Source organism: Ptychodera flava, chromosome 2 (assembly GCF_041260155.1).
Source record: "Ptychodera flava strain L36383 chromosome 2, AS_Pfla_20210202, whole genome shotgun sequence".
In the NCBI taxonomy this organism is placed as follows: domain Eukaryota; kingdom Metazoa; phylum Hemichordata; class Enteropneusta; family Ptychoderidae; genus Ptychodera; species Ptychodera flava.
Window position 1 is genome coordinate 33532953 of NC_091929.1, and position 72089 is coordinate 33605041.

Here is a 72089-nt window from a genome sequence, read left to right on the forward strand (position 1 = left end):
CTTGCTGACCTTTGTGGGAGTGATCGCACTCGACATTTTGTCAACAACGCCATGTGAGTTTTATGCACGTCTCGTTTGGATCAATTAGTAACTCCTCCCAATGTGTAAAATTTAGTGATGTCATCTTATGAATAATATATGAGTAAAGAAAACGTCATCTCATGAATAATTTATAGCAACGCAGATCGTGCAAGAAAGCCAAGTCTGTGATTCCGGGTGAAACTTCGCTGTATAGAGTTCACTCCACTTATCGCGTTCACCCTACTCATCGCGTCCACTCACGCGCGCGTTTCACATGAAAGCAGAATACAAATCATTCATTGCGTCCACTCCACTCAAACATTCACAAATCACAGACTTGAACCAAGTCTATTCTGGAGCCTGTCAAGTGTCGTTCTATGGAGTTACCCCTTTGACTATTCCATTCTTTTTGGGGGTGACTGAGGGTTGTTACGGGGCTGTCATCTATTAAGCTTGGCGATAAAAAGCCAAATGGAATCAAAACAAAATCAACTGATAATGATTTCTGATTTAGGACAAAGCCAAACATTTTGTGGTATGAGTAAGATTATAGAGTGATTTAGAAAAAATGAAGTGCGTGGCGTCAGAATAATTCCACAGGAAGAAGAACGTGTCAAAATGACTGAAATGATATGCCAGAATTCAAAAATCCCCGATAACTTTTAAGTTTCCTGGTCTTCCATACCGTGTGTTGCTTTCTGGTCTGATCTTTTGTACAATTATATTTCACTATCATGATGAGCGTCATCTGACCAAAAAACTCTTCTTTAACTACATCAGAGTCAGAGCTATCTCTGTCACTGCCGACAATGCAGTGACAGTGACACTGCAGTAGTAAGGCAGTAGCTGTATTAACCTTATTTTGACAGTTCAGTTTATACAACTGTGATCTTGTTCTACTCCCTACAGCATGTTGAACTGTCCAGTATTCAGCTTGCAAACACAGTCTGTGTATGTGTACTGTGCATTGTATCATTGACAAATGACTTTCAGTTTGGACTCTAATTCAACTATCATCCAATACATATTCAAATAAACAGGCTTTGTCGACAAACTGAATATTGTGTGTTTCAGCATACTGCAGGGAGACAGCAAGAAACTGTATTTGATATAATGCATATAAATTTCGTAAAACGTATTAATAGTTGCAGCTTCTGCCCTATTACTGGGCCCACTTCAAGGGACTTGTTTGGTTTTTTAAATCATACATATTTAGATTTCTTCAAGATGAAAGTCATGAAATGTGACAAAATGTTCTAGATTTTAATTATAACTAACATTAGAACAACTGGATGACATTAATATGTTATTCATTTTTCATTGAATTACCTGGCAAACCTTGGAATTGGAAAATCTAAAGCTAAAAGGGAACTAAAAATTTCAGGTCCCCACCCCTCTACAGGCAGTGCAAAATTTTCAAGTCTCCTCTCCACTACCCTTATAATTTTCGATTCCCCCTGAATTCTTCCAGCTCCCTCACCGTTTTTTTTTTTGTGAACGCAGCCTAATCGGGCGCTAGAGTCCGAAAAAAGACTAAGTTATAAGTTTTTATCACACACGACATGCCAATACTCTTTCTTTTGTTATTATTTTAAATGTGTTTCGGTGTATATATTGTGAGAAGTTTACTGGGTTATTTTCCACAGCGGGAAGAGCAGTTCCAATTTCTTCACAAAAAGAAGTTAAATTTCCTGAGCATAACGTATAACGTACTTGTTGCGCTTGAATCTTTGGCGCTAATGAGCTCGTCAAGTTCCTACGAAAATATCGTCACTTAGAGGCTCCTCGCTCATCCCGGATGTCCATATCACTCGCCACTGCATTGTTTCAAACCTGCAGACGACACTAATCGCATCGTCAGATGACCGGGCACTTTTCCCTAGGAAAATAGTTTTCGGAAAAATACCCTCTGACGTCATGTTTTTCGAACCAGTAGGGACTAGTCTTATATTTTTCTCGTCACGTGACGTGTTCTTGCGAATTGCGACATGGAACAAGAAAGGAGCACGTGCCGTGTTATAAATTCAGATATTCGGCCATGATAAGCGGGCAATGTAATGACAAACGACGCTACAGGTTAACATTCGCTTTAATTCACATCCATTCCTGGTTCAAAGTTGAAAGGTCGAAAGGTGACTGCACCGGTGTATTTTTAAATGTAAAAAAAATTGAAAGACCTACATTTGCACCAAGTTTGTGGGCATATAAATATCCATGATCACAACAGAGTATATTGAAGGATAAAAAAACTTTAGCAGATTGTCTCTTTGCCGATGAGGTGATAGTAGGTATTTGCTTTGTTAGGCTGCATTCACAAACACCTTGGGGAGAATAAAAAGTTCTGTGAATTTTTTATATGACCCGCTGTAACAAACTCAAAATGTGCTCAAATGCCCCGCCCCCCCCCCCCCCGACTTGCAATATGTTTGATACACCCTCTTTGGGACTGGACAGAAATTACAGGAAGGAATGCCAGTGGGTTTTTTTTGCGGGTGGGTCGCAATTTTTTACGCAAGCATTTTTGAACGGTAATGGAGTTTCACGCATGTCTTTTGGGGAGGGTTGCCATTTTTTGTGCAGGATAGCAGAATAGCAGAAATGGATAACAGAAAAAGCAGAAAGCAGGATGTGGCCGATATAGTACTTCGTCCAAATGATATCAAATAATAATATATGGAAGTCTATTGGGTTGACTAATATTATATAGGGCTCAGCCCTTGGTGTCGCGCCAGGGGTTAAGATTGGCAATGTTATTTGTATTGATTCATGATAAAATGTAATTAATTGTTATTTCATAAACGTTTATATAACAACTATGCCCAGTTTCCCTCTGATGAAAGCAGTTGACATACGTACACGACGTCAAACCCTGCAGCAGTGCAGGTATAGATTTTCTGTAACGTGTAAAAATTTTGGACAAAAATTGGCAATTTTTACAATGATAACAGCCTATTGCGTTAAACAAGGGACGTATTATGCAATCATTATCATTGCAATGGTAACCGCACTGCCCACCTTCCACTTGCAAGCTGAAAACTACAGCGTTCCGTCTAAAAAGTGGCAATTTTTGAATCTAATTATTGACACAGGGGGCGCTTTTCTAAAATTCAATCCCAGCATTCTTTGCGTATGCCTCCGTTCATATGCACGACAGTTTTCTCCTTTATCTATATTAACGATATTTTGTATCAGCGACAAGGTGCATAATAACATTTACTGACCAATAAAAGAGGTATATTTTATAAATGGCATGTTATATAATGGTAATTTCTTTCGTATTTGTTTATTTACGAGTACTCAAAAAAAACATGGCGGCGCTCATGAAAGAAGGGTACACTTCCGGTTACTCGCATAGTATATTATGAATAAGCGCATGCGTAGTCAGTAAGCCGCTGGCCCGACTATTAACAATTTTTATTTAAAAACCAGCTATATCTGTACATTTACATGTGTGTGACAACGTATATAAATGTACTTTACTTAAAGTGGGAGGTAAAAAGTGCACGTGTGTACAAAAAAAAATCGATTTTGGATTCTACTAAAAGTGTTATTAATTATACATGGTAGTCCATGAGAAAACTTTGACAGTATTTTCCCAAAATAAAACTATCAATATATGTGCATTTACATATGTTTTGTTAATTTTGGAATTTCGCCGAAAAAGTTGACCCACTGTACATGATAGTCTATGAGAAAACTATAAATGATTATTTTACATTACAAATTAGCTAAATTTGTCTTTTTTTTATAAGTGTTTGACAATTCGTACAAATGTACTTGATCAAAATAGGGTGTTTGAAAGTACAGATATGGACAACAAATGAATTTTACTCAAAAATATTAATTCATTTCATGGTACTCTATGGGTAAACTATTAAATTATGTCTTCCCTGATAAAACGTGCTATATCTGTGCATTAGTATGGAAGCATTGATTTTTTACCTGTAATAAGTTTCTTGATAAACAATAATAGTGCTGTCTGTACACTTATCAGCCAAACTATAAATGAAGGTAAACATTGTAAACATTGTAAACATTGCTGTTGTCCTTTTGCGATCACATATGAAAGGTTTGGAAACAGGATGACTTCCCTCACCTGTCAGGAAAAGTTGACACAAAATAACACAATTGTATAAAAAGGACATTAGTTGCACTTTTGGCCAATCATATAAGTTTAATGTTCAACTGCAGTTCCTTGTTCTACTCCCCACGGCATTCTAGAATAACTAATATTCTGCTTGGCGATTATTCTGAATATGTGTAAAGACTGTTATCATTGTTATGGATTGACAAATGAATTCTAGTCTGGACTTGTTAAACAACAATGCTGACACAAATGGCTGTGCTGGACTTTTTATCACGATTCAGGGAGTAGAACAAAAGAAACTGCAGTGCGTGGTTACATAAAGAAGAACGAAATCACTCAAACATTAAGTGTTATAGCTTAGATTGACAACCCAACACCGATTTCATATAAATCAAAGACAGTTTTGTTTCGAATCCCCGTCCTCAATTAAGGCCAACATTCCTTCAAGTGCCCCTAGACTGGCCCCCAGTCGCCTGGCATTATTTTCTCAGCAGTCGAGTTACTGGCTGGCCGCAAGCAACGATCTACGAAACAGCCTTCCACTTATCACGACGGTCTACTGATGTTTAGTCCTTCAATTTATTGCGGCTTTCCTGTCTGGTGCTTCCAGGTTAATAAAGAACTGAGCATGCACGATATTTAATGAGGTTCATGATTTTGTGAGACACGTTGCCATGACCACACTGTAAAGTTAAGTGTTCAAGGATAGAACACCAATTAAACGCCTTTTTGTAACACTTTTTGAACGCCTCCAGACGTTCAGAAATTTAACACTACGTGTTCAACCAACGTTCAATTTTTGAACACACGTGTGCAGATTTTGAACGCTACGTGTTCATAAGACATTATATTGAACACACGTGTTCCATATCAGAACACTCGTTGCACATGAAATGTGTTCAAAAAATTGAACGCTTTTACGCGTTCAAAGGGCTGTAACACTTTTTGAACGCATGGACGCCGTTCAACGATAAGTGTGTTAAAGGCTAGAACACATGATGCGCGCTTGTTGAACACCTTTAATTTTGGGCGTTCACGGTATGTTCAAGCCTTGAAATAACATTACAGACCATTGATTTCCTGTAAAATTATTTTATTCTAAAAATACACGAAACATTTCTAGAGTAAAATACAATAATTTACTGTAAAATGGGTAAATAAACATTGCAACTTTGTATGTAAAGTTTGTCAGAGGAAAAAACCAACAGTGTTAACACCTTCCTATCAAAAACATAAGCAATAAAAATCACCATATTGTGGATTACGTTTTATGTTCATACTTGTTTAAAACGTACAAAAATCATCTGAAAAAGCTCAAAATTTGGCACACTTCTTGTCTTGAAAAGACGTATATGTATGAAATGCATACTCCATTTTTGTAAGATGGTTTCTTAAAGATATTTCCTCCTATATGGACAATAGTAAATTTTGAAGAAAAAAGAAGTTAGTCAAGGCTTCTCTGGTGCACATGGCATATAGTTGTCCACACTAAAGTAAACACAACATGTCAAGTTGTCAAAGTGTCACAGTAAGACACAACATGCAGAAAGTGGGGGAAGTGGGTACTTGGCAGGGTAAAACCTATTTCCTTGTCCAACAAAGTCCTTCATAAAAAAAAGGTTAGTTTGTTTGTAATATCTTTAAATAAACCCTGAAATAAATGGGTGACATTTCAAAAATATACCTCTCAGAAATTTAAAACATTCGTAAAAACCTTTCAAATTCTGGTGTACCCTGCTATTAATATTTATACAATTTTGTTTTACTAAAAATGGTAAAAATCACCCTTAAAATGAAAAATGAACATTTCATCATAACTTGAATATATCACATTTTGGTAATTCCCAATGTCTTAAAAATGTCTGAAATGTCTTTAATGCCAAAAAACACAAAGTTGCAAATTTCTGCATAATTTTAACAATCTGAAAAAGACTACCAGTAGAGAGATCTATGTCCTAAATATCAAAGCTGTTCGATTAGCAGTTTTGAAAAAGATTTTTTAAAAATTGTTTGACCAAAAATGACAAAAATTGCCATGAAATATAAAAATTTGAATATTTCATCACAACTAGCACAAATTTGACGATGGTCATTTTTAGGGACATGTTTACAAAATATTGAAGACGTCAGTAAAAGAGAAGAAGATTTTTTCCAAAAAATAGCAAAATTAGCCTCAAAAATATAAATTTGCACATTTCATCATAATTTGAACATATCTTATTAGGGTAATCCCTTGGGACCTGTAATCCAAATATTAAAGGATTCGCACAGGCTATTTTGAAGAAAAACCTTTGGAAGTACAAATTTGAGGACAATGCTACACATCCACCTATTTAGCTGACAGCAAAGCTAAAAACCAGTTGCTAAGTACAAGAGACGTGTTGAGCTACAATACAAAATAATTTACGGTTTGGTAGCAGGCTATGATCAACTAAATGTTACAAGGGCATAAGCTTTCAAAGTACGTGAAGTCTCCTTCATCAGATGCAAGGGGGGGATGAAAAATTGAAGCAGAAAGTGACAGAAAATTAAGAGTGAAAATTTCAGAAAAATCAGTAATTCAGAGTGGACCTTTTTACTCTGAATGGTCTGTCGCTTTCACGTCCATTCAAGGCTGAATTTTTTTATGTAAAAACATTTTGTCATATTGTCTTGAAAGCTGCCTGCAAATACAAAGATGTCAGATGGTGTTCAAATGGATGAGACTGAGTGTACAGATGACTTTCATAAATGCATGTATGGATTTTCATGTACACATTTTGAAAGAGCTAACAAGAAATATCAGCTTTAATTTAAATAAGGAAGACTACACGTTTGTGAAAGCTTATTCCCCAGCAACATTTAGTTGATCATAGCATGCTACCAAAGCTTAGATTAATTCAGAACCAAAATACAGAAATTTATCAAAATTCAGTTACTGACCCTTGGAAGTTTAAATCTACATTAGAGATGAACTGAGTTTCTCAAGCTTGTTTCCAGACAGCTACCTGTACACTCATCTTCTTCGTTATCTGTACCACCAGCTTCTATAACAACTCTTCGATTTTCAGTTAAATCCAACTTTTTACATCCTGAAAAAATGCAACAATAGGTAATATGGCGAGATGAAACTTTAAATGAAAGACAAGGGGCTGATTATTATAAGGAAAAGTGGAGACTTTCATATACAGTGCCTCTCTTCAAAACTGTTACAAAATATTTGCTGCTTCTTGTGATCAATTGATTAAAATTAAAAAGCCAAACTCTCATATGCTGAAACAATACATTGTATACTCTACGATGTTTAACTGATGTTTTACATGCGATTGTGTTTACTAAAATACATATGTTAGCTGTGATTACGCAGCGGTTCGATGCAAGGCGTATCGATCGCGCTCAGGTCAAGGGTTATCACTACAGTTGTATTGTGATGACCCTTGACCCGAGTGAGATCGATCGATACGCCATGGCCAAAAGTACCACTGCGTAGTCACAGCTAGTTGTTGGTATAGCAGCCACTGAAAGAAAAAAGTTTTTTTCACGTAGTTAAGCTATTTCAAGGTACAATACAATTAATTTCAAAGGACGATAATATAGATGCTTCAAAAATCGAATACCTTTTACTATTTTGGAGAGGAAACTTACCCTTTCTGGTCTTGCTTCCGCACGATCACGACTTCAGGGTGCGCTTACAAGAAAAATGTCGCAACTTCCGTTTTGATGCATCATGGGATAGGAAAAGACACCAAACTTGAACACTAAGTGTTAAGAAGTAGAACGCCCCTTGCACGCCGATGTTAAAATTAAAACGTTCATGGTGGTTTTCTGATTTTCTTTTCTAATTTTTAAACTTTCAACCCGTAATAAACGTGTAAAATTATTTTGTATACTTCCTTTCTTAGAAAAAACATGCTTTCAGCAATTGTAGGCCGGAAATATTTTTCACTTAGTGTGAAATTCGTTACACCAAAATCAGTGTACTTTTGCCGGACAGTGAAGCAATAGTAAATTTAATATAGCCATTGTAAAGACAAAAACACAAAAGACTGTTAATTGTTTCACAGTATTGTAAAATTTCTGTGATGCTGAGTTTTTGAACACTTGAAGGAGATCGTTGTTAACACATAGTGTTCAGGTTTAGAACATCATTGTTAATATTATGAACACTAGTGTTAACAATATGAACACTAGCCGTTCAAATTTGAACACCGACATGTACATTTTGAACGCGTAAAGACGCGTCTAGCGTCCGCTATTTTTACAGTGCAGTCTGGCTTACAAAGGGCCGTGCGAGCGGCAGAGGAGGAGCGAACGCGAACGCTCGTAACGATCGATTGCTCCTCGCTTGTTGCTTTGTCGCTGTCGACACACTTTGTCTTTCAAGGTATTTTCTGCGATAGCGAGTTTAGACACAACGGCTGCTTGCTTTATTATTCACCTGGTGAATAGCGGACAACGCAACTTATGAATGAGAACCATTTGAATTGTGAAGGACAACTAGGCGTAAGAAAAACATGTAATTCTTTACCCGAAACCCCGACTATACCCTGTTTTCCTAGGAAATAGGGAAGGTCGATCGTGAACGTAACTTTTTACTTTTACTTATATGACCTATCAAAAACAGCAAATTTCGGTAAAATCACGCATGGGACTTTTGAAGGGTCGAAGGGTTTTAAATAATTCTTTTACCGGTTCAATGATTCAGTGCCCGCGGAGGTTTACAAAGTGTACGTTACTCATAGAACTTTTTTAGCCGCAGGCTAAATGATAGACCCGGTTTTTCTCGAAGGTCTATGGGTCAACGCAGGGTATGTTACTCATAGAATACTATGGCAGGTTACATTCTGACCTACATTTTCGTCGCCGATGGATGAAAAATGCACGAGACATTTTTTTGCATTGCAAATTTGTGTCATTCTTGCATAACAAACCATTGTACAACACAAAATAAGCATGCTTTTGCTGTTTTGAGTGTCAAGGTACATGCTGTTTGACACAACCACAGCTATACATTGTGGGATAATTGGGTAGGTCGGGTTAGAGGAAACACATGTATTTTTTTATTGGCCTTATCGTATTTTTACTTTCACCCCTTGCAGGAACCGAGAGGACAAATGACGATAAATCGAAGACTGTTCAAAATTTGGTATCTTAACATGCTGAGTTATCTCTCGGCCGGGGGACAAAGAGATCTCGCGTTATGTCTAGTGGTCTGTCACAATTCTGGCTAGCCTATGAGTATTTACGTACGATTTTATGCAGTTCAGATTTCTTTATGAAAATTTTCACCCTGATCTTGACGTAGGAAGATGATTAAGATTTCACTACCTATCTGTGCAACTTTCACAGACACTCTTTCACCAACCTCTTTAACATTTTTTGAACAGAAACAGTGTCAGCTTGCTGACCAGAATATGAAGTCTCACAATGATATATTCATTAAAACATAGACTGTAGCGTTGACGAAGTTTTATGCTGCTCTGAGCTGCTGCGATGTGATCTGTAAATCTCTACATCTCTAGTGGGCGTGGCTCGTAACTCACACTGCCTAGCCTCACCACTATACATCAAAGTTTTTTGTAGCCCAAGATCGTTTTATGTGAAGTCGTGTGTCCTTTTCCCCCTAAATTCGATGTGTGCAAGGGACCGATCAGTTTCTTCAGCATGGGGGCAATGGATCCATGGAGGGATTTACCGTGTGATTTCCGTGCGCATGTGCAAGGGCAGTTTAATCGCTTGATACGCTTGTTATATATTGTGTATGCCAGACCGTTGAGCGAGGCCAGGCGTTGTTGTCGCGTCGCTCCCGTTCAGGTTGATCCGGCGGGAAGTGAGATGATAATTTGTCCAATGTTTCGAACAGTTACGGGCAACAAGTATCGAGTTTATAACTACGGAAAGCATTACGTTTCCTGGGCACTGCTCTCCTTCGTTTAACGTTCAGGTAAGTTTATACAGAATTTTGCGTAGTCCCCCCACCAAGGTGATTACTGCATAGACAGTAGTTAACGTGACGACTCTACTGTCTATGCTTCATTACCCCATTGATGTTGTGACACTGAGAAGCAACCGACCATGGTCAGTGTATGTATGTATGTATGTATGTATGTATGTATGTATGTATGTATGTATGTATGTATGTATGTATGTGTGTGTATGTATGTATGTGTGTATGTATGCATGTATGTATGTATGCATGTATGTATACAGGGTTCTCCCCACGCTGGTCGGCGCAGGACGGGCCCGACCGGCACTCGGGATTTCTGACCAGCGTCGACAAGTGACTGTCCGGCACTTGCTGTTCAAGCTTTGAACTGTACATGAATGTCTATGACAATTTTGAGGCCAAGCAGTTCATAATCTTGCATGACGAGTTGATATGGTACTATTGAATCCCTTTCAATAAAATGTTGTTAAAACAATACCACCGGTTAATTACCGTACGCTGATTTTGCATATGAAAAGCTATTTTGTCAGGTTGAGCGTACATAATGTATGAAAGTATCTATCTTTCTATCCATGGAGGTAGCTCTGCTACCTCCATGATCTATCTATCTATCTATCTATCTATCTATCTATCTATCTATCTATCTATCTGCCTTTTTACGTACGTACGTACGTACCTATGTATGTATGTATGTCATCAGCGCCCATTTGTCAGCTTGAGCTCCGAGGCGTCATGTTATGCAAGGGCTCTCGTAATAAAACTTCTATACCCAAAGTTTTGATCCAAAACAAGCACGTCACAGTGGATATCGTTCATTAAGTTAATTTCTTTTGTGTTACCAGGCAGTGGGGAACGAATACGAATTCACTTCACCATAGACAGTGGGTGTCAACTGTTTATACCCCAAGTCGAGACATTTTATAACAATTTTCTCATATCAGTACTCCTAGGGTGAGCATCAACATTTATAAATGTTCTTTTAAAAGTTTTCCAAAATTACGACCATCCTTTGTTGATCCCATATATCTCAGTCTGTACCCATGATTTCAATCTTGTACAACCAGGATAGCCCTGTGTAGAAAGATGTACGTTTGCGTCAAGCCGGCGAACTCTGTTTTTAACCGAAATGCTAAAATGTCAATACACAAATTCTACGAGGAAACCGGTTTTCTCCCTGGTGCCGCTTGTGACAGGTGGGCGTGGCAAGGCTGCTAAAGCAGGTTATTTTGGTTGAACACTGGCAACCTTGCAACAACCAACCTACAAATACAGGTGGTGAAACTAGAGTAAGTCCCCAACAAGGGAGCAGTAAAGCATATAATACGTGTAAAGACTTAAAGCTTGGTTACTAGAAAGTACAGGACAATACAAAGTATATTATGTAAGGAACAATTCATAGCAGACTGGGAAAGTATATGTGGGAGCAAGTAGACTTGTTGCTGCTTCGGCGGCCGGAAGTGCATTTTTGCTCATTTGCATAGCAAGGGAGGATGCACCAAATTTTGAGGAGTGGGGCGCAGAGGACTTGGACAAATAGTAATGTGTAGCTTTGACTCAGGTTTTTCGCTCACGTCTTCATTCACACGAACTATTGTCGTAAACACGTTTGTTATACTTTTCTGTCTGTCTCAGTGTCCGCCGGCTGTCTGTTAGTACAATATCTTTCAAACAACTGATTGGATCGGAATCAAATCTGGTGGATATATCCTGTTTGGGAATAGCAAGACCCGATTAGCTTTTGGTCAGGGGTTACTTTCACAATTATTACTAATTTTGCATACTTGTTTGTTCAGAAATCAGATATTCTCAGAATGATAATTTCATATGTTGTAAATCTTCCCGAGACGTTAATCAAGGAACCATGGACAGATTTCAAGGTCAAGTGCACTTTTGTGATGATGACACTGTTCATTTGTATATAAAATGAACTTTCCAAGAGTTAAGGATATATATCTGGATTTATCCTACGAAAGTTGACAAAACTTGCTATGTCCATTCAAAATACCGTGATATATCAAAACTGAAGGTCTTTAGCATTTTTTTCATCAACTGAAAACTAATTTGCATATTTAACACACACTTTCATAATCAGGAATATATATATCTGGATAGACTTGAAGAAAATTGATGAAACATGCTACGTACATTGAAGATACTATGATGTGACATTGACAAATATCATCTAGCAGTTGTATATCAGCTAATTAGTAATTTGCATATCGAATACCTTTATATCAAGCCTTTCATATTGCGTAAATGCCTTAAATACAATACACTACTTTGAATACGTTGATATTTTAGGCAAATTTCGCTGTGTGCAAGATCTTTACAAAATTTGGGCAAGGCCTTCACAAAAGTTGCCAATCTAAAACTTAGTGTCTGATATTGCTCATTACAGCGTATTTATATCGTAAAACGCCTGCCAAAATTCGCCTATGCAATACTGTAGGGAGGGAACGATATGAATCGTTTATAAAAAGAAATACTCTATGGTTGAATGTTATTAGGACATACTGATATGATGATAAACTTCAATCATGTTATGGAATGATCCAGTTATATCATGCGGCACACAAATGATTATAGAAATAATGTATGACTCGCCAAGGGCGAGAGGAAAGCCAATAATTAAAGGGCAAAAATTTATGGGCCCGCGCCAATAAATAAACGTTAATGGTCAGGGCAGAGTCTGTTATATCCATTCTATTATCAACGAACCAAAGAAAACCGTCAAAATTTACGAAAGTTTCCCACGCGCACAGAACTTGTCAGTGAGTTGTGCGGGCGCTGTAAAAAAATTGGCAAATCCGGAGATTTTTTTTACAAAAATATGTCTAAACTTGACTCACAAGTGCTCCATTTTATTTTGTGATTGATTATGATCTGTATACACATCACAATTGACGTTTTAGCAGTAAAGTTACGATGTTGACGATATTATTCATATTCACTGGCATGTAAACAAACCATTACTGTGTATTTGTGGGCAGTCACGTGGTTCAGCTCGACCAATTAAAATGCGACGGACAGGGCATGGTAATATAATAGGTGATTACCGCACACTGACTATATGAAAATTCCATTACGACCTTACAAGCATTCCATCTTGATGTACGCCCCCATGCCAGAACTCAAGCTCTTGTATTATCAAATGATTACATTATAATACTTTGCGGAGTGACCGTGTACTGGGTGATGAGTTAAGTACATGACCGCGTGAATACAACCATGCCATGTGAATATATGCGAGAAAGAATATTAAGCAACCTAGGGAGTGAAAATTGACGGCAATGCATCAGTCGAGAAACATGGCCGACTCGCTCATGGCTTTCGTCGTCAACACCGACCTCAGCCTTCATAATATCTCATTTTATGCTCAAGTACGTACACAAACATTACTGGTAGACCCTAAATAAGTAAAACTTTGAAGGACTCTAACGACAGTGTGTTACTTTATTTCGTCTTGCGTCCAGTTTAGACGCCTTGGGAATAATCGATAAGGACGTTCCAAATACAAAGGAAGGCAACTTCACATATCGATTCTACCTTTGTCAGTGATATGGTATAGAGAGTAGATAATTGTGGTTTCATTAAAACGGGGAACGTGACGAGACGAGGTGAATCGATGGTGCTTTGACCCTTGTCATTTGATCTGGGTCCCCGGGCAAACAGATTGTGTTTATGATTCGTCCTAAAGGTGTTTCAGGACCAAAGCCCCTTCGTCAATCGCTCGAATGGATTTGCTTTGCCACATTTAGTTTGAGAGTAGCCATTGTTCATCAAAGAGAGATGCTAGAATTATTAAGCTGTGGGGTACTTAGGTTTGCCTTTTTTACGTTTTTTTTTGAGCAGGAGATTCTTTTACTAGCCATTTACATATTGAAGAAATTCTTGCAATAATAGGCTATACGTCATTATTCAATGCGCCAATTGTGTTTCAACCTCTGCCGTTGATTGATCATACCTTGTATGAATTGTAGTAAAAGTTTAATGAGCATGACATGTTTATATCATACTTACACTTCGTCATTCTGGAAGTTTGACAAGCGTGGCAGATCATAATTAGTTCACCTGCGTATCTGACTGACTGACTGAATGTAGGCCCAATATCAATGCCGAATACTTTAAATTTGAACAAGTACGACATTGGTGAATGACCTGTGTTCACTTCAAATATTGTAAGTATGATGAGAAGATTCAAGTTTTGAATAGCAAATGCCTTTTTTTGTTATTTTTACTTCCATACGATGTTTCCAATACATTCCTTTGGGCACACGGTGTCAACCCGTCTTGCTTTGATTGGGACTTTTCCAACCTGGTTGTGAGATCAGTTTCCTTGGAAAGTGCAGAGATTTCCACAGATTTGGTTATTTAGGTACGTGTGTATAGGTTCCAGAAAACGATGTCATTCAACCGTTACACGGCACCTTGATCACGCCATGTGTTTTCAACTTTTGTGATCGCAACGAGAGTAGCTGAGAATTCGCTGTTTTCGGGGAGCACCAAGCTGCCGGGACAAGAGAGACAAGCGAAAATGGAGGTTCTGGAGTAATGACTCGTCTGAACCGTTTTCGATTGATAGGTCACAGCATGGAGGCACCTCTACAGTCACAGCACCGCTCCAGCGTAGACTATATAGCATACACTGAAGTATGTCTTTCACTCCACATATATTGTTATGTAACTTCACGGGGAGACATCAGAGGCAGCAAATAGGTACAACCATTGGCAGTTAAATATCGAAAAACTGATTAGAAAAATAATAAAATCGATGTGGTGTACGATTTTTTAATTTCATTTTATGTCCTTAAGACTGCATAGCGATACATTCTAAGACATCGCCATGGCTGATACAGATTACACGGTGTTTATGTAAAACAACATGAGGGAGTCTGGCGGATGATCTTTGACCTCATTTCCACAAGTATACACATCTTTGACGTCATCTTTTTGTAGCTACACCACTTGATAATGGTGCCTACTAGCGTTATACTCTTACGTTTCCGTAGTTCGGATTATTATGTCGTGGACTATGAAAATATTGATATCATTACATAACTTTTTTAAGGCTCAGCGTGCGGCCTGGATGAGCACTTAACTCCCCTTGTTGCAGCAGTAGGATACTCAGTGTGAGTCGAAAGTTCAGACGCCAGTAGGGTCTATACCGACAAGAGTAAAACAGAAGGACTCAAAATTTGCGAAGTGGATGTATTTTGTCAGACTCTAAAAACCATGACTAATTTTTGCAAATTTTCACATTAGACGAATTCTGATCGCTTGAGAAATACGGGCCACCATTTTGTTTGTTTGTTTGCATTGACAAGCACGTCGAAAATTGACACATGAAAGTTCCGACGCACCAAAATTGATGACATAGACGCGGGTTGTCGTGACGTAGAACGACCAGAAAACAAATATCGGTATTTTCTGTTTAGAGACAACAAATTTGGCTCGTGCATGTGATAAGAGTGTTAAAACCAACGTTAGTAAAACTGAAAAGTTAACAATGTTGTCGTTTTCCTGATCGACTTTGTTGGCACTACGAACGTTTAGATCGACACACATAATATTTTGAATAGAGATCCTCTCATATAAATTTCTACAAAATCATATTCATAACGTATGTGGCGTACCCTTCCGGCAATTACCCCTATCCTTGTGTCTAAAATGTGACCTCCCCATTGTCTGGCATTCTAAAATTTTACCCTCCCCCAATCACTGCAGTATTCTCCCCAGGAATAACTCAGACTCAAAATCAGCTAATTTACATAACAATATGTTTAATCGTTATGTAAGTTACAGACATAAATTACAGGGGGGGGGGGGGCTGGCATTTTGAGAGGGAGAGTTGCAATTTATCACTCAAGCATTTTTGAAGGGTCATGCATTTGCGGGAGGGTCACCATATTTTACGCAACTATAAGGAGGCAAGATGTGGCTGATATAGTGCTTCATCCGAAAATATCAAATCACAATATATGGGAGTCTATCAGGGAAACTATTGACCATTTACCCCCACACAACAAGCTATATCTGTACATTTATATATGTTTGATAATATATATATGTAAATGTACTTTGCTTGAAGTGGAAAGTAAAACGTGCATGTGTGTACAAAAACTTGGATATTTTGATTTCATTGAAAATGTTTATTTACCATACATGGTAGTCTATGAGGAAACTATGAATATTTTTTTTCAAATATAATGCAATATAATAGGTAAAGCTGTATATTTATGTACACTTGATTATTAATGTATATGTGTTTGGTTCGACTAGGGTGGTTACAAGTAGATATGTGTGCAAGGAATTGGATTTTGGAATTTCACCAAAATGTTGAATTTACTGTATATTGTCGTCTATGAGGAAAATATGAATGATTTTTTCCAGTGCAAAACCTGGTAAATCTGTGTATTTATGTACACTTGATTAATGATATTAATATACTTGATTAGTCTAGGGTAGTTAAAATGGATGTGTGTGCAAAACAATGGATTTTGGAATTTAGGCGAAATGTTGAATTCAGTACACTTGGTAGTCTTTGAGAGAACAGTTTTACTATAATTAATTTTTTACTAATGTAAAACATAACCTTACAATATCTGTGCATTTATAGACATTTGATAATTGATATACACTTTGCCCTCTTTCCAATATGTTATTGTCTCTTGTCTTCCATCAGTTTTAACTGTTTAATGTGTTTAATGTAGGATACCACTGCATCTTCTTTGCTAGTGAAGCTTGTAGATAATATGTATTTATTAAAGAATCAATGTATTGAGTCGGCAATTTCCTATTCAGGAAATATCAAATGGACATTCAAAGGTTTGGCCGTAAAATCACCTTCTGTAAAAAGTGACCCTCCCCCAAGATGGGTTTATAAAGAGTGACCCTCTCCCTTGGACAGTTTTCTAAAAAGTGACCCTCCTCCTAATTCCCCCGGCCCACCCCCTTGTAATTACTGAAGGCTCCCTTAACTACTGTAAGATGGATTAAAGCAATATTTTCCATATCTTCATTACTGAATGCGGCCAATACAGTATTGTCAGAAGTACTAGCAGTTTTACTTTAAAAAATAAAAAAGTAGATAATATTAATGAATAATTATATGAAAAAATAACTAACTAACTGACTTACAAACTAACAAATAAATAAATAAATAATATTTTTTATTCATACAGATTTTTGAAGACATTTTCACTCTTTGGCAAGTCGACTAGATGTTTCGAAGATGCGTTACTTGGTAGTATTAAAACATTGCATGCTTGCTGTCTGCACCGCAATTTTTACCTACCTATTCCTGGTTGCTGTGCTCCAGAGTAAAATGATGACATCACTCCAAAGCATCCGTCTTGGGCCAGTCCGAGCTTCCAGGGATAGAGTTGCCTTGGCTGCAGGTAACGTCCAATAACTTGTGCCTCATATTTCACTGTCAAGGGATGCAACAAGACAAGCAAACAGTACGTGAAAAGCTGGAAGCTTATGTATCTGTGATGTTGACATCTAGACACTGGCATACATAACAGACGAGTGAAAACCCCCTGCCCCGATTCGTGGTCATTCAATGTCAAATCCTTGACAAATCTGTGAATGCAAATTCTGTTCAATATACATTACATAAATGGTAGGGTCCTCATGAAGTCAAGTTCCTTTCTTTCTGAGAATTCGAAACAATATCAAAACCATCGAAAAGTGTGAGTTAATAAAAGAAAATAAATAAATAAATAAATAAATAAATAAATAAATAAATAAATAAATAAATAAATAAATAAACATATTTTTCCTATGTTGAAGATTCTAAACACCAATTAAGCACTGGGATCTGCGAGTATTTTATTCATAAATAAATGTAGAAAGAAATAAGGAGAAAAGCTAGAATGAAATAAAAGCAATAGTTTTAAAGACGTTCATCCTACAGCTTTTCAGTTTCTCTGGTATTTATGGGTACCATCCGTTACGACAGGAAAATGCGGTGAAGTCAGCGAATTTCTTGTAAAAGTACATTTGAAAAAAGTAATAATTAAATCTAGGGGATAAAGTTTTAAAAACGTAAGCCTATCTCTCTTTTTGGTTCTCTTGTGTTAAAGATCATACAATGAATGTGGCTGATAAAGCGTCTTTTGTAGGAGTTTTGATTGACAAACACCTGACATGGAAAGATCAAATCAAAGATGTAAATAATTGTATTCGAAAAAAAGCAGGACTTTTATTTAAAGTAAGAAACTGTGTACCTCAACATATTCTAGTTTTATTGTACAAGGCATTTATCCAACCGATTATTACGTATGGTTTGGAAATATGGGGAAGCACATTCCCATCTTACTTAAATTCTATACTGATCACCCAGAAAATGTGTGTTCGTTGCATCACATTCTCTGATTTTCGAGAACCATCATATCATTTATTCATAGAGTTAGGTCTTCTTGACATTTACAAACTGTATAAATTAGGTGTCAGCAATTTTATTTTTGATTTGTACAATGGCAAGCTTCCTCACCATCTGAATGATTATTTCCAGACTGTGGATCACAGCCGAGATACTAGGTTCAAGCTTGGTCCAAATTTATCCATTCCTAAAATTTATACAGCAGCGGGACAGTTTTCTATTTCATTTGCCGGTGCTAAACTTTGGAACAGTTTACCAGCCGATACCAAGTATCTCACATCAAAACATATGTTTACCACGGCTATACGAAAATATCTCCTTGATTGTTAATGTCAACATTACAATTCATGAAACTGTAATACTTTCTCACAACAATTATTATGTTTGATGATTTTTTTTTTGCAAAGTTCATAAGAGCCCTTTTTTCGATTCTGTCTTATGTACTCTGAGCTGGAGTCGAACTCGATTAGCGAGAAGCTATTTTTTTGACTCCTTTTGCCAATTTTATTTTCTACTTTCCACACACTGTACCATTTACGCTTATATTGGCAATAAATGAATGAATGAATGAATGAATGAAAAATGTTACAGCGTAAAGACTACAGTGTACTTAAAGAAGCAAGTAATTTTAAGCTGTATTTATAAGTAAATAGACTAATTTGAGAAAACTTTCAATGAAAAACAAGGAAGTAATACCATGTCAGTACTCGATGTCAACAAGAGCTAATCCGAAAATCAGGGATTGAGAACTCTACCGCTCCTAACTGGGATGGTACATGAAACACCCCTTAAGGTAGAACGCGCCTCGGGACAGATATTCTGACTCTCAAATTTCTACAATTCTATTCTGATGTACCACTTGTGGGGGTTCATTTTAAAGCTCTTGGAGACAGAAATACTTTCACCGTCTTAGTTTTTCGAAAATCCAAAATTTAATATTTTCCCCATAGAGTTAATACAGGGATGACGGCCATTTTGAACTTCAAATATCGTGAAATGTTTGGTAATTTGTTTCGTTACTTTCAAACTTTGCACGGTGACCCCCGATTTATGTTGTTGATTTATTAAGAGAATGATTGAAAGTTTCATTTGGGAAAGTTTGAGCAAAAGTTTAAGTCTTTCACTTTCGAATCGCTTACAACCTTAAAGGTATACAGTCACCTGTAATCTAAATATGCCCATATATGGTCAAAGGGCGTTCCTTGGCATTCGAAATGCCCATGTGAGGGTGCTGTTTTTTTTAAAGCGGCCACCCGCTTAAAATCTGTGATTAATTGGTTAGATTTTTCTCTTTCCATGGTAACTGTGGCAAAATTGGAACAGGTGACAGTACGAACGATGGTCTAAGCAAGGGTATTTACTAGTAAAGGCACAGGCCTTTATCTCAAATTATATTGGTTTAACTCTTTAAAATTTAAAAGAAAAATAAAGGACTTGCATTCGGTAAGCAGACGATATCAAGAAGAATCAAGGCAAGCATAGGGGATTGGAGGCTACGGCATATAGGTAATACAATGCGGCCTATTCTCTTCGAATAAGCACGCATGGATACACAACTGAGAGATGGCTTGCTTTGTATTGGATTAGCAAAGCAATGGGCGCGCGCCTCAAAACTGAAAGACTAAAACTTTTTCTCATACTTCTTGTAAAGAAACTTTTAACCACTCTTTTTTCGTAATGAGGAATAAATTAAACTGGTTACCTTACAAAGTCTATAATAGAGTGACATATTGTCTAAAATTCAGCAATATTTGCAATTCATCATATCCCCGACACCCAGTGTTAACTCTATGGGGAAAGGGAACATTCAGATTTTCTCAAAACAATATTGAAAATTCCATTTATTCGACAAGTTTCAAAATTAATCAGTATAATTCCATGCCAATGAATATGTAAGTCTATCGTGTTGTGCATAGGTTATGAAAAATTGCCAAACCTGTGATGTTTGCTCAACCATTGACGTGCATTTACATAACGATAGGTTTTATCTAGGTACACTGTACGGGTCGGTACAATGATTGGTGTTTTCTATAGCCAATACTCAACGTGTTCTGTGAGTGAGAACAGTGGACGCCGTATTGTGTTAATTTGTTGCAAAATCTATCAAAGGAGAACGTTTGCAATGGATGTTGTTGGCGTTTTCTTTCGCCAGAAACGTTTTTGTCTAATCACCCAAGCACCGTGCACGTTGTAATTCCAAGCTATTTTGAAATTCACTGTAAAATTGCAAGGTTTATTCTGATGTTTGGAATTAACGAACTACAAAAGAGACCTTTGTTTTTCAGGCGCCACTGGTGGAGCACCCCGCTCGCTAAACTGTTCCGTTCGCTTGGCTGCCCCCGGTACGTTCCCAACGGTAGCTCTAGCGAGCCCACCCGGTGCAGGAAATACATGGACCCGTCACTTGATACAACAAGCGACCGGTTTCTTCACAGGCTCAGAGTACCGCTACTTAAAGATAGCGAAAACAGGTGAGCTAACAAAGAGGGTATTCAACGTCAGGTGAAGGACGACTGACAGCAAACTGAAACGAGTATTAGCTTTGTAGTTACACCATTTGTAGACTTAACCTGTTCGCCCCCTGTTTCCTGTAAACAGGGCCACAATTACCGTTGATAACAATGGGTTTGGGCCAAACCATGGTGGTGAAAGGGTTAAATCTATCGACAAGAAAAACGATAAAAATGATTACGTATCATTCTATATAAGTTTCATTACTCTTCGTTTCTGTTTTAGACGTCTTAAATGTCCCTAAAAAGGTGCAGTTATCTGATAAATACTAGTAGTTAAATCAAGTCTCTATTCGGTCTATATTTCTATAAACTTCCGCTAAACTGAGCGAAAATTCTGTGATGACCGAATAACGACGATACCAAAAGTCTGGATAAAAACAAAGCACTCGTTTTTTCTATCACAAGGTTTGTCAGATCCATGGCAAAACATATCACAAAACATAGTGACTGATTCATGAGCTCTTCTGGTGATAATTTCAGACACACTGCTCATGCGTGGTATTCTTCTGGATACTGTCTGCTCCCCTGCCCCGTTTCTACCGCTGGCCGCACTGCTTTTCGTGAGCAACGCAGCCGGCGGTAGAAATGGGCCAGGGGACCAGAGCAACCACGTACCCCAAACCTTTGCTGTATCGCACCCCGCACACTATGCAACGGACAGAGGTAGTCAAGTTGTCCCGTTCCTATGAAAACTTAATCACTTTGCATATGGCGGCTTGGTAAAAGATTTAATTCTTTGCATTTCCAAAATAATTTCAGTATTTATTCCATATTAATGGATTATCTTTAAACACCAGGTACGGTTTTTGGATCTAGGACTATTAACCTCGGGGGGGGGGGGGGCAGATATTCGAACTCTCAAAATTTTATATTTTTCTCTAATATTGCACTTGTGGAGGTTCATTTAATTGCTCCTGGTGTAAGAAAACTTTTCACTGGCTTAGTTTTTCGAAAATCGAACATTTTATTTTTTCACCATAGAAAATGAGAGTTATGAGAAATTTCTGATAGACTGCAAAATTCCTGTTTAATTTTATTGTCTTTCTTTGTTTTCCGTCCCTAGTGTAACGCTTGCCTTTTACTTCATTAATAGTGTTAAAATTATGTAAATTACCCATTTCTACTTATTCTAGGTACAACCCCCCCTTTTGGCAATTTGGTCACGATAAGCCCCTGGACTACGTTCCGCTGAGTGGTATCGACCGGAAGTGTATGCAAATGTTGATATCGACATTAGTGAGGGAGTTCCCTGATCAGCTGAAAGCTGCCCGTTCAAATATACAATTGGGTGTCTTTACTGATAATTGGATTCTCGGCCTATGTGCAAATTTATTGATCGTGGCGGTGATGACGACTGTTGTTATTGTTGTTGTCGTTGTTGTTGTTGTTGTTGGTGGTGGTGGTGGTGGTGGTTCTGCTGCAGCTGCTGTTGATGATGATCTACAACAGATTTCCTTATGTTTGTCCACAGGATACGATGGCGAGATGGAAAACTTTACCAGTGGTACTACACTGACTTTTAAAACGCATTGCATCCGTTTTGCTCGCAACCAAAACAAAGTTCCTGAGCTATCTCAAGCGGCGATTCTATTGATTCGAAATCCTTGCAGTCTTGCAATCACAGAAAGAAATCGCGAGGCTACTAATCAAACAGGATTAGCAGAATGGAGCAGACAGCTGCAGAATGACAGGGGTATGGATATTCAGATTATAGCAGACAATCTTTCCTGTAAAATGGAAATTCACAATCCTAGCAATAATGGCCCTCCATGAAGCTCGCGTCACCGTTACAAGTAACTATTTGGTAGTCACTTCCTCATGGCATGATATCGATAGACACTGAAATATCCGCAGTCCGAGGGCGCACTCTTCCCACGAGAGCGCCCTCGACCAACGAATTTTTCGGTCTGGGTATGATAGGGCACATGAATTAATTTTATCACTTCCCAGGCTTAGTGTCTTTCACGTTCGGCAAGTTACGTCATTTTAACCAAATCCATATGCAAACCCTATTAAAACATTACGATGCAATTTTTACAGTCATCTATACATTACATTACCACACCATTCAGTGTTCTCTGTGACACTAATCGAAAAGTATGGCTAGTTATGACATTTTGACATGTTTTCGTGGTGGTGTAAGCATATTGAGAAAGCGCCACCACTACTTGGAGCGTGATGCGATCACCGTATGTCGCTTTGCTTCTGCTTGAACATGGATGCCAGTACCAACGATCAGCGGGCGCCGTACTCTAGATATGTTATGTGCGTTTGCACAAGGGTATGAATTCCGTGCAGACATTGAGGTTTGCATTGAGTTGATTCAACGGTTAAAAGATTTATTGCAAGTTTTGACGTCATATGACTTACTATACCTGCAGACGACATTACCTCTTTTCCCTGATTCATAATAACATATAGGTTGATATGCCTTGGTCAATTTAACACGGCTTTGAGATTTTTATTAGAATGGGGCTACTCATTTATGGGAAAAGACACCAATGATGTTATCATTTATACTTTATCTGGTTCTGAGAGTCACTTTTTGTCGTATTCGGGGTGAATGTTTGATGATCATATCGATATTGAAGAACTCAAAGACCTTCCTCGAATGAGAAAGAGTGTAGCTTAATTGCACACTTGCATGCTTCTTTCCACTGACAATAGTCGTTATGATATTGTTCACAGCGTGGTTTAACAAGCTGGTGTGGCAAGTGCATTTTTATGAAAACTTTGTCAACAATTGGATTGGACTTGGTAAGCCCATCCTGGTACTTCATTATGAAAACATCAAAGAGGACGCTGTTCGTGAAATACGGCGGGTGGTGAAGTTCCTGAATTTGACCGTCGACGAGGAGAGAATGGAATGTGTGCGGAGGAATACGGAGGGCAATTACCACCGCAAGTACGGTGACAAAGCACAGCTTTACAGGGATGTTCTTCCGCCGCCTATAAAACGTTACGCTCAGCTGGTCATGGAGAGAGTTTCTGACTTCCTGGTTGAACATGGACAAGATCCCGTGCCCTGGAAGAATATGCCTCCTGGCATTTTGCCAAATACTTGATTTTTTTCACAAACAGTTCGCAATTCTTGTGGATGTGGATCGTGATGGTTCGCCGGTTATTCTCAGAGAGTAAAGAAGGCATGTTAAAGCTATTTTATTTATTTCACTTTAAATCGGACATCAATTGTCCATAGAAACACTATTACAAAAATGAAAGAATAAACTTAAAGACGTGGAATAAAGCACCGGTGAGGGTGCTGACAGCCAACCTTACTCACTCGAAAAGAGAATCAATCCAAACTTGCGTAATTCAGATGAGAAATTCAAGCACTGATTCACTTGCTGAATAATTACATTATCACATATAGATATGCGTAAAGGTCACAACACACGTGAAGTGAATTTTATTTCACCAGAAATATGTAGACATAATATATACATGTGCGAATCATAATATGTACGTGTAACTTGTTCTTATCTTGTTTATTTCCGGGTTCATCGTGTTGCATTTAAGGTAGCTACATACGTTATAATCACTTTCAGATTTTTACTTTTTTGGAAGGTTCAGCAAAACGCTTGTCACGTGACTATTATGCAATAATGGCTATGTACTGCGGACGGTCGGATTTCCCAATATCAGGGCTTTTAGAAAATATATACTTTATTGGGCTTTGCGATTTGTATAACTGAGAAAAAAATAAAAACCCGAAAGTGTCCGTAAGGTATGTAGCTACCTTAGGTGCTTTTTTACTATTGTGCTTTTAAAATATCATTTTGTTTTTATGATCTTGTATTTTTATTGTAAAGCGGTTTGACATCTTATTGATGGAAATCGCTCTAGAAAAAGCATTTATGATTATTATTGTTATATTTTTAAATGTAAATCGACTGTCAGGATGTTGACCACACACTGAAGATGTGAAACGGTATATATTTGTTAAAAACTTTATAAAAATCTAGTTTAGTCTAGTATAGTCTAGTCTTTTGGCGGCTATCTTTATAAATAGTAATCTTTCTATCTTGTCTTGAAATCTGGCATGGCGACACCAATTTTAGCTTACTTTTCTGCGAGAGTTTCAATGAGAAGAAAACACTTGTTTAGTATCATCTTACATTTCCATGTTCAGGAATTGGCCAACTCATCGCGAGTCTTGACGACTTCAAGTAGCTTTCAAGAAAGGGATACGTCACGACCTCAGGTGAATTAGCATAACAAAAGGGCGTAAAAATCCCGCTTCATATATCACGGTGACACGCACTTTGGTTGGAAACTTTATTCCACAATATTTTAAAATTACCAAATAATGATTTACGTGTAGACTGAAAGATTCAGTCACGTGAGGGCGCTTTAGAAGAGAGGGTCGAAGATCCTGCGGGGCGCCTTGACAAGACCGAATCCCAGTCCAGAAAAACTTGTCGTCACAAGGCAATTACGTGTTCTTTTTCAATATTCTGTGATATTTGATAAAATCACAGTGACGTCAAACTTCGAAATATCATATCGTCGTATCACCACAGTGGCAGTTGTTTAAAATTCTGGCTTTTTTTCCTGACTCTTTCGAGGTGCCAACGCTCAGCCAGATCTCGTTAGGATCACTATAGTTTTCTTGCCCATCGCAGCCACGTTCATTCAATGCTTGTCCCTTATGGCCGGCTTCTGCTCACCATGCAGCTCGTTGGTGTAAATTTAACACTAAATCAATCAGATTATTGATTTTTCCCCAGCAAACGGACCGAAAATATCGCCTTGTGCGTGAAAGGGCGATTCCATTACTCTCACACAAAAAATACATCATTTATCGTGAATGACTTTGCAAAGTGTCAGTAAATTGAATCAGCCAGTCATCACAGATTGCCTTTTTCGGTTGGGTCTATCATAGCATTAACCTGGTTAAGCGTAATGGGACATTCCTGCGTACAAAGGTCTGAATCTGACGGAGTGAGGCGCCACGTGGCGACGGATGTGCTGCCATGGTAACGAGTCGACTGCCTGCGAGAGTGAGCAGTGTTTAATGATCATGTGATGAAATCAAGGAGCAGGAATGAGCACAGTTAATGCATACAAAAGAAGGCGAACAACAGCTTGTAAAGCCCCCGCTCTGCTCATGCTTTGTCGTTTACCCAAAAAAGGGCAATTTTGCCTGGAAGACGTTTCACGTTTTTGACATTTCGACATCAACAAATCGTATAGTCAGCTTCTCCTTCGCTAGATTTTCTCGAGACTATAAACCACAGATTGCTTCGGCAACTGTTCCTTATGACCCAGGGTAGTTCAGACTGAGTCTCGTGATTTAATTCATCATATCCATCGCTACAGGCAATTTCTTTTCATTCGCCGTCGCAGGCTCGTTGTTGAAAATGTCAAATAACTTTCAGACATCGTTAAGCTTTTACGTAAAAATCGAAAGATTACAAACACTGACCGCACTCCCTGTGGGGGAACGTTGAGACATTTTGATTAGATGACGTCAGAGTTCGTCTTTTATAATTGACCAAAAACTTGTATATTGACATCATCTATATAACGATTAGGATATCTATTTTCCAATAGAACAGAAAAGAAAAACAGAAAAATACAGACACATTAATTAAAGATTAGTAAATTGGGTGGGAACTAGAAAATATTATCATACTAATCGAGTCCAGCCCCCTTACCATTCACAATCGCTGAATTTATCATTTTGCCATAGGGCGCCATGTTGAACATCTAGCCTGGCTATTTGGAATAAATTCTATATCAATGTAAGCACATAAATTATAAAACTTTGTGGTAGAATAAAATATACATGGCAGAAAAGAAACCTGTAAGATAAACAAAAGGTGACGTTTCAAGTATTTTTTAACGTTTGACTTGGATCTCAAAGATCTTATACTTTCTGGGATTTGGTTCCAGAGTGTAACACCAGAGTATTTCATTGAAGACTGTCCTATATTAGTGGTATATTTAGGGGAAAATTTTCACTTATGTTATCATAAACAAAAAGTATAGTTTGATAAGATTTTGCCTACAAACATCAAGAATTGCAAGCTCATGAAACAATACGCATGTTGAGTCGTACCAACATTTTTCTGTGGGCAGTTTCAAAAACTGTCATCGTTGTGGCACTTGAGTGTGTGTGTGTGGTGGGAGTCATTTTAAAGCCCCTTGTATAAGAAAAAACTTGCACCTTCTTAGTTTTTTGAAAATCGAAAAATTTTTAATTTTTCCCCATAGAATAAACATAGGGATGACGGCCATTTTGAAATCCAAATATCGGTAAATCTTGGTAATTTGTTTCTGAAGTACCAAAATTTGCATGGTGACCCCCAATTTCTATTCTTGAATTTGAAAGTGAATGGTTGAAAGATTCTTTAAGGAAACTTTGAGCAAAAGTTTAAGTCTTTTACTTTCGAGGCGCATACTACCTTAATACTTCTAGTTTGTATAATTAATTTGCATATCGTATATAGTAAACTACTGGCATGATAAAATCGACCATGGCAACGTGGTAGCTGTGATGTGTTCTTGACCTCTCGATGTAGAAAACGTAATAAGGTTTACGTTCGATCTACCATCCGCACAGCGCCCTCATCACAGCTGTTAAAAGAGCTATGTAAATCAATAATATAGGCACCATTATTTGTGAATGAGTAACAAAGGTTTTATCATTAAAATTTTGTTGCATTTTCACACGAATATAGTGTAATGTACAGCTTTACAATTGGTATCCGTTTTTAGCGGCTCTACTCAAGATATGGCTTGCATTTTTGGTCAATGCTGAGTATAAGGTAAAAGCACACATTTCAGTGAGTATGATGACAAAATTAGTCAGTTTGAAAATTAATTTATCAAAATAGCGTGAATATAACAATTCGTTTTTGTTCCCAATTGTTCGCCAGTTCATTAAAGACTTTGATTGATACGTTGGTCCACTCTGGTCGGCCACAAATTTCGATCGACTTGTATGCCCAGAACATTCGATTTAATTCGGCCGGCATGGATTTAGTGTGACGTCAGAGCCAGCTACGTCATTATCTGTGAAACCTCAGTAACTAACTGCACACGACGTCATTCCGCTTGCAAAATGTGCTTGCGCTTCTTGAGGTCCAGTTGAATTGTTACTGACAAACGAGGACCGCGGATGTGGTTTCTGATGATAACTCCAGTGGAAGCGAGTTACCACATTCGTGATGAACTATTTTCCTGTTAAATTTTTAATAATCTGTATATTTGAATAGAATCTAGCGGTTTACAAATCAGGAGTGGTCATTAAAGAGGAAAGTTCCAACCTTGGTAATGAACACCCCCATGAATATATTTTTGTTTTGCTTACCAACAAATACAAAACTATTATCATTGTGCCTATCTTTGCAGAGTTGAATATCGTTAATATAAGGGAGAATGTGCCTCGGCGACAGATATTAGGACTCTCAAACATTTTCAATACATTTTTGCTCTGCTAATTGTTAGGGCTCATTTTACATGTTATCGAGTAACTAATAATTTGACTGGGTTGATTTCACGAAAATCGAATTTTTTTTCCACATGGAGTTTAACAGAGGGATGGCGGCCATTTTGAATTTCAAGCGACGGTAAACAGTAAGTTAGTGCTAAGTTTTTCATGGTGATCTTTGATTTTATTCCTGATTTTTGCATGGAGGTATTTTCAAGTTTCTCTGCGGAAAATTAAAGTAAAATTTGAAGTCCTTCGAGTTCAAGGTGTGTACTACCCTGAGAATTCACGGTAGGTCATAAAAGCAAGACTTTTGGCCGTATAATGCCCTCTTTGTATACAGACATAACTAATGTGCAGAGCTTTGCGTGTATGTTGGAATATGCCGTTCTGACGTTGTGGTCGTTTTAAGTCATGAACAATGAATGACGTTGAACCTGAGCTTTACGGATGCAGTGACCCTTGGAGAGTTCCTGTTGTCTAACCAAATGTAACCTTTGACCCCCCGAGTAGACAGACCGACACTGAGGAAATGTATGTAACTCATTAAAAAGGTGGGAAACAACAGGAAGCCGGATCGTGTTGTTCTAATTTCTCATATACTGGATCGAATTGGCACATTTTCTGTTTGTTGCTCACAAAACGCCGCTTTAAAAGTCCACAGCTGTACCTCTTGATGATCATTTCACTATTGTTGACCGCGGAGTGACGTCAGTAGGTGAAACGCACGTGAGCGAGGTGAATGAGAGATCAGACGATAGAGAAGAGCCAATGATACAGAAATTGGTTGAAAAATCCGAACTTCATTTGTTTTCACCGCGTTGTGATGCCAAAATGACGTAAGAACCCGCAAGTATATCCTGATCGATAATGTTTGTGTTGTATATCAACGTCAAGTTCTTGTTCTACTCCACAAAGCATGCAGGAAGAGCAGCTATTCAGCTTGTCAAGACAACGTTTGTATGCGTAAAATGCAGTGGTTTTTTTACTTTTGAACTCTTGACCGGACCAAAATTCACTTGTTGACAGTAAGAATGGAGTTTAGTATTTGTCAACAATAACAATGCAGTTTATGTGGGCTGATTTGACAAGCTGAACGCTGTGTATCTAACATGCCAAGGGGAGTTGATCAAGAAACTGTAATTGACATAAAAACGTAAAAGTGGGAAAATCATCAAACCTTACAGCTACAAGCCATATGAATGGAAATACGAAATGTGGGAACATGATTGTCTGAAAAAGAAGACACAAACCAATAAAAAACAACGACATCAATTGGCATCGACTGGGTTTACATCTTGCCTTTCACTTTAACCCTGCAAGAATTTGCCATAAGGTAGTAAGCGCCTAAACAGTGAAAGACTTGAACTTTTAGTCAAGCTTTCCTCAATGAAACTTTCAACCATTCTCTCAGCAAATCAAAGATAAAAATCAGGATTCACCGTGCAAACTTTGGTACTAGAGAAACAAATTACCTGACATTTACCGATATTTGAACTTCAAAATGGCCGCAACCCCTGTGATAACTCCATGCGGAAAATAAAATTGTCGATTTTCGAAAAGTTGAGACGGTGAAAATAATTCTTACTCTTTAAGAGCTTCAAAAATGAACCTCACAAGTGGTGGAACAGAAAAGAATTGTAAAAGTTTTGGAGTCCGAATATCTGTCCTTGAGGCGCATTCTACCTTAAGCTCTCTTTCATCCATCAGGAAGGAAAAAAGTATAAAGAACGTGACATAATTTTCGCTCATTAGTATCCTTTCACTGAAAAGACTAGACTCACGGGGTACATCCACGATTTTACAAACGATACAGAGTACGGATATGAAAAGACTGGACAATTTTTCTTAATCAACAATAAAAAAATAGCTTTCCACTGGGAAAAGTAAACTCTTTAAACAAGGATGTCTTTACTTCAGAAAGAGGACGATTATACGGATGAACTTGTTTGAAAGGACGTCTTTTCTTTAAATTCAGCCTGGAATCTGACTGACTCCACAATGTAATCGATGGCACTGTGGTTACTATCAATGTGAGAAAAGACTTCATGTGGATTTAAAGATTATCATACCTGTTCAAGTGACAATACGCTAGGAAACGAGAAAACATCTTAATCATATTAGATAGCACATCTTTACCGATTCATGCGTTCTCCTCTCTCTCTCTCTCTCTCTCTCTCTCTCTCTCTCTCTCTCTCTCTCTCTCTCTCTCTCTCTCTCTCTCTCTCTCTCTCTGGAACATGTACATATCATTACCATATTTGGAAATGTAACCTTCAATTTTCACACACTGAATCCAATTCGTGCACAGTACGCTTCACTGCCTCGATCGTAGACGTGTTTACCGTTCACAACTTTTCCTTATTCGTCAAGACGTCAAAAAAAGTATGTCAAAGAAACTTGAAAATTGCATCCATTTTCTTCTGAAAGAGCCGGTTGCCTTGACTGCCGGTGACGTACAGGTTGCGTCCGTTACCAGGAAACCGAGCGGACATCCCGTTGCTCCCTGGCAGATTATGCGCGCGCGACACCTTAATCGACGCCAATTCATCAAGCAAGTCAAAAGGCAGGTCACTTCCTAATATAAGGACTTAAATATGCTATTAATAATGTGCGGCCTACGTGAAGAACAATGCGTGATGTTTATTAAATGAGCATATAAAAGCAAGCCTGGAAAAGTCTAACGTCGACTTTTGCACGCAGGTATTCTGTGTTACGCGCTTCGGTCCCATTTTAAGAAGAGAAAGACATCATAACGGTTTGGTCAGCTTGCACATCGACTTCTACTTTACTTACCACTGGTGGATCGCTTACTTTTGTGAGAGACTGCGACAAGCAATATCTACGTCCGAAGACCTCCTGCCTTGACTTGGATACCGAGATAACCATGGTTGATAAATTGGTAAGTTTCGTCAGATCTTCCTTGAAAACAATATATAATACTTCAACGCTAGAAATGATTACAAAACCAACTGTTTCTCAATCTTATGAGATTTTTTTTTCAAAGAGGCAAGAGTACCATGAAGAGTTATATATATGTGAGACTAGATTATATAGTAAAGGGCTATTTGAGATGTGTGTGTGTGTGTGAGAGAGAGAGAGAGAGAGAGAGAGAGAGAGAGAGAGAGAGAGGGAGGGACAGACAGACAGAGAGACAGAAAGCAGACAGAGAGACAGACCGACCGACAGAGACTTAGACAGAGAAAGACAGACGGACGGAGAAAGTTTTTTTTTTCAAAAAACGAGGTTCGTGACGGATGGCAATTTAAGGGTTTTAAGGTTTCAATGCAAAATTGCCTTCTAACAATTTCCCATTATGCTATCACCAAGTCACCGTGACGGGAAATGATAGTCTACAAACTCAAGGTGAATGTTGATTGCATCCGATCAAACCGAGAAAGCAAGAATTGAACTTCGGCGAATGAGATCAGTCAGTTGCTGGAATAATGGATTCAGTACGTGTGAAATACAATCACTCCAAACGCGGAGAAATGTGTCACCATGGTGAGCAGCAATCACGTGATTTTGTGGTAATTTCCATCGTCCGATAGGAAATCATCTTGGGCACTTTCTATATGTTTTAAGGTGTATAAACCGTGAGCAGTTTGGCTGATTCATAGATAAGAATCAATATTTTATGCAGAAATTCTGTGGTTGATATCATAATGTGAAATTATGTAGCCAAGTCACCACAGGTACTATATCGAGTACTATTACAAAGAAGTGGCCTGGTTTTTTTTTGACATAGTTTTCCCCGGTAGATTATGGCGTCAAAAGTGTGTTTAATTATCAGGCAAAAGCTATGAATGAATAACAGGCTTGAGGAAACTGTGGTTCTGTCTGACAACAAAATTCTTCAGACAATGTTGAGAACAACTGCATATCTAATGCATTTTAATTTATTACTTTGGCGATAGTGTGTTTGGCTCCTTCAGTTCGATTTCAAACTAGAGTGAATGGTTATAAAAATATTTACACAGTGGATGTATGATTTTCACGCAAAGTAGAAACGTGTCGTTTACTATCCTATTAAACTCTCAATAAAATACAAGGTTTCGATTTATTGGTTAAGGAAGTATGTACCTCGAAAGTGAAAGACTTAAACACTGTCCGCAAGGAAGTCTAAACCTTCCCGTTTCGAAATCAAGAATTAATAAACGGGGGGAGGGGTCACTTTGCATAGTTTGGTACTAGAGTAGCAAATTACCAAGCATTTACAGAACTTTTAAATTCAAAATGGCCGCCATCCTTATGTCTGAGGGAAAATACATTTTTCAAACTTCAGTTATCGCCTGAGCTTCACAATGAGCCCCGACAAGTGCCTAAGCCAAAAAGGTATTGTAAAAGTGCGTCCCCCCTCTCTCTCTTTCTCTCTCTCATATACACCCGCGACCATTTTTCTGTTGATTAAGCCCATTTGATGCAGTCAGAAATTCTGTTTGTACAAAGGCAAAACCAGCTGTATCTGGGGTTGTAAATGAGAGTTTACGGTTGGCACCCAGTGTTCAAGATTTAAATACAATGTAACATTACCATGCACTGGTCCATGTACAAGTGTTGTTCAGACAGCTTATTTGCCTTCTATACCATAATCAAAGGCAAAAACTGGTGTCATTGTTTGTCAGCACACAAAATATGAATTTTCTTGTATATATATTTGCCTTATGACAGTATCTTGTCATTTTTTTTTGAAAGTCAGTGCAGTTGATTTCAATTTCCCCTGACACAGTGTCTGCATGGGACACACAAGTTTGCGTGATTCTATAGCAGTGATCACATTAAAGTGTGTTGCCTCAATAAACTAATTATCACGTAGAGTCTTTAATGGAAGTGGTATCTTGTGTCTCAATTTAACACAGGGTGCCAACGGTTAGCTCCCATTCACGTCTGTTTCGTCTTTATACAAACAGAATTTCTTACTGTATCAAGTAGGCTTAACAGTAGAGTGGCCACGGATATATATAATACAAATTACTTCAAGTTCAAAGTTATAATATCTGTTATTTCGCAACCTTCAGACTGTCTTCCAGCGACTTGGACTCTTAAGTCGTGGCGTCATCGCTTACATTCGATTTTATGAATATTAATCGTTTCCGAAAACATCAAACTTCATTCGTCAAATCGAATTTCCTTTCCACTGGCGGGAGTGGGCGATGACGTCAGAGAATCAATGGAAATTAATGAGATAAATTATGCAAAGGAAATAGAGGCAAAACCAGGTTGCCGAATCCTAAAGTTTTGCTCCTCGGTTGCCTAGTTTCCGCGCCCACGTCGACTGAGCGCTTCTGTTACCATGGAAACAAGACGCGTCCCATAACTTTTAATTACCGGTTTTTCTATTGATTTGTCAAAGGCTCCGTCTAACCAAATATAACTTTCTTGAACGCCCGCTTCTAAAATAGCAACACACGCGAACACGAGTTCACGAAATATGACGAGAAATTGTACCTCTAACATTTGCTGTTATGGCCGTCAACATTAATTTAGTTATAAGTATACCCGTTCTCTGCGTGATTCTGCTTTAACACGAAGGCTCACACATGTGGACATTCAAGCGTTGATTAAGACGAAAGATCCATTAACTGCTGTATGATAAACTGTATTCACTGGTGATGCATGGTCGTATGTGTACAATGCACGGCGTGTGGTTTTCCCTTGTTGGGTAAATCTGAATTGAACTCTCCGCTAAATAGCCACTTAACGCCTCGCTGATTAACTTTCGCAGTTTATCTCCGCACGGGCTTTCAAACACGATCGCTTGTGCTACATTTGTATCGTAGAAATTGAACTCACTGTATAATACATATTTAAATTGATGGGTATTTTGTTGTACATTTCATACATGGGAAGCTTAGTATAGAAAACTTAGAACTCTGACAAAGCCATGATTCTTGATGATGGCTTTTTACTTGAATTGTATCGAGTTTAGAAATATATGAATGAATGAATGAATGAATGAATGAATGAATGAATGAATGAATGAATGAATGAATAATAAGCTTATAAAAAATACGGCTTTTGTCCCACTAATGTATTTCTTTTTGATATGTTGGTATTGGTCTATTGCTTGTAAATTGTGATTATCTTTAAGGATTAGGTTTTGATCGTCCAATTTTAAAATTGATTAGTTAATGGTTGCCTCGTGTTCACATCGCTGATCTACACTGGTTAATTTATAAATTTGTATTCATTTGCAGCGTGCACACAAACGCAGCTTGGTGATAAGTCGGAGGGATTCCTTCAACGACTGTGTTAATCACTCGACAACTCCAGTGATCTTCTCCCTCAAGAATGAAATCGGAGGGCTGGCGAGGGCGCTGGACGTTTTTAGGGTAAGTATTCTCCACGTTCAGGACAGGTCGAGGGGTGTACTCAGCGAAACATCGATATACTCTTACCTTATGGTATTTACAATTGACGTCGCGAGGGGTTCCGAATTTTCTCGACAATTATGGATTTAAACTGGATGTTATAGATGACTTTTATACAAAGACAAACTTTGCAATCAATGGGAAAATAGTAAAATCTTATGACAATATAGAAATTTAACTTATATTTACGAATCAAATCGTCTGGTACTATCACCTCACGTTTATGATATTAGTGAATGAGTCTTGTTACTTGCTATGAACAAAATGATCGGTGTGATTACACTTAACTTTATATAGTCAACGAGTCTTCATTTGTGATCTATGAGAAATTCTGAAAATGTGATAGAAAAAATTACAGCAAAACAATGGTTCGATGTGAACTGATTGATTTAACGACTGGACGATTTATAACAATAGGTGTTTTTTTCACAACTTAAGAGGAGTCTGCCACGAGAATGAATTTAAATTAAGTGCTTTCTCTCTCGCAACCAGGAAAATAACGTAAATGTCGTCCATATTGAATCTCGCAAACCGCGCAGACAAGATTCGGAGTACGAGATTTACGTCGACTGCGAGGACGGAGATGGCGACATACAGGAGCTCATGTCACTGCTGAAGAATCATATTGACGTCATCAACATCCCCGACTCCGATGGGTCCGAGGGCGCTTCGGCAGAAGGTAACCGTGATAGTAGCATCTCTATGCAGTCACTAAGACAGCCGTACAAACGGATATTATATATATATCACATGCCTTTGTCCATCTATTTCCTGGGCTTTGGCGGTCTATTCAGCTCGAGAGTCAATGAATCGCTGGTTATAAATTTAAATGAGATGACCGACAACGACTCGAAGAGACGGGAGGGGATTAAACAACAGACATGTTAGAAGAGTATCAGGGGTTTAAATTATTTTCTACCAATTTCAGGGGTTTCTTTTGTTTAACCTTTTTGTGCATGCCATCGCAGTAAAAGTGACAGCAAGTTGAAATTGATAAACGAACGAATTATAAATTTGTCCGGCGACTTTTTAATCAAACACGTTTTATCATTTCAGTAATACTGAGTGAAATTCCATGGTTCCCACACAAGATTCAAGATTTAGACAGGAGTGCAAATCGAGTATTGCAGTATGGCTCTGAACTTGACGCCGACCATCCTGTAAGTGTAGTGTAATGTAGTGTAGTGTAGTGTAGTGTAGTGTAGTGTAGTGTAGTGTAGTGTAGTGTAGTGTAGTGTAGTGTAGTGTAGTGTAGTGTAGTGTAATGTAGTGTAGTGTAGTGTAGTGTAGTGTAGTGTAGTGTAGTGTAGTGTAGTGTAGTGTAGTGTAGTGTAGTGCAGCATAGTATGTTATATTGTCTTCCTGTATAGTGTACTTGAGTCGTGGGTATGATGTACTTACTATCTATCTATCAATCTATCAATCTATCAATCTATCTATCTATCTATCTATCTATCTATCTATCTATCTATCTATCTATCTATCTATCTATCTATCTATCTATCTATCTATCTATCTATCTATCTCTCTCTCTCTCTCTATCGGTAACTGTGTGGTATGTTATATTTTAGATTCATGTCTTCTAGTGTAGTGTATAGATCTAAGTTTCTAATGATATCACAATTAAAACTAATTTGGGGTAATTGGATCTTCATATTTATCAAATTTCTCAAAAATGTTCGGTGCCCTATAACTGAATGTTGCAAGATTACAAATTTCTCATAAAGACAAGTGTATAGCAGATGAGCTTACATTTGCAGATTAAACAGACATTACTTCATCATCCAATTATCCTAAATTAGTTCCAATAGTGTTTGATGTCAATGAAACCATTGGGCCCAATCTACCTGAGATAATTGATGTGATTGTTATCTTTATCACATGTTCTCATACATTATGTATTAATAAATGCACATTTCTCCATTTTAGGGATTCAAGGATAAAGAATACAGAGAGAGAAGACGATACTTCAGTGATATCGGCTATGGTTATAAATAGTAAGCTCTCTTTATTAACGTGAAATTGTACTTGAAGCTTTTTCCCCTTGTTTTATAGAAATATATGAGTGACGAGAGAGAGAGAGAGAGAGAGAGAGAGAGAGAGAGAGAGAGAGAGAGAGAGAGAGAGAGAGAGAGAGAGAGAGAGAGAGAGCACATCCACGGACAGTTGTACGTGTGTCAGACACTCATATATTGTGTAAATTTGTTCGTCTTACCTTCCGTTTTTCGCATTTTCCACACAGCGGAGAGTCGATTCCTCGAGTTGAGTATAACAAGAAAGAAACTGAAACATGGTAAGCTACCAAATTTCCTTTTGGCGCCTTGATAGTCCCTTAAAGGTATATAGTCACCTGTAATCTAAATATGCCCATATATGGTCAAAGGGCGTTCCTTGGTATTCAAAATGCCCATGTGAGGGCGCTGTTTTTAAAAAGCAGCCACCCTCTTAAAATCTGTGATTGGTTAGATTTTCTCTTTCCATGGAGACTGTGGCAAAATTGGAACAGGTGACAGTATACCTTTAAGGTAATATGCACCTCGAAAGTGAAAGACTTAAACTTTTGCTCATACTTTCCTCAGTGAAACTTTCAACCATTCTCTTACCAAAGAAAGAATAAAAATCAGGGGTCACCGTGCAAACTTTGGTACTAGAGAGACAAATAACTTGCGATTTCTCGATATTTGAAATCCAAAATGGCCGCCATCCCTGTGTTAACTCAATGGGAAAAAATAAAATTTTCGATTTTCGAAAAACTAAGACGGTGAAAACTTTTCTTTCGCCAAGAGCTTCAAAATGAGCCCCCACAAGTGGTAGGTCAGAAGAAAATTGATAAAATTTGAAGGCCCGAATTTCTGTCCCCGAGGTGCGTTCTACCTTAAGTATATTAAAACCAGAGTTTAATTTTATGACAGATGTAGTTTATTTATGATACGCTTTCAAGTAATTTCACTCTTTTTATAGAGATAGAGGTTCTCTCAATTCTAGTTTTTTTTTGTTACAGGGGGACTGTTTTCAGGGAACTCACGAGGCTGTACCCAACACATGCCTGTCGAGAATATCTTGCGAATCTACAAGTTCTTAGAGATGAATGTGGATATAGGTAAGATGGCACATCGCCCTTGTTCGTTTTCTTCCAGTGCTTTAACTATTACTGATAGTATTGTCGAAGTTTCTGCTGCATTGGTTGCAATGTAGTTAAATTGAATTCGCAGTGGCTCTTTCTCTCAGCGACTGTTATGAACACATGTACCTTTACATGACGCAAGTCGAATGCCGCTTCTTCTCATTTGTCACAGAGCACTTTGATTTTCCTTTAAGGTAGTGTGCGCCTCGGGGACAGATATTTGGACTCTCAAACTTTTCCAATTCATTTCTGATCTACCACTTTCAACGTCTTAGTTCTTTGAAAATCGAAATTGCAGTTTTCTCCTTAGAGTTAATACAGGCCGGATGGCGGCCGTTTTAAATTTCAAATATCGCTAAATCTTCGGTTATTTGTTTCTCTAGTACCAAAAGTTGCACGGTGACACCCGATTTTTGTAGTTGATTTTAGAAGAGAATGATTGAAAGTTTCACTTAGGAAAGTTTGAGCAAAAGTTTAAGTCTTTCACTTTCAAGGTGCATATTACCTTAAATGACTGCCACAATGTATAGTGCCAGGCCATCCATGCACTTATATGCTCCATCATCTCCTTTTGTTCCCAGAGAAGACAACATTCCACAGCTGCAAGATGTGTCCAATTTCCTCAAAGGTAATTATCAGGAATTTGCTTCAACACATAGCATCATGACATGTGGTCCTTGACAGAAACCTGGTTCAAGCCAGAAAGAAGATGAAATGATGATGTGGGGTGGGAGACCGGTACACGGTGTCATCTAAGTGTTAGAAATCAGATAAAACGAGACAGAAAACGTTCTCTTTTGAATTTCAAACAGTACATCATGAATCTATTGATCTAATGATAACACGATTGGAACTAATTTTGATAATTGGATGGCGAAGTAATGTCTACGGATGTAATCTTATCTGCTTTTCTTTTTACATTACACACTTGTTTTTATGATTAATTTGTATTATTGCAACATTCATCTATATGGCAGCTGACACTTTTGAGAAATTTAAAAAATATGAAAATCCAATTATCCAAATTAGTTCCAATCGTGTTTGATCTAAAACAGCAAGTGGCTGAGAGAGAGAGAGAGAGAGAGAGAGAGAGAGAGAGAGAGAGAGAGAGCGATTAGGTTACTTGGTTCTCTGTGTTCGTTCTTTAGAGCAGAGTATTCGAGTCTGTAATTTCTTTGCTTCACGAGATGTATATAACGAATTCCACAATCAATGATGTGGAGGGAAAAATTGAAAGATTGCTTTAATTATTCACACTATCGAGAAAGTAAACAATAAACGATATTGTCAGTTTTACATTTTATAAAAACGCAAGGGAAAGCTATCCGTATTTTCCCTCTGAAATTTTAGATATTTCTTTTAAATATTTGTCTTCATCTCCCATAGCTCGTACCGGGTTTCAAGTAAGGCCAGTGGCTGGCTACCTGTCGTCACGTGACTTCCTCGCAGGACTGGCGTTCCGTGTTTTCCACTGCACCCAATATATAAGACACAGTTCGGATCCTTTCTACACACCAGAGCCGTGAGTATTTTGTACATATTTGCAAAATTTTCTTAATATATGAGACGTCAAGTTTTGAAATAATTAGGAATTGCACAATTTAAGGAACGACAGAGTTGGCAATAGTACATTGAATTGGGAAACACTACACAGGTACAATTGAAAAAATGCCACATGCACCATTTTGAAACCATTTGGCAACAAAGGAAATTATATCATAGAAATATGAGGCGTGTTGGTATGGAACCCAATTATTTTGGTTTCCATTAACATGTATCAGTAATGAAATGAACATATTGCAACAAAAAATTATTATTTTCTAATTTTATTAGTAAACAACAATAACAACAACTACAAAGTTAGATTAATAAGTTCGCCTGTGGCACCGTTCGTTTGGCAGCAGTATTGCTTCGGATTTTTATGATGAATTCGTTATTAACGTTTGAAGACCCATTAACTGTATCCATTATAATATTTTTCATTATTTTTGTTCTTTTGTTAAAATGCAGTCTCATGTGCTGCTCTCAAAAAGATGTTGGAATGCTTTCGACACAACCTGTGTGTCTTTCATATTTGGCGTTGCTGATAATAACATCTAAGTCCCGAATGTAATTCTTTTGTCGACACCATCTTTGTATATTGTACACATTATGTTGTATTAGCAAGGCTGCACTGTGATTTTCAACACAATTTGGAAATAGAAGCCTGTTGAGAAAAATGTACACTAAAATAATCTACATTTTATCAAAAGTTGCTTCCATTGTCACTGTTAATGAGTGTCAAAATTTCTCAACAAATACTTTTTTTACATATCAGTGCATAGCCTGTGAAATAGAACTGTGTCCATCCAGTTCCGCTTTGAATATTTTGCCATGTTTGATTTTGGAGATGTATAATTTATTGATAAGACTTGACTAGTTAATCACTGGCAATTGAATTCTGTCATTTTACAGGGATTGTTGTCACGAACTCTTAGGTCACGTGCCACTCCTCGCTGACAAGAGTTTTGCTCAATTTTCACAGGTACGTCATGAATTTCAGTAATTTTTGAGTTTCGATTACGATGCAAACCCTTGAAGTGGTTTTAAAGCCCCGTGTAAATGTTTCTCTGCTCAATGGTTTCAAGATTTTATTTCCATGTACCAAGAATATGTATTGGTGTACTCTTAAATATGTTGAAATGCCCTTTCTTTGACTTGTCAAGACGATTAATACCTACTTATATGAGATATTGGAAATTGAAGTCAAGTTCGGACAAATCAAATTGCCAATTATAGAACGAATTCACCGTACGGACGTCGTTCACTTTTCACACTTAAATGGGCGACCGCGACACAAGTCGATACTTCGCACCGATGAACGTTTTTCTGGAGGGGGCTAGGAACGGAATCTGTTTGCGGAACTATCACAAACTATGGAAGACCGGTCACGACATGCGACATGCGAGTTTTTTTAAGCTGCGACCTCAGGGAGTTCTTAAACTGCGACATGCGAGTTGCAAAACTAATATGGCGTTTGAATACATGTCATTTCGTTCTCCTCCTAACGATGGATTACAGAGGTAGAGACGAGCTTATTTCTGTATACTTCTACAATGGATACACCCTGGGAGAAATAGCGGCCACGTTAGGACTCCGACATGTACGGAAGACCGGTCACGACCTGCGACATATGACCTGTGATCTGCGACCTAACTCTAACCCTAACCCTACCCTGACCCTAACCCTAACCCCTGACGCTAACTAACCCTAAGTTATGCCGTTACAATTTTTCTGTCCCTTGGCCTAACCTCCAGGGTTGAGAGCGAAGTAAGGCTTTTTACGAGAGAAAACCTAACCCCTAACCCTAACCCAAACCCCTACCCTAACCCTAACCCTAACGGCAGATCGCAGTTTTAAAAACTCGCATGTCGCATGTCGTGACCGGTCTTCTATCACAAACTCTGAAACGATGCTTTACTTTTTCTTCAATAGGAGATTGGTCTTTGTTCCCTGGGAGCATCTGACGAGGAAGTGCAGAAGCTAGCGACGGTATGTACTTCTCTTACTTTTGCACGACCTACACAACGTCAATGTCATAGGTCAATGGTCAAAGGTCACAGGGGTTAAATAGCATGATTAGTCTGGCACATGTACGCATTCCTCACCATGGAAACCTATCTGGAAATTATACTTATGATAAAGGTGGACAAAATAGCGGTTTTTCACCACATTACTGATGGACTGATGAAGCAAAATGTCAAATTCCTAGGAACCTTTTCAACTTCATAGTAAAAGGAAATCTTTTATGTCTATAAACTCTTAGTTGACCCCTACAACGAAATTTCAGATATTTCTTTTTATTCCAGTCAACTTCTTGCGTCTTAATCAAATAGTCTAATGAAAGTACTGTATCTTTAGAGTGAATATAAAATGAATGCCTTTTATGTTGTACAACAAGCTGATGTTTATGTCCGGCCCATAACTTTATATACCGTCTGTCTAGTATCGCGCGACGGAGTCCCACTGAGCTCAGTAGCGACGAGGGGCCTCTCGTGTATTGAACAGAATAGGATACCAGGTTATTAACATTTCGAAAATTAACCTTTTACAGTGTTATTTTTTCACGGTGGAGTTCGGTCTGTGTAAGCAAGACGGTCGCACTAGAGCCTATGGAGCTGGTCTCTTATCATCAATAGGTGAGCTAAAGGTTAGTATGAAGCATACAATGAAGTACATATCCACATACACGGTTACCTATAAAAGACTGATATGATATGTTGTAGAGGGCGCGCTTATTAATTGGGTTTCATGCACGTCATAACAGGATTACGACCAATTTATACTTTCGTATGCATTGTTACCCTTTTTCATAAAAATTCTGCGTCATCGCATACACAAGGTATGTTCTATTATTATTATATGTATTATGCTTTGATATTTGGTCTCTCTCATGGTGTAATATTCGTCACCTGAGTCGAGCTGAATGGTTTTATAGTTGAGCAGACAATAGGTTAATAACATGAAGGCATACCTTCTCTTTCATGGATAAATGTAAACGTAAAAACAATTTTTTTATTCAGCGAATTGGATGGCGGTTCTTTACAAAAAATTGATGCAGCTCTTTAAACTAATAATGAGGGCAATGAAATGATTGTAGGCCAGTTTACTAAAATCATGAAAAAAGACAGTGGTATTCCAACAGAAGTAGACATAATTTCATCACTCCACTTTTTGCAGCACGCCCTCACCGACAGAGCTGTGGTGAAACCATTTGATCCAAAGGAGACATCGCAGGAAGAGTGCATCATAACATCATTTCAAAACTGTTACTACATCTCTGGTAGCTTCGAGGAGGCAAAGGAAAAAATGAGGTAATTTACATAAAGAAGGCATCAGCTTCTCCAATCCTTGCCAACAATCATCTTCCGCTGCATACAGCCAACACTGTTTTCAATATTCTCTTATTCATTGGCACGTCTGTTAGTCCTCTGTCGTTCTTCATCATAGCTTTGCGAAAAATGACATGATAAAACCCAGACAAACGAACAAAAAATCCGGAATATGTTTGTATGAAAACTAAATCTTTCAAAGCGAAAGGTATATGGAAATAGTCATAAGAATATATATTTGACATTTTACAGCTGTTAAACATCAGACATCACTTAGCACTCTATGATTAACTGAACTACATAAGTATATGTCGCAAAAGACGGATTATGTGCGGTCAGATGTCGATTCTTAATTAAACAGGATCAAAGAAATCACACCCATGAAATTCCGTTTTACATTTCACCAAACAGAGTTGTCAGAGTATGTTTATATTCTCTGCGTGACTCACCTTTATCACGAGGGACCGTGCCTTTATTCATCATGTCTTCGTATCACAAAAGACACAAAAGGGATTGCATTATTGTTCGGCTCCACAAAAGACCTATTGTAGGAGTACCACTTGAATATCGTTTCAAGCCCCCTTTCTCTCTTTCTGTTTCCTCAGGGAATTCGCCAGTACTATTAAGCGGCCATTTGCAGTGCGTTACAACCCGTACACTCAGTCAGTTGAAGTGCTGAGCAACGTGCACCGAATTGCCGATGTTGTGAACGAACTGAAGGGCGACCTCAACACATTGAGTGAAGCCCTAAAGAAATTACAGTCGTAGAGGGCGCAAGTGGGTTCAACAATCACTGAAATACTTTTTTGTACAGTTACAGATGTACAGAGCAGAGGCTTTCAGAGGCAAGACGCTTCACTGAAAGCAGCCGATTTTGTCTCTAATTTCTCTATTAATCATAGTAATATATTCTAGCCATCTCTCTGTCTGAAGTTACGCCTCCTTGACATGCAAATTAATAAATATCTGTAAAACAGTAAACAACCAGTGCTCACCGTATCCGTAACCTTGCTTACAAAATGATTGATTGGTAAGACGACAAAATTTAATCACCGGCATTCGAATTCTGTCACTTTACAGTGATTGTCGTCACGAAATCTTAGGTCACGTGCCATCCCTCGCCGATGAAAATGATAACTCTCAGAGAAATGAGGTTCTTCTGGCACTTAGCACAAATTAAGCTCTCCTACTACAATCTTAATTTCAGTATCAGTAGCCGAAGCTTGTATAGAACGAAAGTACGGCTATTTGTAAAATTTGAAAATGTATACAAAGCTTATTTAGAGATACAGTGGATATCAGTTTACTTTACGTGGGGATATGATATTGTTCATATGATGATCGTTCCATTAAAGAGAAAATACTGCATCTTTGTACATAATTTTATTGTTCTTTCTTCCTGGAGAAAGTTGAAATACAAAGTATTGGCCAATATGTATGTGTTTGCTTGCGCGCGCTCGTGTGTGTGTGTATGAGAGAGAGAGAGAGTGTGTGTGTGTGTGTGTGTGTGTGTGTGTGCATACATAAATACATGCATGCATGCAACGGGACTATTAAACCTGAGAGTTGGTGCAAATCAGTCTAGCACTAAGTCAATGGCAATGTTAAGCTGACATTTATGTAATCTTGTAGTATCATTCCATTATTACATTGTCAAAAACTGATACGTTTGTCTCTTATACTCTATGAATGCTAGAGAATCTGTTTATCATCTTTTGAATAACCCCCTCTCTATTCATCACTTTTGAGTGATCCCATCCAATTCTTCCTAACCACTCCGGCCGTTAATAGTGACGGCTTCCTAAACAAGAAGGATCCACACTTGAAAAAAGTGGCAAAATACATGAATGGCTGAATAAAGTGACAAATTTGTAAGATCACCAAGGAGTATTTTAAAAACTGTCATTGACTTTCAATCCATCCAGCACCCTCAATCGCCAGACCAAAATACTCCAAACATGAAAAATTTTCTTGAAAAGACTACAATAGGGAAACTAGGAGCATTTTCCTTGAAAAATAAATATACGGATGTAAAACTTGGCAAGGTTGGAAATGAACACCACAGGAGCCATTCGGCAACTTTAAAAATAACGCAACACCCAGGCACCGTGAAAAACACAATCTTGCAACACTTTCCCCACTAAGCTGAGGGCATGGGTGGGTATTTTGTTGAAGGGATCAAATACTGGCATGCTTAAAGTTCTCAAGGGGATACCAAACAGCTACACCGGTGTAAATTTACCCAATATTTCTTCCCCGTTTCATTGAACAGGACAATGCAAACTCTCTATCGACGCCTTACTTTGAAAGCCATGCACGTACTATATCAATACAAGAGCCCGGAGAGAAAATCTCTCGTACCGTGCAGAAACACAGGCCCATTGTTTGATGTTCAGAGGGGTCTGTGATGTGAAAAACAGGAGAGTTCACTCTGTGATTGATTGATACCCTCTGACACAGAAAAACAGATTTCGACATTTGGGTTTAAGCCAACGTTTTCGTCGCGTTACGTGGTCCCTGTAAATAAAATATTGAAATCTCCCTTGGTTAGACCATAGACCCTCGAGTCTGTGGTTAGAGTCGTTCATTTCTTACCAGGATATCGAGCAAAGCGCAATTCTCTCTAAACCTTTAGTTAACGTTAAACTGATGAAAGAAAATCAAATCACCAGATCGAACACCTCTATCATTTGAAAGCGGACAAATTGGGATTGTAATTTTGTTGGCCGTAAACGTATAGCTACAACAAAAAGTAATGGCCAGAGAGCACACACAACAGAGCGTTGCTAAAGACAGATTGCTACAGAACTCTGTATTGGTCAGTGCACAGTACTTCAATTCAAAAGTGACATTTCTTTCTGTGCCATTATGGATGACGGTTTCATTATTGCTTGTAACTTGCAAATATACACTTTGGTATCACAAATCCCTAGACGAACCTCTCAATAAAGTTTCTTTTAGAATAGCCCGTGTTGTATATCGATGTATTTCAAACAAAAACTATTTGAGGTTCGAGGGCTCAATGTTATACTAGTTGTTCAGGGCAAACATATTGGCTGAGTCTGCGCAATAGGTGGCTTAATATGATGCAACACATAGTCCAAGATTCGACGGAGTATATAACTCGCCTGTTTCAAGGTCACTCAATCCTCAATTAGGAAAATGACTTCAATTACATATTTGAATCATTTCTAAATTTCATCCAACGCGTAAGGCTGTCCATGCTGTTACAATAATGACGAACAGGAATTGCTTTCGACCATTGTAGTACATAAAGAGAATTGGGCTTGTTGGCACTCACCCCCTGATAAGGTCAAAATGTGAACGCGGTAGCCAACGCTTGGCCAACTCGAGAAAAGCAAAGCGACCGGGATCATCAGCCTACGGTCTCAGACGGTTTTTTTGTGTACCCGAGGACAGCACAGGATCGATTCTAAAGACGGTCAGGCCCAATAAAAGACGTGAGTTACTCTGATACTTTTGTAAAGAACAGGACAGGCAGATCGAAAAATTTACACTCTAGATTTCTGGTGAAGTTGTGGACAATTCATTGTTTTGGCCTACTCGACCGGCGGGACTAGGGAGACATTTCACGCTGAACTGGCACTAATCTATGCTCAAAATATTTCCGATGAGACTGGTTTCAAAAGTAACCCCAGACTTTCCATCAATACTGTTTGAACCATACATGCCGAACAGTATATTACAATATACAAAGGGGAATTCGCAGGAATTTGAAGCTGTTTTTTTTGTATTTATGTTCAATTTGATTTTTTCTCGTGTATTGCGACATTTTCGTTGATACGATGTTCATTGTGCTATCTCTTTTTTCGTCATCTTATGTCACTTGCTTAGGAACGAGAATGTTTGACATTTCTTCCTGTTGTTTGAGAGAGGCGATGGCGTAGTTATTGACAGAATGAAGTTTACTGTGGCATGACAGTTGTTGAACCTGTGTTGGTGGAATACCCGCGTTAAGCAACTTTGTGACAGCCGTTTTTTCTCATACTATGGTTCATCTTCTTACCCCTGATTCCAGCTTTCTAGGTCATTGTTTGGGCTACCTCTGCCAATCTGTTTTTCCTATCGGTTTTTCTTCAACCAAACTGTTGACGAGGGTGAATATATGTAATTGAAGCCAGATATCGATTGGAGGGGCGGTCGGCGGTGTTCATTACAACCGGGCGGCGATAGGTGAAATCGCGGTACGTTATGATTGGATCGGGTTTCTCAGGAGTTGCGAAGATTTTCGGGTTGAACGGTCTTAGTTTGGCTCAATTCTGTCTAAATCTCGTCTTCGGCAGTCTTCTTTCGCTTTATATTGCCCCAAGTCCCTGTTTTCTTGGCCTCCACGAAACCCTAACAGCCTAATGTTCTCCTGGACTTGATTTTCCGACGATACAATTTTCAATCAAAAAAGGCTTCAGCGGCTTGTTGTTTTGTCAGCTCTACCCTTTTTGCCGCAAGACATTTTCGGGAGCGCTGAAACTCGTTGCCAGGTAACCGTTGTCCTGAAGGAAACGATCGATTCCTCGCTGATAATTTGTGAGCGTACCCGGTTCGTATTCTTCCCTATTTTTATCTTGCTCCAACAATATAGACAGCCAGTAGTCCATGTAGTTCAGGTGGTGGAATTTAAACAATAGGGCAAATTTCGCATGGACAGCCATTCATGGAATTGTTTTACCGCCGTGTTGGTACTTCGAACGGTGGTTTTCTTCTTTGCTGGTCCGCGAAGTCGTCTAAATCTGCCTCGGTGTATTCATCGTACCGATATTGAATTTGCTGCTGTTGTTGACTGTCAGACGGTTCATGTTCTTGATGATGCCTTTCCTGCCACGGAACGGGCTCGCACCACACAATTTTTCAGCTCATGCAAGGATTTTCTGGATCTCTGGATCATTGTATGCTGCCATGATGGTGTTGGTATTGACCGTGAGCATTTTCAGCTGATATGATCGTCTATGAAAACGCTACTTTTCGCAGTTTGAATTTTAATTTTATGTCAGAATGGTTAAAAAAATACAATAAATTTAGAAAAAAATACAATAAATTGAGAATCGATGTATTGAATTACAAGAAAATTCGAAAAGAACTCGTGAACAATGCCTCGTCGTACAATGGTTAAGCCTCTGGTTTTGACCAAACGACGATCGGAATGTGGCGGTAAAAATGTTGATCTTCTTGAGCGGTTACTGGGTCTGGGTAACCGAGCTCCTGCCTCACAGCAGTATAGTGAGAACAATTTGCGGTAGAGGTAAGGAAAGGTAGGATGTAATCACATGTCGACATTATCATGATACAAGACAAGTTCAAACCCAAAGCTTACATCTGCTTAACTCGTATTAACCCCAAATTTCCCTGCTCTTCAAACATTCACCACTTTTGAATATCGGTAGAAACATCGTAGGCGAACTTCGGAAAAGTGATAGCCATAGTGTTTGTTTACATTTATTGGTGTCTATGTAGTTCGGGAATGGCATAAAGTGATGACGTTTAACGTACGGACTGTGACGTTTTACCGTAAAATATCCACCGGGATAATTTACGGAAAATGCCATCATGATATCACAGTATGGGCATGGGTATATGATAATATGATAATGAAATAATATAGGCCCACTGGATCGATCTCCCAGTACCTCTTGCGCTGAAAGCGGCCAATTGGTATTGGTGCGAGTATAGTATGGGAGGGGGGGGGGGCTAACTATGGCTACAACTAGGATTATTGGTCAGATTACCATACCTTAAGGGGGAAGTTCACCAAGGATGGCGAGTTGCCAGAACATGTATGTGCGTAAGTGTGTAGTGCACACACATTATCCAGAACTTGAGGAAGCGCGTCCGAGATACCGTTCCACACTTGCGCTACAAATCAGAAGAACAATTGTTGACATTGCACGAAAACGGTCATTACTCTGACAATTTGATGCCCCAGTCAGGAATGTAAGATGTATATTGATAAGGTTATTACGAAAATACCGCAAAGGATTCACTCGGACATTGGCACCGTGCATCGCCCGACGCGCTGCTCCAATGTCCTCGTACATCCTTTGCGGTATTTTCGTAATAACCTCATAATATCAAACATCTCAAAAAGACGTCTTCAAGAGTATGACGTTGTGCATGTAGTTGCCTTTATGCAGCACAGTAATGCATTTTAGACTTCCGAACACTTGATTGAAGAAAATACACAAATCGCACATTTACCGTTGAATCAAACAGCTTGTGCTTTCGTTGTGAAGAAACTTAATTAAACTATTATCTTACCAAAGTAAATTTCAATCAGGATGTAGGAGTAAAGTGGAAACAAGTGGATTGGAGATGCAGTGTCACTAAAATTTACTAATATTGAAAATTTTATGACCAAGATTCTATACAAAACGGAAGGGTGCTAAGGGAAAACGGAAGACAACCCAGTTTTCTTATATTACAGATGAGCTTTCAACTGCAATGCACAAGAAAGTATGATCACTTTTGCACATAAATAATATATTTTGCCCAGAGGAGCATTAAACCTTTACGTTTAATTTTTGACTAATTATCTTATCCTTACATAGCAAGCGACTTAACGGCCGATACAGACCCTATGTGTAAGGAGAAAATAACTGTTTCCATTTATGACACATGTATTGCTGAAGGTGGAAATCTTTGATAGCTTATTTCAGCACACAGTGTGACAAATATAGCAAAAATAGCTGAAAAATATACAATTGAAGATGTTATCATAACTTGAACATATCCCATTAGAGATCATCCCTACATCAACCAAAGCTATCAGACAAGTAAATATTTGCGAAACATATTTTTTGATCAAATATGACAAAATTTGCCCCTGAACAAAACCGCAGATGTCATCATGATTTCAATATATTATACTTAAATAATCCCTTAAGCTAGGAACCTGTATACCAAATATCCAAGATCTCAGACGAGCAGTTTTTGATGAACACATTTTTTGACCAAAAATGGCAAAAACTGACCCCCTTCAAAATATGCAGATTTCATTGTAATTTCAGTACATCATATAAGATAAATCCCGGAAACATGTATACCAAATATCACAAGTACTTGTGAAAAAAAAACATTTTGACTAAAATTGCCGAAAAATTGTCCCAAAATACAAAATTGCAGATTTCATTATAATTTCAATATATAACCTTTAGTTCGTCTTTAGCAACCTTTATTAGCTCCACTGTGAACGACTTGGAGTTTTTCAAATAGGCTGATTATCTGTCGTCTGTCATCGTCGTCATCGTTATCCTCGTCCGTCCACTGGTCTACGATGTCCATCAACAATTGCCCGCAAATCTGATAGCTTTGAAATTTGATATGCAGTTCACTTGGGTGACCTCACTTTAATTTGTTCAATAATATCTTTTGGCGTATTTTTTACTGTTTTTGGTCAAAACATCTTCTCTGTAAAGTTTACTTACGATGACTTAAGTTTGATTTGTTCAAACCGTGGTGAAATTTGCATATTTGTATTTTTAAGGCACTATCTATCATTCTTAGTCAAGGAATCGTGGAAAATCTTCTACTTCAAAACTGCGGGTCAGATAGCTTTGATATTTCGTATAGGTTCTGGGGATGACCTCTTTCAGATTTGTTCAATGTGCCGAGAGGCTCAAATTTTCATTTTTAAAGCAAAATTTGTCATTTTTGGTCAAAAATGTATTCACCAAACTTTGCTTGTCTGACATACATGTTCATAGGAATGAACAAAATCTGATTAATTCAAATTATGATGAAATTTACAATTTTGTTATTTGTGGGCAATTTTTGGTCAAAAATTGTTTCCTTCTGATAGCTTTAATATTTAGTACACAAGTTCCTACGGTTATCTTGTTTGAATATATTGATGGATGTATTAAAAATAATAATGAAACCTGCAATTTGTATTTTGGGGCAAATTATGCCATTTTTGATAAAAATGTGTTTCTCAAAAACTCTCAGTCTGATAGCTTTCATATTTATTATAGAAGTTCCTTAGGAAAACTAAATAAGATATATTGAAATTATGACGAAATCTGCTATTTTGTATGGGGCAATTTTTGCCATTTTCGGTCAATTTTTCTCTCTCAAAAACTAATCGTGTGATAGCTTTGATGTACGGTATACAGGTTCGAGGGGTTATTTGAATGTGATGTATTGAATTATGATGAAACCTGCAATTAAGTTTCTGAGGCAAATGTTGCCATTTTTTGATCAAAAAATTTGGTTTCCAAAAAACTACTCGACTGATAGCTTTTTTGACTTGTTCTTCGGGATGATCTTAATGTGATATGTTCAAATTATGGTGAAATCTTCAATGGTATATTTTTGCCGCTATAAATTTTTAAAAAGTTTTTGTCAGGCCACTGAAATGAGCTATGAAGGATTTCCAACTTCTTCATCACAAACAGTTATTCTCAACATAACATAGTGAGCAATATCTGCCGCTAGGTCTCTTGTACCATATGTCAAAGCTATCACACAAGCAGTTTTTGAGAAACAAATTTTTGACCAAAATTGGCAAATATTACACCCAAAATAAAAAAATTGTAGATTTCATCATTATTTTGTATAAATCACTTTTTGGTCATCTCTATGAATATGTATAACAAATATCAATGCTGTCAGACAGGCGATTGTGGTGAAATAAAGTGTCGACGATAAATGACAAAAATGCTTTTAAAATACAAAGTTGCATATTTCTGCACTATGAAAATAAACCATAAAAAGATTATCCCTCGAAACCTATATATTAAATATATATCTATCTATGTGACCTGCATTTTTGAAGAAGAAGATTGTTAAATATTTTTCGACCAAAATGACAAAAGTGGCCATAAAATATAAAAAGTGCAAATTTTACCACGATTTGTACAAATCTCACTGTGATCATCCAATGTGAACTGCATATCTGACGTCAAAGCAATTCAAAATGCAATCTCAGAGAAGAAGATTTTTTGACTAAACAAAGGAAAAAATGCCCAAAAAATACAAATATGCAAACCTCACCACGATTTGAACAAACCTAACTAGGGTACCCCGAGTGAATGCATATCGAATTTGAAAGCAATCGGACTCGTGGTTTGAGAGGAGAATGCAATTGTTGACAGGCGATGGACAAACGACGATGGATGACGACGATAGCGACGGAAAATCAGCCTATTTGATATACATACATGGAAACCATATTGCCTCTACTTACATCATTGGCGGAGTAAAATGCCTGTTCCAAACGAGACTTCTCCCACAAGATATCATCCATTCGAGAATGAGTTCGTTTTATCAGTATTTTTGTCAGTAAATATTTTGTAATTACTCAGAAAACATCTGGAGAGAAAACATCAGCAGAGATTGAAGTAGTATAGAAAGTATGCCCCGGTTTTTGCAACGTCCTTCACCGGTGCCTGACCCTTTTCCCTTAAACCCCTGCCTTCTATTGTGCTCGTCCTTCATGGACAAATGCGGCATTGTCATCAGCATGGTCACAAGGCGACTTTAGATCACTTTACAACTCAACAAGCTGTAACAATAATTGAAGTTGAAACAAGTGGCTATCGTATTTACTCTTTGTGCTTATTCTACAAAATTGGAGAACGGTGTTGTATGTAATCTGTACACTATTTGTTAAGGCGTCGAAAGCGAAAGAACTTGTAAAATAATTTGACACCACCAGGTCGACTGTTTCTAGGTCCGTAAAGCACAAATCGGGGATTGGTTGGTTAATGTGTGGATTAAGATCGAGAATTGATACGTCATCACCTGTACTCTGTTATTATTTTTTACTGCAGAATGACATAAACTTCACGGCGTTTGCTATGAAAATTTACCTCGTGAATTGTATTTCGCTGTAATAAGTTTGTCGATTTAGGAAACATAGTCAGACTAGCTCAACTTGGTTTCTCAAGACTGATAGAAATATAAATTTTACTATAACCCAAACGGGATTCGAACCCCCACACACTCACGGCAACATCGCCTAGCTGCTAGGCCTCACACAAAACCAGTCGGCCACTGCTTCCAACCCAAAAAGAGTTGGTCACAGTAACCGACTTAGATGTTTCAATTCTGTGCACGACCGAGCAACACGGTATGCGTGGAGCAGACGACACACAGACACAGTACACACACAAAGTACACACACATATAGTAATCGGAAAAGCACGAAGCTTTTTACTGAGCTATCAGACAGACTCGGGGACAAGTAAATATCCACCAGCAGAACTGTCCACTCAGGTTAAAGAAATATAAATTTTACTATAACCCAAACGGGATTCGAACCCCCACACACTCACGGCAACATCGCCTAGCTGCTAGGCCTCACACAAAACCAGTCGGCCACTGCTTCCAACCCCAAAAAGAGTTGGTCACAGTAACCGACTTAGATGTTTCAATTCTGTGCACGACCGAGCAACACGGTATGCGTGGAGCAGACGACACACAGACACAGTACACACACAAAGTACACACACATATAGTAATCGGAAAAGCACGAAGCTTTTTACTGAGCCTATCAGACAGACTCGGGGACAAGTAAATATCCACCAGCAGAACTGTCCACTCAGGTTAAAGAATATAAATAATTAAGCAATAACCCACGCCGAAGGAGGGTATACACGAGATTTTGGTACAATGCGCGACATATAGCACGAGCCGATAGGCGAGTGCTATATGGAGCGAATTGTACCAAAATCTCGTGCATACCGCCTGCGAAGGGGGTTATTGCTATTATATTATATCAACTTGCTTGCCTTTGTTGTCTTACTTGGGTATTTTCATCATTCTAAGCCCAAAATGCAGAAAACGGACGTCTGAGAGATCCAACGTCGGAAATTCTGCGCCCGAGACCGAGCATTTTCATAAGTTGGGATTACTTACAGACACACGATAAATACGCATTACGTTCATATCGACATCGCATTTTATTTGCATGCAACACGAACACTATACTTGTCAAAAAATACCTGCTGAAGTCACACAGAAATGGGTCAAGAGTTCAACTCAAAAGAAAAAAAGTAACATTTTTTTTCTTAAATTTACATAAGAACAATAGTCCTGGCTTTTTTGGCATACTCAAAATAGATTTGTCTCATTCTGTACCGTATAATAAGCGCTATACGTCGACCGCGGCCGTCGCGACATTCAGAGGTGGCTCAGTGAAGTTAAAAGGACCTATTTTTGACGGATAATTTGGACGATAATTGTACCAGAAAGCAAGAAGTTTTGAAATAATCCAGACTTGCGATGACTGCAACTGTGATGAACAGTTGTGCAGAGTGTGTTGCCCGATGCAGGGAGAGCTAGACGCTGACACTGCTCGTTGCATTTGATGTCAAATTTAGTCGCAGTCGCCACGAGTCATCCCATTGTTATGTGGACTTCTTGGTGTACATCGTCAGGATATCCCGGTCTGTTACAGCCCAAACTTTGGTAAAGAATATATGAGGAAGTGTCAATTTATTTGTGTATGAACGAATACTATCTTCGTTTTAAAGAGCGGTAGGATACATCGCGTCTCGACTCCTGCAATATCAAGCAAAGTGCACGGTGTGCATCACACCCGAAATGTGCTGCTTCAGATATGTCTGTCATCGATCATCGATCTCAACTTATTTCTTCACTTTGACATTCAGAGCACTGGACAGAAATCACATTGCGTCAGCGCCCGGTGGCGGTCCTCGCAATGCTTTGTTTTAATTAAACAGTCGGATTCCCCCGGTCCGTACCAGTTCTGAGTCGGCCGTTTGTCGCCGGCCGACCCACACTTTGTCTGTGTATCAAAATTCGGTCTTCGGTCTTCGAAACAAAGTGAACTATTTCGGTTTGTGTCGAGGGTCTATGGTTTAGATAGGTACATCAAATGCACCGACCGGGCAATTTTCGAAAATGCTGGTTTAGGGGCCCGTTTTACCACCGCTATCAGTGCTAAAACAGTATTTTAGCATCGGTAGAATGAGCTCTCGTCCAATCAGAATGGCGCATGGTAGCATGATATAATATAATTTAACCCAAACGGGATTCGAACCCCCACACACTCACGGCAACATCGCCTAGCTGCTAGGCCTCACACAAAACCAGTCGGCCACTGCTTCCAACCCCAAAAAGAGTTGGTCACAGTAACTGACTGATAGATATGATATTAAGGTATGTTCGCAACGGGTAACTGCATACTAAAGTTGGAATTGCTAGCCTGTCTTCCGTAGTTCGTATATTGTCTGTCTATGGCTTTTACTTCTTCGCTTACAACTATGAACATAGATACCAATCGTAGCAAGAATAACAACATATACTGACGCAGAAACCAAAGTGATGGTGATGGTCGAGATGTTGCTCCGACTGTCGTCTGACCTCATTTCGTCGGTCGAAGAACTTCCTGCGAATAACATAAAATGTGTTTAGATTTCACATTGTCACAGCGTAATAATGTTGATTGTTCTAATTGAGTGGCTACTAGAAAGTAATGAAGCGCACGTGAGGAGATCACAGGACATTCCAAAATGACTGCCGTCAAAATACATGGCAGACAAGATAGATTTGCCAATCTTTGTAATGTGTACAGCGTCTTTCATCGTGTATTGAACCGCAAGTGGCATTGTTTTCAATGCTACGGACCAGGCTACGGCCGGTCATTTTGGACCGCCACACGCGCGCTTTAATGAAAAAGACGTGAGGAAAATCACTTTACCCGAGGAACACTGTGAGGAATTCGCCTCTCGAGGCAAAAAATTTCAATCATGTTTAATATTTTGCTCATCGGCTTGAAAGGAAAATGTAATGTAGGACATTTGCCCCATCCTGTAACATTCTTATGGTCATTCTCCTCTATGACATCGAATTCAATTAGTCATATTCAGACCTGTCTGGAATTCAATTAGTCCTGTTTACTACAAGTGGATATATTTAGAACAGGCATTAGCATATCAATAGAAGCTTAAGATTGTTCATATATTCTGTTATATAACCATTAAAGAAAAAGCTTAAATACCGGGGCGACACAGTTTTTGATCGACACATTTGGGATCGTGTCAATGACGTGTTTACTTCAAGACTTTTGGAACACTTAGCAGTGTTAATTTCAAGACTTTTCAAGACCTTCACTGTCACGCTGGATTTATTCTGTGGACTTTGCACGGACCAACCTCAAGCCTGCAAGCCAAAGGACTTCTCACTCATCAGTCTGTCTGACTCAACTCTGGAGCTTTGTGCCGCCCCTGCTGAGATAAGTAGCCTGTAAACTTTCACAGTTTGTACTTTATCCCTTGACTTAGTGATTAGTTTTATTTTTGTAATAAATTTTATTTTCAAGAAAATCGTTGACTTCACCATTTTTTCTTAAGTAACAAAAATACTCTCGAAAAATCGCCCACGCACGAGAGTAAACTAGATGAGCAAACAACCTCGAATGAAATTTTGCTCGTGCGGCAGGCTTTACTTAACATTTCTGATTCATTCTAAACATTGAAGTTGACTTTTCTAAAAAAATGTTTATTAATAGTAAAATACGTCAGTGTGTGACATTTTTCTGCTTTAGTTGTTCGATGATATGCTTTACGAAATCTGTTTCCAAGAACTTTAAGTTAGCTTAATCAAAGAGGAATCCAAATTAGTCTATCGATCTATCTATCGACCGACTGCTATATTAATCCATCAACCAATCAATCAGTCAATCAAATAAACAATATATCAATCCACGCATGCATGCATGCGTCCATCCATCCATCAATTTATCAATCAATCAACCAACCGACCGACCAATCAATCGATCAATCAATCAATCAATCAATCAATCAATCAATCAATCAATCAATCAATCAATCAATCAATCAATCAATCAATCAATCAATCAATCAATCAATCAATCAATCAATCAATCAATCAATCAGCTAACTTATTCATTCAGACATAGTGATTATTCCTTTTTTTAATTCTATGTTATAATCTGCGATCATGGAGAGCAAATGTTCTTCTGTGAGGCTATTAACCTTGACTGGTAAACACGTCTATAGCCTGAAATCAAAATTATAAACATTTACCTGTGTGAAATGGATGGTCGGGTACACATGCACATGGCGGAGTGCTGTTTTGATGATCATGATCTGTGAATAGATAAATAAATCCATAGTGGATTTTAACCACTTCTTTGCATTTTAATTCTGTATATCTCATGAGCTACGGTCTGTAGATGACACATTGCAACATATTATTTGTGAGGTAGTGATTATACTTTCCGAAAGGAGGAATAATGGCGCATTGCCTAGAATAACCTATTCACGATATTGCATAGAAATCAAACGAAAGAGGAAACTCAAATCTTGTGTATCGTTCAATTGTCACTTGATATATCATCTGTCATTAAATTTTCTCCGTATTTGCAAATAAAAATGCATTGCCTGACTTGAAATGCTAAATAATAACTTTCACTTGCGTATGCTTCACACTTAAATTTCACTCTTACAATCGTTACTTACATCGACTATAAAGTATTAATCTGCAAACGCTTGAAACGTAACTTAGGAGGAAATACTCTCAAACTTTAAGTCCAAATATCTGGCACTTTTCTTCACATTTTCATGAATTTCCTATTCCTGACTAAAGCCATGTTATGCTACCACAGGCTGAGATATTTGTAATACGGGAAAACGTTTGAGTAATGACTAAAACATAACGATTAAATGGTGTCTTGTAAGTTACGTAAGAACAGAATTCTCGTCACAAATTTATACAGATTCGTGTAAAATCTTGACTTGGATTCTTCATATTTTCAGAAAAGAATGCTTAGCAAATTAAGACAATGACCACTGTTTTTCTGTTCACTTCTGTCCTTTGAAACCATTCTATTCACTGTAAGTTTTTTCCTATGATAGTTATAAAAATACGCACAGCCTGGTGTGAACGTTAATGGAAATGCCATACCCATCAGAAGATTGTCCCTGCCATAAAACGTGATGAAAGCGCAAAGCTTGGCGCTTGCTATGGCTTTTCCGAAATAAGCGACCCAAAGCTAGCACATTCGTTAAAATCACCCTTGTTGAAACCCCTTAATTATTTATGTGTAAAAGTTGGACCTCCAGAGAGGAATATCACGTGATATGGTTAAACAATGGTGAAAATACGTCCAGCTGTAACCCTCACCTGACCATCATCTTCATATCGATACCCGGGGTAATTCTATCGATAGAAAACAACCACTGATGAGATAGCGTCAATGTCTTGACCATAAAAGTGGCAAAACCCTTCATTATTGGCCAGTGAACAATACGTAACAGAGTGTTGCTATCTCAGCTATCTGCAGGACGCGGTATTTTTACGCATAACATTATAACTGAACAGTGGCAACAGTTTGGCATTATGGCAACTTCAACCTAGATAATTGCTCAGAAAGCTTTAGACGTGAAAATAGCGTGAAGGGCTTTGTATTCTCAACGGTTCCGACCTGTGTTTGACTCCATCTTTATACCAATGTCGACGTCGCAAACTAAGAACGTTTCTGAGTGTCTTATAATACCAGTTCTTCTTGGGCAAGAAACGTTTACTTTGTAGGTATGCCCACCACAAGGGCAAGTTTGAATCATTTGAACCAATCACAGGGAATCTAACCAAGCGCCACTTTTACCTTGTATTTCACCTTATTTAAGGACATTAGAGAACGCTGGAGTAAACTCGTTAACATGACAAAACGAAATCTTTGTTCGCTATTTCTTAAGACGCCGAAAGTGAAGAATTTGAAATAATATAACATCACTGGATCGAGCCCCGAGCACTTTTAGCACGGTAAGCGGTCAATTTGTCATTGGTAGGGTGGTATAATTTTCTCAGCCTAACTATGAGTTACAATTCTCTAAAAGTGAAAGTAGGCAATGATGTGGAATATTTATTTCGTTACGTTTGTGACGTTTTGATTCCTTCGAAGAAAGGAATTTTGAGCGCATATTTCTGTGCTTTTCCTCGAACTTACCGACGACTTTCAGTTCGATGAATCCAGCCTGAACTCTTTTCTTCTTCGAAAAATAGACAATCATGTGAAACTCGTAGATATCTGAATCTTCAGCCTGTGCATCGTATACAGTGAGCGCTGGCATTTCCTGGATACGGTATTTTTTCTTGTCAATGTACTCTTCTTTTCCTGATTGGTATTTCTGTGCAACAAAAGAGTCAGCTGGTCCCCTTCCCCAACGGACGGTTTCAATACCATCTCTGTCACTATGCAACGAGCTGTTACCTTGCAGCGTTATGTTTTGTCCGACACGCGTATAAATTACATACGCTGTAGTGATACTGTCTGTAAAAATGAACAGAACTAGCTTGATCTTGTTTCACAGTATAATGAGCTTATGCTACCAAAGTAATGCCCCAATTTTCGCCAATTATTCCAAGAGATAATATCAATAAGCCAGCATTATTCGAGTTATGAATTAGAGGAAAGAAGACCATTACTTAGGCACAGTGTTTTGTGTGTGCAGATTACAGTAGTATTGCTCTGAGGTAAAGTGACAAATCCTTCCAATTGGGGTGAACATAGAGGGGAAATATGTTCCATTAGAAATATTACAAATAATAAGCAGATATGAACTGAATGTGCTTACGTGGTTTACAACAGGTTCATTACATTGTGGTACACTTCACAGTGAAATCAGATATCTGTCAGATTATTTTATGGAGCAGATTTCATCAATTTTAGCACAGTATTTTAGGAGTTAAATCACTAGTTACAAAACTTCACTTATATGTAAATGGGCTGTTTAAATATTGTTGTTTTTGCACTTTTGAAGCAAATTTAGTATCGGGTATGAATTTTGAGAGTGATTGGGAACGATTGACGGTTACATGATAGATGAACTTGCGAATTTTCCGAAATTGAACGTCGAAGATGGCATGGTGGCACAATCCCTATTCGGAATAAACGTTTCGTTTCCTGACTTTCTTCTTCTCAGGCATATGTACACATGTCTATGGGGCGCATAGACGCAGAGCGGAATAGACCATAGGTGACTATGGATGGACAGTCTGACATGACACCTATTATTAGAACATAGATGTTGTGTAACAGTTGTTTTGTGTGACGACAGCAAGACAATTTCCTAATGCACATGTACGTAATGGCAATAAAGTTTTCTAGTTAGTTGTCTAGTAAACAAAAGGCTATGCCACCTCCTTAATCATCTTGCAGACTAGAACGAACTCGATCCCGGGGATCTAGTCCCCTACCTCTAAGGCAGTACGCTCCTCGAAACTAAAATACTTAATTTTGATAAAACAACAGTGAATTACTCAACAAGTGTTCGACAAATAATTGCTATTAAATCAAATATACATAGCTGCAGTCACAACAAGAAAGGAGTATATAATGTCGCCGTATGTACACCTAAGTTGTCGGCCTTACCAGATTGTAAAAACAGACACGATAAACACTAACCATCTTTGCAAAGTGCCAACAGGCAGATACGGAACAAAAGAGGAGACATCCGCAGAGCAGAAGAGACCAGCATGCAATATTCTGCCGCTTAAAAGAACAAGTACCAGATATGGTGTTTACCAATCAGCAGTATATTTAGTTGGACAGTCTTACATGACACCTATTAATAGCAGACCTCCGTACCTTTGGATTGCAAAATTACAGACGGCATGACCTGACGAAGTATTAGGCCATTTTATCAACGCGAGTCCGAATAGCTGTCCCCGTGGTGCATTCTACCTGAACTACACTATCGTGTACGTCTAATGGAGAGCTCTAACCCACAGACTCCAAATGGTGTACATCAATCAATGTAGGGGCCAGGTCGGCGATCTATTTAACTTGCACTGAAAAGGCAGGTAAAAGAAGAAGAGACAGCAAAAGCCGAACCCAAGTTGCTGACCAGTTTATTGTTAGCGTTTACGTCAATGTTCAGCATTATTTGTAATTTGCAATGACAATACTCTACTGCACAATTGAATATACAATCAAAATGGAATACCACAAAGTTTCACGTGGGAACAGTACCCTTTGTGGAGGACAAAGTTTTCAAGTAGGATTGAAATGAAACCCCCAGTAACTCAGATGTGCGAAGCCTTACATTGGTGTACTTCTAACAATACCCCTTTATGTACATTTCGTCAGTCAATCATAATCACACAAAGTCTCCTCATACGAAAATGGGTCCACGCATTTCCATCTCAAATTAACAAGATTTATTCTAGTTTTTCCACTATGATTGACAATACCGGTAGGTTAAAATATTTAACCAAATAAACATTTTAATTTAAAAATAGTTAGTGTAATAATGGCAAATTAGGTAAAAATAGATAATTCCATTTAGTCACACATTTTTCATTTAAACTGGAGTCTTTACTTTTCAAAGTTTTACTTTTGTTTTATTGTACGATAAGATGTGAAAATTTCATTCGCTACATGAACTTGAAATGAATAGTTTTATGTATTGATTTTTAGTAATTATCGAGAAAAACTGTGACGTTTCATCGTACATTTATAGCAAATCAAGCGTGGTGACCCAACCTTTTATTGTAATATTTGATTATTCTCATATGCCAGAACTGAAAAATCTCTGGTAACTGTATGTCTCCCGGTCTTTCATGTGTTGTTTTCTGGCCTGATCTTGTGTGCAAGAACTAGTATGACCCAAACTCTTCTTCCACTACATCGGATTAGGCCAGACCTGGCAACATTGATATCTCTGACCACGAATCATTGTCAAATGACAGTCACATGATCAGCTACTCTAAACCAATTACATAAGGGAATCAATTTTCACCACTTTTTAATGTGTGCTCCCTTCATGTCTATCAACAGAAACTGGGTATGTAATACTTTAAATTAACAAACCTGAGTTTGTACATTAAGTTCCCCTTAAACAGAACGATTGGTATAGTGAGTACAATTGTATTATCGCAATCTCCCTTTTCATTGTGCAGAGGATTATTTGTCATCATTCAAGAAAGGAAAGAATGTTTAAATGAACTAAAATTTAACATCTCTCGTCATTATTTGAAGTTTGAAAATTAAAGGCTTTTGTTTGAAAGTAAATACATATAGTAAAGATTTTCAACTGCTGCTTGACCAATGGATCTTCTCTGCAAGTTTGATACATGCAGTTACAAACACTCCACTTCATTTATATTTAATATGTGTACCAAAAGATGGATGTATAAATCTTCTATAAGATTGGGCGCTTCGTGGACTCGTCCTTTTAATACAAACATATGCAGTAATGTTTCAAGATTAAAAGCTACCAATACTTTATCTGCATTGAATTGTTCTGAGATTACTAGATGATATTGTAAAGAACATGATTGGAACTAATTTGGGATAATTGGATTTTCATACTTTTCAGATTTCTCAAAAGTGTTAGGTGTCGTACAGCTGAATGTTGCAATATCGCAATTACTCATAAAAATGGGTGTAAAATAAAAAGAAGAGCAGATGAGATTACATTTGTAGATTAAATCGACATTACTTCACCATCCAATTATCCCAAATTAGTTCAAATCGTGGTAAAGGTGCATTTTCCCTATATGAAAGTGGTGTCTTTTCAGTTGCATTGTATAGAGAGATCATACAATACCCAGTGTCACGACTTTATTTCTATTCTAAGAATATATTCATTTATACATCTTTTACCAGGCTTTACCAATAAGTTTATGTACTCGGAATATTAATGGTCAGATTTAACCCAATGGGAGCAAAAACTATTCAAAAACCAATTTTTTGATAACTGATGTACAATGCTTTGCCCAGTTGTGCCGAGTGGGCTTATGAGTGACTCTGTCTGCAGTACATACAATAGAATTTGCAAGAGCAATTTGTTTGAATAATTGAGTTGATATTATTTTTAATAGCTATCCACCGACAGAGGCCTCAAGCGGCTCACCAATATGCATGAGTCTGTACATAGAGGTAAGAATAAAAATAAGAATAAAATGTTGTTGACAAGGTCGCAGCTGTCATCAAGAGAGTTGTAAAATTACTAAATTAAGATAAAATAAGTGGAAATCAATTGAAAACGACTTTAACCCAGGGAAAAAACATTTTACACCATTCAGTAGCATAATTGAGCCCGCGCTGCACGCTAGTAGCAATCATCACTTGTAAAGAGTCACCATTGAAAAATCAAAAAAGAACAGCCATCAAAATACCAGTTGTTAACTGAATGTGCTGAAGTGGTTTACAACAGGTTCATTACATAGTTGTAGGCTTCGCAGAACAATCAGATATCTGTCAGATCATTATATGTAGTAGGATTCATCAACTTTCGCACAGTACTCTCGGAGTTAAATAACTAATTACAAAACTTCATTTAATATGCAAATTAACAGTTTATTAACTTGACACTGTTAAATGCTTTATTGGACAATAGATATCTATCAGATCAACATTTTATGTACGTTTCATAAAATTTAATGCTGTAATTTCGAAGTCATATGACTAATTACAAAACTTCATTAAATATGCAAATGAGCTGCTTAATAACTTGGCTTCATCTGACAATTAGATATTTATTAGATTAATAATTCTAGCAGGTTTCAACATATTTGGTGCCATAATTTTACAGTTATATTAATAATTACAAAGCCCTTTAAATATACATATGAATCCTTAATTTATTTCACACTACTAAATGCTTCTCAATACGGACAGATATCTGTCTGATCAGTATCCGCAGCATATTGAATCAAATTCGGTGCAGTTATTTCGAAGTTATACGACTAATTTCAAAACTTCATTAAATTTGCAAATGAGCTATTTATTAACTTGACACTGCCCAATGCTTCTCAGTACAATACATGATACTGGGCCGCACTCAGAAAACCGACTGCCAATAACTACTCTTTGTTGACGGTTACTTAAATATGATTTTAACAACTGTAGAATTTGACCAGCAAAACCATAAAGTTCTTGTTTGTAAACTAAAAGTCTGTGGTTCACAGAGTCAAATGCCTTACAGAAGTCAGTAGTTTCTTGTCAAAACAGTTTGCAAGAAAATCAACATAGGTTACAAGGTTGAACAAGCCAGCACCAAACGAACACTGTAACAAAAATATTCACAAAGCTAAAATCAAGCGTAGGATACACACAGAAAATAAAAACAAAGCAAAGAACAACCATTATATACACCCGTGGTTATTTTCTGTTAATTAAGCCTACTTGAAAATTTCTGACTGCATCAATGATGCAGTCAGAAATTCAGCTTGTATAAAGACAAAACCAACCCTGCCAAGGTTTGTAAATGAGAGTTTACAATTGCCGCTCTGCGTTCAAATTAAGACACAAGATAATGCTTATATTCATTAAAGCTTCTACGCGATAATTAGTTTATTGAGGCAACACACTTTTGTGAGATCGCTGCTATAGCATCATGCAAACTTGTGTCCCGTGCAGACAGTGTGTCGGGGGAAATTGAGAAAAAACAAGACTTGTACATAGACCAGTGCATGGTAATGTTGCATTGTATCTCGATCTTCAACACAGGGTGCCAACGGTAAACTCTCATTTACAACCCAGATAGCTGGTTTTTATCAAACAGAATTTCTGGCTGCATCAAGTGGGCTTAATCAACAGTAAAGTGGCCACGGGTGTAACATGTCTAATGTAAGTCTTAAATGAATCTCTAAAATATCAATATTATGATTGTTATTCATTAAAATATTGCTCATACATCTGTTGAGTGGAGAAAATTTAAAAACATTGATACGGCTACGGGGTGGTCTGAATGTAGCACAGGTGCGCAAAAATTTGTCAGGTGCATAAAAGAAAAGCTTTGATAAAACATCTGGTAAGTTATAAAACCAAGTTGCAAACTTGTGTAAAATCATTGTGTCAAGATACGAGGGACGTTGCTCTAAAGTCGTAAGTTAAACATAGAATAAAGCGCTTCATATTGGTTTGCATGATATGAAATATGAGTTATAAACACAAATATTTTATGAATTTACGTTGAACATTTTCCAGTGATTCCATATCTGATTTTTGCCAAGGGTTCCAAACAACAGGACCATACTCGAGACAGCTCCTCACAAGATAAGTATACAGAGATTTAAACGTTTGAACCCGAAAAAAATTTGAGAGTTCCATTTCATAAAACCCAACATTCTGCATGATTTATTTACAGTTAAGGAAATATGCTCTAAAAAGCTTAAATTTAAGATTAAAATAACTCCCAAATCGTTCATATTTGTTGTCTTCTAAGATAGGTTTCTACAATACAATAGTCAAAATCAATTAAAACCCTCTTGTTGGTAAAAGAAATCACATAACATTTTTCGACATTAAATCAAGTTTCAAAGATGGACACCAAAAGGCGACTCTATTGATATCTTCTTGAAGTTTTAAACAACCCGAAAGAGTTTTGAGCGCATACCTCGACGTCGAAAAGCGTCACCGAACCGGGTAAATATGGAAACCAGTCAGTACATCTTTTACACGGCCCGCGATTACTCCCTGCATATTCCTGTTCAAATCAATGCACTGATTTTAAGTAACATCAAGGCATGTAATAAATAGTGCAACTTACATATGCAATCGTGTTAAAGGCGAAGGGGCTGATTCTTGAAAAACGTTGAACGAATGTCCCTTTTTGCTATAGCATTTACACTTTGAAAGGGATGAGAAAAGTGAGGGTAAAATTAGATCGCAAAATAATTGATAAATACTATTCCACTTATCAACTTAGTTGTAAACCAGGGGTTATGTTCTCAAAAGATGTTTTGTAAATATTATGTAAATATTATGGAAACAACCATACGTTCTGCTAACTATAAGTCTGAAAAGCATGATAAACAAATATGAATTAGTAACACTACAAAATTTGATAACGACACTAACATTTCATGTTACTTTTTGTTTATTGAAAAAATAGTCTCTTCAAAAACTTTGAAATGTGCGAAATGGATCATTTCCTATATTACTTAGAGAATTAATTATCTTTCTTTAAAATAGCAATCGTGTCTTTTGCCTTCGACCGAGAGAAATCAAGTTTATTTAATTCATAGCCTTTCTTCAGAGTTAATATCCATGGCTTTGAGGTTAATATACTTGTGGCTTTCAAAATCTTGCATAGACAGATATTCCTGTAAAGTACAATAATTCGAATACTAAGTTAATGATGACAATGTGTATGTATGTATGTATGTATGTATGTATGTATGTATGTATGTATGTATGTATGTATGTATGTATGTATGTATGTATGTATGTATGTATGTATGTATGTATGTATGTATGTATGTATGTATGTATGTATGTGTGTATGTATGTATGTATGTATGTATGTATGGATGTATGGATGGATGGATGTATGTGACACTTCATAAGACAACGTTAACGTAACGAATTAGAAAACGAGGAGACAGCGTTTGCTGCTTTTACTTTAATTTACTTTTCAGCATATTTTGCTGCGAATAAACCTTCAGGCTTATGAGCGGCTCATTGACATGATATCGGCATATACCTTTGTAACATCATTGGCAAGTTTGCCGACCATAAGGTTGAGATCTGAAAACGATGGTCTTTCCGTGGGATTGCTGTTCCAGCAAATGAGCATCAGTGAATATCTGTAGATAAAAGTATCAATGAAAAACCATCTTTAATGTCTTTACATTGTAATTTTACAAAGTAAAATAGATAAACGATATCAAATGGGTTGTAAATGAAAGTGACAATTTTTAGTGAATTTAATTCCTCACTCGTAGATGAGAACTTAATGGTTTCCTTAATACTGTAAAGTAACCCTTTCTCTGAGGTACAGTGAATTTCAAAATGGCTCGGGATTACAACGTGCTAGGGTGATTAGAAAAAAACGTTTGTAGCGAAAGAAAAGAACTCCGACTGCATTCATTTGGCAAATTTCGCAACAGTTTAATCCGAAACGACGTCAACTGTTCTCACAGACGGACCAAGTTAAGTGTAGGAAACACCGATCGTTGTACCGACCCGTACACAATATATCGAGAAAAAATCCTCTCCTTAGCGTTCGACGGGAGTGATAAAGGCAATATAAGAATGTTCAAACAGTGTACACGTGAGTTTTTCAATTGAAGTCCGGCAACACTGACTATGTTGACTGTGGCACAGTGAACGTCGTATTAGGTTAAATTGTTGCAAACTTTGTCTAAGTAGAACGTTTGTAGTGAATGCAGGTCTATCGCCAGAAACGTTTTTTTCTAATCACTCAGGCACGTTGTAATTCCAAGCTATTTTGAAATCCACTGTAAATGTATTTGCAAACAATATGCGATAAACCAAAAACTTTCTTGTGTTCTTCCTTCCAGCAAACTCCCTTTTTTGGCACTTGCCTTGTTTTTATGAATATTGATTTTACAAATAGCCCCAACCCCAAACATAACCACCTTCAAAATATAATTTGTTTTATGATAACGAGGAACGTTTAACAATCTCAATGTCCCATCCTAAACATTATTTTTAGCTTTTATGTGCTCCCTAAATGTACGTCTACGCGTCTTTTTTTCCTGCCTATCCATTGTCAATTTACACTACCAGATAATTTCATCTATCTTTCGTCACTTTTCATGTGTTTATCCCTACTTTTATCACTTCATCCGATCCATTAGACAATCCACACACCCACTTATCACGAACGACATAGTCCAAGATATTTGGTTTTTCGAATTGACATTCTTCGTCGATAATGACAAAATATCTTTCAAAAGAAAAGGTTAAAAGTTGAAGAAACTTGGAAGTTTTGAAAGACATAGTTTTAAAATGAATTTTGTTAGCATTAGCGCGAAATAAACGTATAGTGACATACATGTCTTCACTACAATGCTTTGGCTTCGGTTTTCTATATCCCCTCTTCAGCATTTTGAGCACTTCGGATGACGACCAATAACCATATGGTGTTGAGCCTATATTCACGAAGACAAAAATAGGAGTCATAACAGTTGTAAGATCGAAATCAAATGGCGAAAATATAATTATTGCCCTGGTGTGTAATTATTGCCCTAGTTATGTAACACAAATCCAAAATTTAATACCAGTTCACTCTATTTGAAAACTCAACCCAATATATGATACTGCTTATACTGATGCGTGGTAGTATAAGCCTAATAGTCAAAAAATTAACTGGCCAATAGATATTTACTAGATTTTTTTGTCAAGAGGTCTTGCAAAGCTCATAAGTCACACTTGCAGTTACATAATATTTTGATAAAACCTCACATAACACTTTACATTGTTGGAAAAATTTGAAATCCAAAGCCAAGTTACTGTCAGCAATTTGGTGACGTTTATACCTTCTAGAGCAGAGATAAATTTAAGTTCGCCATATAATCGTACGAAAATATCACAGATAATATTACTTTAAGTGAACAGTAATAATATCCGCAACTTATTTTTCTTTGTCTCAAAAATTATCAGATGTATGGCCAAATAGTCAACAGAACTGTTCCCACTCAAATACAAAATGGTTTGGTCATGCCATATTTCAGTATCCCTAGATAGTTCAAAAGTCCGGTAAAATTATAATCTGGTGTTGGCATTTTAACGCTATCAGAATCTTATTCAAAAGTGTGGGTTTATTAGCATTAATGCTAGTTATCCTGTTAAACAAAGGTAGCATATCCTATAATAGAGGAAATTATTGCTTCACATGAGGAACCATGCGATATCATTATTCTCGGCAGAGGTCTTACACTGAGTTTCAAAATAGCTTGGAATTACAACGTGATTGGGTGATAATATATATATATATATATATATATATATATATATATATATATATATATATATATGTGTGTGTGTGTGTGTGTGTGTGTGTGTGTGTGTGGGTGTGTGTGTGTGTGTGTGCGTGCGTTCGTCAATAGAAAAGAATCCCTTACTGATTACTTAAATGTTTCTAAGTTTCTATTTATTTTTTTTTTCGAATTCCTCATAAATTATAAATCTTACATCTATTTAGTTATTTTTCATGCCTTATTTTTGCAAATCGCCTTCGCTAACGAGGATGTAAGAGGTTCCTTTCACGTTCAAAAAATGTGTCAGCAAAAATATGTATTCACAGAAACAATACTCACCTAGTGTAACTATTTCCCATAAGGTAATACCGTACGACCAAACATCACTCTTTGATGTGTATTTTGATGCGCACAAAGATTCTATTGCCATCCATCGTATAGGTAACTTAGTCTATCATTAACAGAAAAAATGAGCGAGTCAAACTTGACTTCATTAAAAGTAAATGTCATCATCGAATATGAATACCAATAATTTCCAATATATCATTTTCAATTTGTATTTGTATATTTTAAGCGTTACATGTTCATCTGATCATCTGTTTGCCTAGCATTTGTCATGTTTGTCACATTTGAACAAGACTCCTAGTATCTCATTCTTTTATATTATGTTTTTTGTTATAATTATTCCTCTGCATACTGTTCACATGCATTCAAATTTTATGGAAACGGGCTCTTTTTTCACTATAAAGTTACGAAAGCCGATACATACTCCTTCTGAAGGTTTTTCATAAATGCACGTTCCGGTAACTTTGCGGGCAAACCCAAAATCCGATATTTTACATATGTTATTTACTCCAAGAAGAACATTCCTCGTAGCCAAATCACGGTGGATACACTGGAGAAAAAGAAATGCACAAAAAATATGTCCAACAAACATAGTATTTTGTCAACATGTTTCGCAGAAAAATCAATTTAAAATGTAAAAACGTTTACTTTGTCTGAGAAATGTGACAAGATGACCTCAGAAACATTAACATTTAAGATGTCACCAGAACCGATACATTAAATTGGAGAGGAATTTAGACAAAAGTAACTTTTCAATCCATTCAAAAGCCACGAATTCTGTTTTCCCCATTGAATTGATGGAAATATCGTTTGTGTGCACTAGTGATCAAAACAGAAATCTGCATATTTCTTATGTACACATATCAAACAGACGATGCCATACACTAAATTATACCAACCCTTTCAAGGGAAACATGTGATGATAGTTCTGTCAAGTGACGTCCAATTATTAAATTTGACTGTGGCATTTCGTGGCAAAGATATTCGATTCTGACAAGACAAAAAGCATAATTCTGAAACAACTTTGGGAAATTTGTTCATCCATGGCAGTCAACATCAACATCAACATCAATTGAAGTAGTCTGCCATCCCCTTAAATACGGAAAGCAATTAAAACATGCAAAACGGCTACTGAAAAAACCTGCTGAGATGTCAAGAAATTCATACCCTTGGCTATCTGCCATGAAAACTGTAGGAGAGCTATAGGACTGATATTTCGACTGTTTGCATGCAGATTTTGATAAGATGAATCTGATCGATTCTTCCAAAGATATTCCCGCAAAGAGCCATTTGGCGCTACTTCCATTATGATGCAGATGGAGCCTGAGTAGAACAAAAAAGAAGTAGATAGGTAGGTAGGTAGGTAGGTAGGTAGGTACATGTAGGTTGGTGGGTAAGTCGGTAGGTATATAGGTAGGTTAGTAGGTGGGTAGGTAGGTGGCTAGATAGGTAGCTAGCTAGGTAGGTGTGCCTGCAGTCTACATATCAGACATTTATCACAAAAGTGTTGTTGATATACCAACAGCGAGCTTAATAGCACGGAGCATCTCATAAAGTGCATCATCCGTTTTCATTTGTTTCTTTCTCATTGGCATTGTATAGCAACGGCTTTCATAGCCATTTAGTGATATCCCTTACCTGTTTTTGTACAGCAACCGAGTAGCATAATCACGTGAGGATGTGACAATTGGAATGATTTCATTATCTCCATCTCGCGCATGAAATTCTGCTTGTCATTCTCGGTTGCATCACCTATATTTAAAGGAATGAATTTTTGACTTTTGAGAAGTCAAAATCATTGTACCAGTTCTGCTTTTGTTTTGGACTGGATTTCAAGAGAATAACCCACCAAAAACTCAAAAATAATAAGAAAAAAGTTCAGAAAATAAGAAAAAAATGTTTTTTTTTTTCTGAAGAAAATATTCAATAGCCAATATCTAAAACTTCTATTTCCTAAAACATTTAGATTTCTGCCAGGAAAACTGTTTTAGTATAAAATAATCGATAGATGCGATGAATTATTTTCTATATTTCTCTAACCTTTCAGTGACTTTACGGCAACTTTAGTTATTCCTTTATTATCCGCAATGTCTTCAACATCAGCTTGTCTAACTTCCCCAAACTCTCCCCTTCCAAGAATAGAAGTTGCATTGAATGTTAATTTTGACATTTCGAATTCCCATCTGTCATGATCATCTTCTGTTGGTGAGCACGTGGTATTCGACTGGTATATCGCGTTCGTATCTTGTATCAGAGGTAATGTTTCATTTCTCTCGACTCGCGTTACATCAGTATTTCGAGGGATAGCAACCTTCATAAATTAAAAGACATAAATGTTTTGATGAACTTATTGTTTTACTTATTAAACATACAAAATAAACAAAACTTAGCAATAACTGAAGCCTTCAATACTATTAGTTTGACCAACTCTACTCTTTGGACGGCAAAATAAGAGAGTATTTTGTGAAATAGTGTCCGATCACATGGTCACACGGGTAGTGTCGTCTGCAGCTTGGAAACAATTGCGGCTGGTTAAAGTGCAATGAGCGACTTGAAGAGCTCATTGACACTATATATCCAAGTTTAATCAAGGAGATTATCCAATTTGGTAAAGATACTTTGGTTGTTTTTGTAAAGAAGATGGCACCACTATGACTATAAAGGAGCGAAATTCCAAAATATGTGAAATATCTGAGTCTTTGTTGATGAACACGACTTGAACTAATTTGGGATAATTGGATTTTCATATTTTTTAAATTTCTCAAAAAATGTTGGATGCTACATAGTAGTTGAACGTCGCGATAATACAAATTACTCATGAAAACAAGTGTGTAATGTGAAACGAAAAGCAGATGACATTAGAGGAGATTAAATCGGCATTACTTCGCCATTCAATTATCCAAAAATTAGTTCCAATCGTGTTTATGGTCAATTTTCGCGGAAAAGTAAGTGAGAATACACATTATACATTCATAGGCAAATAAATGAATGAATAAATTAATTAATTAATAAATAAATAGTAATAAGAACGCAAAAATAAAAAGTAAAACTAACAGCAACAACAAAAATAATTGAACTACTACTACTACAACTACAACTACTACTACTACTACTACTACTACTACTACTACTACTACTACTACTACTACTACTACTACATCACTTGTAGTATTTTTAATTAATTGCATGATGGTCAATATACACACGAAAGCAAAATTTTAAAACCTCACAGTTGCTGAGAGAACACGATGAATGTCCTGAAATCAAATATTACAGTGAAACACAGCGTTGAATGTTTTTTTTTAATATTCGTAAACTCGAAACTTAATGTTA

General features: G+C 37.6%; 2 protein-coding genes across 3 annotated transcripts; both read left to right on the forward strand.

The window, feature by feature from the left end:
• Positions 1–9833: 9833 nt before the first annotated feature.
• LOC139119429 (sialate:O-sulfotransferase 1-like) lies at positions 9834–24705 on the forward strand. Of its 2 annotated transcripts, none has more exons than XM_070683242.1 (5): positions 9834–10031; positions 17216–17431; positions 20706–20891; positions 22405–22626; positions 23622–24705. In XM_070683242.1, exons 2-5 carry the CDS (start codon positions 17266–17268, stop codon positions 23996–23998), a joined length of 951 nt encoding a protein of 316 aa, XP_070539343.1. In that variant the 5' UTR covers positions 9834–10031; positions 17216–17265; the 3' UTR covers positions 23999–24705. The 2 variants fall into 2 exon arrangements, with proteins under 2 accessions (XP_070539343.1, XP_070539352.1); XM_070683251.1 differs by lacking the exon at positions 9834–10031 and adding an exon at positions 14084–14212.
• Positions 24706–31059: 6354 nt separating this feature from the next.
• LOC139119440 (tryptophan 5-hydroxylase 1-like) lies at positions 31060–44105 on the forward strand. Its single transcript, XM_070683261.1, has 14 exons — positions 31060–31273; positions 34569–34703; positions 35235–35421; positions 35799–35902; positions 36672–36739; positions 36985–37035; positions 37744–37842; positions 38448–38494; positions 39253–39388; positions 40321–40390; positions 41341–41397; positions 41960–42055; positions 42586–42719; positions 43343–44105. Exons 1-14 carry the CDS (start codon positions 31259–31261, stop codon positions 43503–43505), a joined length of 1362 nt encoding a protein of 453 aa, XP_070539362.1. The 5' UTR covers positions 31060–31258; the 3' UTR covers positions 43506–44105.
• The last annotated feature ends 27984 nt before the right edge of the window (positions 44106–72089 follow it).

Coding starts and splice junctions, on each gene's coding strand:
- LOC139119429 (XM_070683242.1), top strand. CDS start 17,266: ATGCGTTACTTGGTAGTATTAAAACATTGCATGCTTGCTGTCTGCACC. Junction 17,432..20,705: donor TAGAGTTGCCTTGGCTGCAG/GTAACGTCCAAT, acceptor TTTGTTTTTCAG/GCGCCACTGGTGGAGCACCC. Junction 22,627..23,621: donor ACAGCTGCAGAATGACAGGG/GTATGGATATTC, acceptor TATTGTTCACAG/CGTGGTTTAACAAGCTGGTG.
- LOC139119440 (XM_070683261.1), top strand. Junction 37,036..37,743: donor AAGAAAGAAACTGAAACATG/GTAAGCTACCAA, acceptor TTTTTGTTACAG/GGGGACTGTTTTCAGGGAAC. Junction 39,389..40,320: donor CCTTTCTACACACCAGAGCC/GTGAGTATTTTG, acceptor GTCATTTTACAG/GGATTGTTGTCACGAACTCT.